At 37.9% G+C, this 72089-nt stretch overlaps 1 protein-coding gene and 1 pseudogene across 1 annotated transcript; both read right to left on the bottom strand.

Annotated features, from left to right (window-relative positions):
* Nucleotides 1–32552: 32552 nt before the first annotated feature.
* On the bottom strand, nucleotides 32553–33687 carry LOC143397963 (testis-expressed protein 38-like; annotated as a pseudogene).
* A 23459-nt stretch (nucleotides 33688–57146) lies between these two features.
* On the bottom strand, nucleotides 57147–58278 carry LOC143397956 (testis-expressed protein 38-like). Its single transcript, XM_076854776.1, has 2 exons — nucleotides 58242–58278; nucleotides 57147–57721 (listed from the first exon to the last, which is right to left on the bottom strand). The coding sequence occupies exons 1-2, from the start codon at nucleotides 58276–58278 to the stop codon at nucleotides 57147–57149; spliced, it is 612 nt and encodes a 203-aa protein (XP_076710891.1).
* Nucleotides 58279–72089: the final 13811 nt, after the last annotated feature.

The following is a 72089-nucleotide window of genomic DNA, read 5'->3' as shown; positions in this document are numbered from 1 at the left end:
AAAAGTGACAATAATTGAGACAGGGTGATGTTAGTTTTGCCTATCCATGAACAGGGTATATTTTTCCATCTTCTAAGATCTTCTTCTACTTCTCTCTTTAGGGTTCTGTAGTTTTCATTGTATAAATCTTTCACTTCTTTTGTTAGGTTGATTCCCAAGTATTTTATTTTTTTTTGAGGATATTGTGAATGGAGTGGTTTTCCTCATTTCCATTTCAGAAGTTTTGTTGCTGATATACAAGAATGCCTTTGATTTATGCGTGTTGATTTTATATCCTGCTACTTTGCTGAATTCATTTATTAGTTCTAGTAGTTTTTTTGTAGACCCTTTTGGGTCTTCTAGGTATAAAATTATGTCATCCACAAATAATGATAATTTAAGTTCTTCTTTTCCAATTTTTATGCCTTTAATTTCTTTCATCTGTCTAATTGCTCTGGCCAGTGTTTTGAGAACTATATTGAATAGAAGTGGTGATAGAGGGCATCCCTGTCTTGTTCCAGATTTTAGAGGGAATGCCTTCAATTTTTCTCCATTCAGAATGATGCTAGCCTGAGGCTTAGCATAGATAGCTTTTACAATGTCAAGGTAATTTCCTGTTATCCCTAGTTTTTCTAATGTTTTGAACATAAAGGGATGCTGTACTTTGTCGAATGCTTTTTCTGCGTCTATCGAGATGATCATATGGTTCTTATCTTTAAGTCTATTGATGTGGTGAATAACATTTATTGATTTCCGTATATTGAACCATCCTTGCATCCCAGGGATGAATCCTACTTGATCATGGTGCACAATTTTTTTGATGTGCCTTTGTATCCGATTCGCCAGAATTTTATTGAGGATTTTTGCTTCTAGGTTCATCAGGGATATTGGTCTGTAGTTTTCTTTCTTTGAGGTGTCTTTGTCTGGTTTCGGAATCAACGTGATGTTGGCCTCATAGAATGAATTTGGAAGAGCTCCTTCTTTTTCTATTTCCTGATATAATTTGAAAAGTATTGGTATTAATTCTTCTTTAAAAGTTTTGTAAAACTCCGCTGTATACCCATCCAGTCCCGGGCTTTTCTTGGTGGGTAGTCTCTTGATTGCTTCTTCAATTTCATCCATTGATATTGGTCTGTTCAAATTGTGTGTATCCTCCTGACTCAGTCTGGGCAAATCATATGTCTTAAGAAATTTATCGATGTCTTCACTATCTTCTATTTTATTGGAATGTAGGTTTTCAAAATAATTTCTAATTGTCTTCTGTATTTCTGTAGCATCTGTTGTGATATTGCCTTTTTCATCCCGTATGTTAGTGATTTGAGTTCTCTCTCTTCTTCTCTTCGTTAGCATGACTAAGGGTCTGTCAATCTTGTTTATTTTTTCGAAGAACCAACTTTTAGTTTCGTTGATTTTTTCAATAGTTTCTTTTGTTTCAATTTCGTTGATTTCCGCTCTGATTTTAATTATTTCTTGCCTTCTGCTGCATTTGCTGTTGTTTTGTTCTTCCTTTTCTAGGGCTTTGAGATGAAGTGTGAGCTCATTTATTTGTTGGTTTTTCTTTTTTTTGAGGAATGACCTCCAGGCGATGAATTTCCCTCTTAAAACTGCTTTCATTGTGTCCCATAGATTCCGATAAGTTGTGTCTGTATTTTCATTTATCTCTAAGAATTTTTTGATTTCCTCCTTTATGTCTTCTGTGACCCCTTGATCATTCAGTAACATATTGTTCATTTTCCATGTGATATAGGATTTTCCCATCCTTCTTTTATCCTTGATTTCCAGTTTCATTCCATTATGATCAGATAAAATGCATGGTATTATCTCCACCCCTTTATATTTACTGAGGGTTGCCCTATGGCATAATATATGGTCTATTTTTGAGAAGGATCCATGTGCTGCTGAGAAAAAAGTATATCCACTTGATGATGGTTGACATATTCTATATACGTCAGTTAAGTCTAGGTTATTGATTGTGTTATTTAGATCTATAGTTTCTTTATTCAACTTTTGTTTGGAGGATCTGTCCAATGGTGAGAGAGGTGTGTTGAAGTCACCCATAATTATTGTGTTGTGGTCTATTTGATTCTTGAACTTGAGGAGAATTTGTTTTATGAACATCGCAGCACCATTATTTGGTGCATAAATATTGATTATTGTTATGTCTTGTTGGTGAATGGTTCCTTTTAACAGTATATAATGCCCTTCCTTATCCCTTTGGATTAACTTAGTCTTGAAGTCGATTTTGTTCGATATGAGGATGGCCACACCTGCTTGTTTGCGAGGACCGTGTGCGTGGTATATTTTTTCCCAACCTTTCACCTTCAGCCTGTGTATGTCTTTTCCAGTCAGATGTGTCTCCTGGAGGCAGCATATTGTTGGATTTGTTTTTTTAATCCATGTTACCAGTCTATGTCGCTTTATTGGAGAGTTTAAACCATTAATGTTTAGAGTTACTATTGCTATATGGTTTGTACTTCCATCCATGTTTGATTATTTGTCTCTCTCTCTTTTTTTTTAAATTTAGTTTATTTCTCCATGATTAGCTTTCCCCCCTCCGTCAGTCTTTACTGTGGCACTTCCCACTGTTGGGTTTGGTTATTGTTTCACATTTCTTCCTCGTGTAGTGTTTTACTCAAGATGCTTTTCAATGCTGGTTTTCTGGCTGCAAATTCTTTTAGCTTTTGTTTATCATGAAAGATTTTTATTTCGTTGTCGTACCTGAAGCTTAATTTTGCTGGATACAGAATTCTTGGTTGGCATCCATTGTCTTTCAGTGTTTGAAATAAGTTGTTCCAGGATCTTCTCGCTTTCAGTGTCTGTGATGAAAAATCCGCTGTTAACCTTATTGGTTTACCCCTGAATGTAATCTGCTTCCTTTCTCTTGTAGCTTTTAATATTTTCTCTTTGTTCTGTATATTGGATATCTTCATAACAATGTGTCCTCGCGTTGGTCTACTTTGATTTTGTATGCTCGGTGTTCTGTATGCATCTACAATTTGTATATCTTTTTCCTTTTTTATTTCTGGAAAGTTTTCTGTAATTATTTCATGTAGTAGATTACACATTCCCTTGGTTTGAATCTCTGTGCCTTCCTCTATCCTGATCACTCTTAAATTTGGTGTTTCAATGTTATCACATATCTCTTGGATGCTTCTCTCGTAATTTTTAACCAGCCTATCAGAGTTGGCTAGACTCATTTCAAGATGATATATTTTGTCTTCATTATCTGACGTTCTGGCTTCTACTTGCTCCACTCTATTAGTGATGCTCTCGTTTGAGTTTCTAATTTGGCTTATAAGTTCCTTCATTTCTAAGATTATTGTCTGATTCTTTTTTATAATCTCTATCTCCTGATAGAGATGCTTAACTTCTTCTTTTATCTGTTTTTGTAATTCGTTCTCAATGTGTTCTTTCGCTGCTTGAATTTGCTGTCTCGTATCCTCTTTAAGGTTCCATTCCATTGTCTAAGGTGTTCCTTGAGTTCTTTATATGACCATTTTTCTGATGAATCTATATCCTCTTGGATATTTAGGCTGTCCTGCATTGTTTGTACTCCTTTCCTTCCTTACTTTTTCATATTGCTTCTTGTTCTGTTTGACTACTGAGTTGCTGATTACTCCTATAAATTTATTTGCTGCTTGGGAGGAAAGGTATTATAGGGGGAGGGAATAAGTCACCAAAGAGAATGAAAGTAAGCAGGCAGAATTCAAGGAAGGGGGAATATGAGAATTGAAAAGAAATGCAAAGACAGAAGAAAAGAAGAGAGAGAGAGAAAGGAAACAGAAAATTAAAAAGAATTAAAAAGAAATCATAATCGCAATAATAAAAATGAAAATTAGTATTAAAAAATAAAATAAAACGAATTAAAAAAATTGGGGGAAAACAACAACAACAAAAACAAAACAAAACCAATAAAACAAAAAAAAGAAAAAATTTTTAATACATGCAGTCTTAGAGTTCGATTCACTATTCTTCCAGTAGGTGGAGCTGTGCCCACCGGGCCAAGCTTCTCCTCTCAGTAGGCGGGAGCCAGTCACTGTGCAGCAGCTCTTCCTCCTGGACTGGGCGGGTCTCTAATCCTGAGTGCACCGGTGATGCTCACCACAATATTGGCTACACACCAAGTCTGCTGCTCCTGTGAGCCCTGTTTTCAAGAACGCCTGGGCACATTCTCCCTGTTTGCCATTCCCTTGGACCCTAAGTTTGTAGAGCTTGGGGCTGAGAACCCCCAGCGAAGAATTCGTTGGGTTAATTGTTTTTACAAAGTAAGTCTAAGTTTTAAAAAATTATTACACAATCATCAATTTGATTACTGCTTCTGTCCAAACAAAAGATGTTCCAATATTTGTTGAAACACTGAAGGTTGAAGTTTAGGACTAGAAATAGCATCATAAGAACTATTTGCTGCTCATCTCTTCTGGTTACACAGCCTGGTAGAGGGTCTCTAGGCTCTACTGTCCCTCAGTCCCTGATGCCCATTCATTGGTTCTGCTTGCCCAGAGCAGCATCTTTTTTCTGAATTTCTTTTCTCTTTTTATTTTTTCGGTGAATGACAGGCTATTTTAAAAATCAGCGCTTAAGTACAATGCATTGGCTACTTTTTTTATCTTAATTTTTCTCCTACACAAGAAGTATTACCTTGATAAGACAGTGGATTTGAATAACCAATTTACTTTACCAAAGCAATCTTCAAAGGACAAAGTTGGAGAACTCACTTTTCCCAACTGTGAATTTATTAAAAAGTGACAATAATTGAGACAGGGTGATACTGGCACAATGATTGACCTGCAGGCCACCGTAAAAGAGCTTAGTCCAGATGTTGGCCCTCATCTTTGTAGTTACTTAGTTTGACAGGAATATCAAGATAATTAAACAAGGGAGAAAAAGTCTTCTCAATTATATGCTGGGGTGACTGGATATCCACATGACTCCTCACACAATGCACAGAGTTTACCCAAATTTAATTCCAGAACTAACTCAAAATAGACCTATATGTATGTAAGAGCTAAAGGGGAAATTTTCTTTAAAGGTATAGGAGTAAATTTTGACTTTATTAGGCAAATTCTTCTTGGATAGGACACCAAGAGCACAGTGATAAAGAACAATATGGGTAGATTGAACTTGAAGTTAACAACTTTTGTTCAAAGTATCTTGTCAAAAATGTGGAAAGACAACTGACAGACAAGGACAAAATATGTGCAAGTAACATGTGTTAAAAGAAAATGTATCCAGAATAAATAAAGAACAGAACCCAACACATAGATAGCCAATGTTTCAATAATGGACACATCATCTGAGTAGACCTTTCTCTAGAGACCTTCCTCCAAAGCAGATATTCTGGCCAGTGAGCACATAAAAAAATGTTCAACATCATCAGCCAGTGAGACTCAAAATAAGGTACTACTCCACATCCATGAGGATAGCTAAAATGAAACCAGATATTAACAACTTGGTAAGGATTTGGGAAATGTAGAACCAACCTTCCTACATTGCAGTAGAAATGTAAAATAATGTAGTTTCTTTGACAACTATCATTCAAGTGCCTGTGTAGGGGGCAATGTGGCATCATTAGACAGCTCTAGCAGGGCCACTCTGTCAGCATTAGAAGTAGCTAGAATAGTTTTCAACATGTAGATGTACTATTGGATAAAAATAAAATATGGTCAGTCTTCAGATAGAAAAATGTACATGTCTAGAAGTCTTAGCTCTGTAGTACTTGGAGCAAAAAGAGTAAAAATGATTAATTACTTTTGATTTGATTTTAGTTATGTGCTAAGCCTTACAATTCATGTGTTCCCCAATCTCAAATTTGAGTGTGCACAAAGAAATAAGTAAACTTAGCTCAGTAAACCAGGAAGCGCCAGTTGACATGGTTGACTTTCTAGTTTTGACAAATGAAAGAATGATCATTTAAAGAAAGCCAGACACTTGGAGCAACTAGAAACTAGTTGCAGATGAATGATACGGAAAAGAGTTCTATTCGTTTATAAGAACCCAAAATATAGCCATGTGGAGCCATTGGAAATACCCTGCACTCTAATGGGCATCTAAGGGAGTTGCCCAGTGACAACATTACCCTGGCATGTGGGCCACCTTCAGTGTTTCTGTATTTTTTCCAAAAGGAGTTAGTGCCTCAGTTGTATCTTGGCTGTGCATGTTAGGACAGTTGAGTCTCCTGATTGAGGAACTTGGGTTCTCACAGCAGGCAGATAAGATGGATCTATTCTGATAATATTTCATGTATGGGGACTCTCTCATGGCTCTTTAGATTGTGTGGTCATGGAAAACTTCTGAGAAGCTGAAATATACATGTCAGGAGTGAGCTGTGTGCAAATCAGGGAGAGGAGAATGAAGGGGATGATGGAGGCACAAAGACACACTTTTTAAGATGGGCCTGTTGTGACCCTATCTCAAAAGGCTGATGTGTTCTCTAGAGAAGTAAGGTGAATACAGGGCAGGAGGTGTAGGAGCAGGCAAGTGCTGCACCCTTATTGGAGGGTTGGGTAGGTAACCCCTTGTATAGAACTTTGTTCTGTGGGACAAATTGGACTTTACCGAGATCATGTAGTGTTATGTAGATTAATCAAGTGATTCAGTTTAATTTTTTTTGGGGGGTGTTATTGTTTTGTTTTGCTTAATTTTATTGTGGCCCTGGGATTGAATCTGGGTCCTTGAGCATGCTAAGCAAGCACTCTACCACTGAGCCACATCCCCAGCACAAGAGATCTGTTTTTAAATTCTATTTTACAATATGTACAAAGTGTGGGCAGTGTCTACATAAAAATGGAGGTAAGGTACCCAATGAGGTGGTTGTTAATGGGACTCATGTAAATGGTGGTGTCCTGGCTTGGAGAGCAATGGGCAGGACTTGTTGATGATGTGGATCTTTTGGGTGCCAGAAAAAGGAGAGGATATGGGTGGATGATGGAAGCATCCTCTGGGATTGGGGAGCCTGGAAGAAGCTGGCTTGAGTGGGCTGGAGATATGAAAGGCTCTGATGGAGTTACAAACTGCAGAATCATTGAACTCCATACCATGAGAAAGTTCTAGGACAGGGACACATGTGAATCCCAGGGGTTTTTCTAAATAATTGCTGCAGTCTGGCTGTGCAAAATAACTAGGGGGTGACAAGAAACTTGTGAAGGTTAATACAGCAGAAGCCGTTTTATTGTAGGATGGCAGAGGTATTTATATCTAACTGAATACACAGCCTGTTTCAATTTAGCATCATCCAGTTACAGCAATCCTCATCATCTTAAGCATACACAGCTTAACTCAATTAATATCATCTTAATAGTTTGCTGGCATTACTTCTCAAACCACTCCCTCTGGCAAAGTGCCAGGCACCATCTTGACTTGGTTGTGGCTCTCAGCAAATAATTACAAACCTCTTTAAGGAAAAGACATCTATACCTGCATCAGTATCTTAAGAATTGAAACTAGGAGGCTAGCTTAAGAAGAATAGTCACAAATGCCAGATTTGAAGTTGTCTTCTTTGAGGTGTGAGAACTCTTGAACTTCCCAGGTGCTTAAGAAACACCTGGTGCCAGAATCCTTGTGACAGATTATCATTTGCAAGGTCCTTTTTGATGAGTAATGTGGAGGGCTCTAGCAGAATCACTATTTTTTTGTTGGGAGGAAAGGCACTTTGCCATTTGAGAATTGCAGCATAAGTGTAGAAAGGTGTTTGTGACATCTTGTTTTAAAAATGTCTTTTCCTCCTGGAAAGAGGAAATATGAGCTTAGAGGGAAAGACTTAGAAGAAACGTTGGGTGTAGATCTGTAATTGAAATTTTAAAAAGGGGTCAGGGTTTGCCCTTCCCCATTAGTGCAAGTGTTCTTAAAAGTTCTCAGAGTGCTTTAGGAATTTTCAAACAAGGTCATTGAGCCTTGTATACTCTTAAGTGTCTCTCAGCCATCACTGCATACAAGGGTAGAAAAGAGAATAGTCATTTTAGTGTAATGCTTTGTTGGTTGTATGACATGTGGGCCATGTATGCCAAAGGAACCACAATGATGGTCTCTTGGTCAGGAAAGGCAGATGGAAAAAGTGTCATAGGCTTATTCCGTGTTCACATGTACATCTTTCTGAGTTGTGCTACCTGACAGGTAATGGTGACTGATGTAGTCTCTGTAGAAGACAACCCTGTCTTTAAAAGTTAGATTTAGCTGTTGTCATGGTGTGCACCTATAATCACAGCTGCACAGGTCAAGGCAAATTTGATGACAAATTTGAGGCCAGTTGAGGCACATTAGTGAATCTCTGCCTGAAAAAAGGGGAGGGGCAAGTACGTAGCTCAGTGATAGAGCCACTTCCCAGTTCAGTCTCTGAATATTAATATCAAAAAGAATAAGTCACTATTTAATCATGATTTAGAAATAGTGTATTTGCAGAAGTCTATGACCCAGAATTGTAACACCTAAGTTGGTTGGGTGGGGCTCCCCCACCCCACTTCCATAGTTTTCTCTAATATAAATTTATTCTTGCTTGTGTCGCCATATTTTTAACTTTTTTACAAAATGGTGTAATAGATGAAATGTGTAAAGACTGTAGAATGATGAGGTCCTGTCTAAAGATATGAGACTGAGTCCCATGAGAAGGATGACAGTACTGAAGGAGTTTGTCAAGTCAAGACTGTAGTAAGTACTAATTTTCTGACTGTGCTTGTGTCTGCATGGTGTGTGCACAGAGGTTGAGCTCTGTGTGTATCCCTTAGCATCTTAGATTCTTCTATTAAAAAATGCCTATGGCTAATGTCTAGAAAATTGTTTTTTTTTGTTGTTGTTGTTTTGTACCAGGGTTGAACTCCTGGGCAGTCAACCACTGAGCCACATTCCCAGCTCTACTTTGTATTTTAGTTAGAGACAAGAGTATCATGAGTTGCTAAGCTCTTTGCCATTGCTGAGGCTCGCTTTGAACATGTGATCCTCCTGCCTAAGCCTCTATAGCTGCTGGGATTACAGGCATGTGCCACTGCACCTGGCTGAGAAAATGGTATTCTTTAGGGGAGGAGAGTGAGAAATTTCAGGTTTTCTGGTTCTGCAATGTTAGGAGATGCAGGAATAATGAAAGAGAGATGCTCTGAATTGCCTGTACAAATGTGAATCCAGGGACAAGATTATTTCAGAGTTCTATATTGTTACCAGGGTTAAGATCCAGCTGCTTGCCCCACACCTGGCCAGTCAAGTTGACAACTAAGTAGTTGAGGCAAAGAAAGTGACTGCATTTAAAAAGTGGCTCAGTGAGAAGAAAGAGGGATTCTGTATCCAAATCCCTACCTCTTAGGAAGCTGATCTCAGGGGGCTTATGTTAGTGATTCATGGGTGTTTCCAGATGGGCAGGTGTTCTGCAGAGGGAAGGCTGGATAATGGTATCCAAGTCATGATATTTTCCAATTTCTAAGATCTCAACAGTAAAGATCATGATTTTTTTCCTATTATGGACTAGGTGCATATTATACAATGATAGGGAAAGGTAATTCTTCCTAGACCCTCTTGCTGAGCTGGTAGCTTAAATCATTGTAATGAGGGAGAATATCCTTCCTCAGTTAGTGATATAGTGTAAACTCCCAGCAGTGAACACAGAGCATCCTTCCTCAGCTAGCTACTCCTATCATGAACAGAAACACATCCACTAGTGAATTTCAGTATTTCAACACTGAGGACAGGCAGTAATTTTTTAAGGAAAATAGTCCTGATTTGCAAATATCTAATTGTCATTGATTATTTTCCTTGGATTGTTCACAATAGGAATGTTTTAATTTTCAGATCCCAGAATGCACAAAGAGAACTTAAAATACTGATGTTTTAGGCTTGACCTAGATTTTCTTAGGAAGAACTTTGAAAGAAGTAAGACTCTTCCAAACATTACAAGTCAGTAAGATGGATTTTGAAGATATTCATGTCATTGTGGGGTCAAATAAAGACTAATGCACAAAGGAACCCATGCAGTCATGTTTATAGCTATGACAGTTGCTCTTTTGAGTAACCCTGTTTTTCTCTGTGAGACAACAGGCAAACACTGAATCAAAATGCATGAAGAGCACTTTGCTATAGGAGCTATGTCATCTTTTATCTAACATTATAGACATTTGTTCATGGCAGTTGGAAGACTGATCTCCCAATTGTATTCCTAAGGCTCAAATACATAGAATCAAAATGATGCAGGGGAACCTATGTTAAAAGCAAAGACTAAAGTTTTAACAGTATTAGAGCAAAGAAGGATTAATGAATCAGGCAGCACTGAGAACCAGAAGAGGTTCAGAGTTTCATGGCAGCAGTGTGGGCAGTGCGCTTCCATAGGCTGATGTAGAAGTACAATGGAAAAAATAGATTTGACCAGAGTCAAAAGACCCTACATAGATGTTGTTTAGCAGTTTCTGTAAATTGGTAAAATTTTTTAGTTTCATTTTTCTAAAAACTTAAACTGGTTCCTAGTTTTCTGTAACATTTTTACATTAATTCTCCATGTACCTGTGGAGGAAGCTGAAGGAAGCCCTGGAATCATCTCAGTCTAATGAACTCTCAACTAAAACTTCATATCACTCAGGATAGAATCCAAGTTCCAAGCCACTCTTTGTTAAGACTAGAATTATGAGATTTCAGTAGAAAATAGCACCAATATACAATGGAAATGCCCTTGGATAATGTTGATTTTGAAAAAGCAGTAATTTATGTCTTGTGATTCTATTTCAGTTTGAGGCTGATCCACTAGCAGATTGTTTAAGAGGATCAACAATTACATCTTTACTTAGAGTGATGTCACTAAATGACTGGATGTTTCCTTATTCTAGGAGCTGTGTTGAAATAGTGAGTTATGTCTATGGGAAAAGCAAATATGTAAGTACAATGGCAATTTTAATTTTCAACAATTTAAAACCCATAAATAATCAATTATTTCCAATTTAAAATCAGTTGTTAACAATCTGAAAGTAGAGTCCCTGGCATATAAACATGTAGGAATCATTTTATCAAAACTCTGAAACCCTAGAAGTAGAGGGTAATGTCTGCTAGTCAGCAAACACCAGAACAGGTTTTTATGACATGGTTTGTGGCTGTTAGGATAGATGTTGAAGAAGGCATGGGAATTAGAAATTTGGTGTGAATGGGTGGGGAATACTTTTTAAATTTGTTTAGTCCTATAAGACAGGATAATGACCTTTAGCATATATTATATTCATTCAGTTTATATTATATACATTATATACATTTAGCATACATTATATATACATACATAGAGCATCACTTATTCTATTTAGGATCCCACTCTTGTAATTGTACAAGATCTGGAGTTACCCTGATTGTGTATACATATATAAGGCTAGCAAAGTTATGACTGATTAATTCTACTGTCTTTCCTATTCCCCTCCTCCCTCCCTTCGTTTCCCTTTGTAGAATACAATGGATTTCTATTATTGCCCTCCCCAACATCTCTTGTTTTGGGCTAGCATCCACAAATCAGAGAGAACATTTGGCCTTTGGTTGTTGGGATTGGCTCATTTCACTTAGAATGACAGTCTTCAGTTCGGGTTGGGGAATATTAAGAACTAGCCCACTGGGCACAGTAGCACAAGCATGTAATCCTATGTTTCTCAGAAAGCTGAGGCAGGAGCATCACAAGTTCAAAGCCAGTGTCAGAAACTTAGCAAGGCTTCGAACAACATAGAAAGATACTGTCTCTAAATAAAATATAAAAAGGGCTGGGGATGTGGATCAAGGGTTGAATGCCACTTGGTTCAATCCCTAGTACCAAAACAAAACAAAACAAACAGCAGCAAGAACAACAACACAAAACAAGGCTCCAATCATGTTTCCAAAAATTGAACTTATTTTTAAAGAAATTTAATCTTTTTATAGGAATTTTGGGTTCACAGGAAAATGAAGAAGATACTCAGACTTTCTGTGTTACTCCCCCATTATCAATATCTCCCACCAAAGTAGTGCATTTATTCTAATGGATGAATGTACATTAATAGATTGCAATCACCAGGCATGGTGGTGGAGCACGCTTGTAATCACAGTGGCTCGGGAGGCTCACTCAGGAGGATTCTTAATTCAAAGCCATCCTTAGCAATGGTGAGGCACTAAGCAACTCAGTGAGATTCTGTCTCTAAATAGAATGCAAAATAGAGCTGGGGGTGTGGCTGAGTGTTTGAATGTCTGTGTTTTTAAAACCTGGAACCCCAATCCCCCAATATCCATTGCAGTCACTCAAAATCTGCAGTTTACATTGGGGTTCATTCTTGTTGTACATTCATACACAATGTGCATGTGACATATGTCCACTATTATATTATCAAGAAGAGTAGTTTCAACTAATTATTTGTTCTTTTTTTTTTTACTATCTCAATATTTTTTTTCCCTTTTCTAGAATGTCATATACTTGAAGCATGTAGTAGGTAGACTTTTCAGATTGGCTTTTTTTATGTAGTAATAAACATTTAAAGTTCTATTATTTCTCTGGATTGGTAGGTCACATCATTTTAGTGCTAAATCACAACATTATGTTGTCTAGATGTAGTTTATTTTCCCATTTCCTTACTGAAGGACACCTGGATTACTCCCAATTTTTGACAGTTATGCATAAAGCTGCTCTCAATATTCTTGTGCCAGTTTTTGTGTGTATGGACACAAGTGTTTAACACTTTTGGGTAGATGGCAAGGAACATGATTGTTGGATCATTTTATAAAAATATGTTAGTTTTTAACAAACCACCAAACTGTATTCCAAAGTGGCTGTAGCACTTGTATTCCACTTGGGAATGATTAGAGTTCTTGCTGCTCTAAATTCTCACTGGTATTTGGTGTTGCAGGTGCTCAGGGTTCAGGGCATTCTAATAGATATAGAGGGACAGCTTGTTTTAATTTGCATTTTCTCATATGATATGGAGCATCTTTTTACATGCTAACTTGTTATATCTTTTCATATGTATATATATATATATATATATCTATCTACCTTCCTTGGCAAGGTTCTTGTATATTTGGCCCATTTTAAAGTCAACTTATTTTCTTATTGTTGAGTTGTAAGAGTTTTTGTTATATTTGGGATAACAGCCATTTATTAGATGTCTTTTGCAAATATTATGATTTACACTGTATCTTGTGTTTTTGCTTATCTCCTTCACAGAGCACACATTAATTTTAATGAAGCCCTACTAACCAATTTATTTTTTCATGGATTTTTGTCTTTGATGTTGTATGAAGTCCTTGTCATAATAATTCAAGATTATTGAAATATTCTCCTAGAAAATTGTAGGAGTTCTTAATTTTTGTGGTGTACATTTAGGTCTATGATTTATTTCACATTAGTTGGGTGAAGGGTATAATTTTTGTGTGTACATTTATCTTTCTTCTGGCATGTGGATGTCTAGTTATTCTAGGATCATCTGTTGAAAAGATTATCTTTATTGCATTGACTTTTTCCTCTGTCCAATTATTGGCCTTAGTGTAATTCTGGCTATAATGTCTTCTCCATTTACCAATTTATGCATGTTTTTCCACAAACCATTGTAGTTTTCTGGTAAGTCTTGATATTGGATACTTTTTCCTCCATATTTGTTCTTTTTCAATATTGTATTATTAGATGTAATGTACCAATATAAAAATGTGGAAAGAGAAAAAATATATTGTATTGGTTATAGTGGAAGTTTTGTTTCCCCTTGTACCTTGGAAAAATTATTTTGCCACTATTCACAAAATACTTTACTGATTTTGATTAGCATTGCATTGACCGTATAAATTAAGTGGGAAAGAACCCACTGACGTCTTGACCATAATGAATTTTTCTATCCAGGAACATGGAATGTGCTCCATTCTTTATTTTTTTATTCATTGGAATTTTCGTTTCCCTTTGATAGGTCTTGTATACCTTTTATCAGATTTACACCTTAGTATTTCATTTTTAGTATTTCAGTTTTTAATTTCAAATTCCACTTTTGTTAATTGATAGAATTAAAAGAAAGGAATTTGACTCTTATGTATTAACTTTCTATATTGAAATCTTACTCTAAAATCTTATCCATTCTAGGAGGTTATTGATTCTAATTATTTTCACAGATGTCATCTGCAAACAAAGACAAGTTTATGGGTTTGAATTTCTTGTGTAATTACATGAGTAAATTTTACTTTGAGTAAAATGTTAAAGGAGTTCATGAGTGAGGACACCACTGATTTTTAAAGATTCAGTTTTCTTTACTCAACCTTTTTGTTTATGAGTGCAGTTGAGCTAAATTTCTGAGAGTTCTGACACCCTCCAATGTTTTGTCTGGTGTTTAGTCTGTCTCTTCTGAATGTGTTTATTGCCTTTTGGTATGCCTTGTAATTTTTCCTTGATGGCTGGATATGATGTGCTGGGTGAAAGTGGGTGATGTAAATGGTTATGAGGTAGCAAGGTGAAGGGAAACTAGACTCCCATAATTAGGTCTCAATCTCGGGGGAGGTTGTGCCTGTGGACTGTGAATTTCACAGGTGCTTAAGTTCTTTTCTCTTCCCTTTGGTTAGGTAGGAATGAATGGCTAGTGTGTGCTAGAGTTGCTATTTCCCTTATCTTATGCAGGTTAACTGCTAATTCCCCACAGATCAGGCTCTGATAACTGGTTTCTCCTGCAGGCCAGTCTTGCTGGGAAGAAGAATGCTATAGAATATTTCAGAAGGATTCTTCTTTCTCCCTCTTTCTGGAGCCATAAAGGAGTTTTTCTCTGGTATTTTTATGAAAATCTGGTTCATCTAGAACTCAATCTTTCAAAATTATGAGGTCCTCCCTGAGCTTGCATATACATTTTGTTTTTAATTTCTCACAGATGTCCACTCTGAGCCTTCAGCAATTTCAATAAATTGTCAATTACATTTGGTGTCTGTTTTCTTTTCCTGGGCTGCCTGCTCGGGGGTGCTCAGGTAAGGCCTGACTTCTGTGCTACCTGTTTTAGCCATTTTCCCTGGGTCTTTACCTCTCTTAGAGACCCCAGAATGATCATTCATTTTTTTTTCAGTTGGTCTATTTAGCTTTTTACTTCTAAAATATGAATGGTGACACCTAAGCTCATTAGAAGGAAAACTTGATCTACAGATTACTTTTAAAAATAATTAAAATGCACATGTTGGTGTTTATATCATAGCCCGTTTTGCATTTTATTCACGCATGAAGTGTTATGTTGTATTTCACTGTTCTTTGCCTCTTTAGAATAGATGATACACTTATTTTCTAGGTACAAAGTAAATGAAAACCCAATCTTACATATAATCGTGTTATAGAAGCATATCACATGACATACACAGATGGTATCTACTTTGTTTGTCTTCTGTTTTTAGTTCTAAATCTGCATTTACAAGTACTTTAAAATTCAATATGCTGCCCATGTTTCCCTAAACTAGCCAACAAATGCCAATGTACCTTTATAGTTAGTTAAATACACACTGTCAGGATTTAGCTATAACCTTAATATCACCATCTTATGCTAAAGTTCTCAGACTTGAGAACTGGATATTATTTTTAAAAGAGAAAGGATATAGAAATGTAATGTAATATGGCTTATAGTAATCATAATTTTCATCCCCAATCATAATCTAAGTACGTGTTCTATTTCTTCTAACTTGATTCCTTCCCCTTGTTCAATGGAATTCCTCATTTTTCCTTCCATCCATTGTGTTAGACCAAGTTGTCATTACTTGGTGTCTGAATGTCTATAGAAAGATCCCATCTTTCTCCCTTCCTTGAATTTTTGTCCTTAATTCATCTTGCATCCTCCTCTTGCTTCTAAGATAATCTTTGTCTAGGGAGGCTTTCTTAATCATGAAGCAAGTGTGTTTTGTTTGTTTGTTTGTTTTTTTACATGGAGCCTAGACTTTCTTGTTTTAAGTGCTACAGGAAATCCTGGGATGCTACACTAAGAAACAGCTTTTCTGAGCCATATTCATTTTCAAATAAAATAACTTAGCTCTTTAGATAAAATGGTAAATTAATATATAGAAATATATACTTATTGGATACAACATGTCTGAAAATATACATCCATAGCATTCATTACCTAAATAGTTGTGTTTGTGGTGAACACTTAATATCCACATTTCTTAAAGAATGTAATATGCACCATTATCTGTACTTGCAGTGTTATACATTAGATTCTGGAACTTATTGCTTCTGCCTGATTGTAATTATGTGACATTTAACTAACACCCCAAGAGGCTCCTCATTGTTTCTAACCAGGCCACCTGTGGTAAACACTTTCTGACTTTCCACTCTTGAGATTAATGTTTTTAGGTTACACACATGAGTGAGGATTATATGGTGCTTTTCTTTGTGTGCCTGACTTATTTCATTTGATGCACTATCCTCCATGTTCACCCATGGTATCATAAATGACCAGATTTCCTTCTTTTTATACTGAATATCATTAATTGTGTGTATACCACTTTTTGTGCATTCATCTCTTGGACTTGTAGGTTGATGCCATATCTTGTCTATTGTGAAAGGTGCTGTATTAAACACAGGAGGAGAGCTACTTCTTTGATGAACTGATTTTGTTTCCTTTACATATATATCCAGAGTGGGGTCATTGGATCATAGGGCAGACCTGCTCTTAGTTCTCAGAAACTTCCCCTCTGTCTCCTATGGTAGGCTGGAGAAGTTGACATTCCCACTAGCAGTGTGCGAGGGTGACCTACTTCACAAATTTGATCATGGCCCTTCTTACTGGAGTTAGATGATACCTCATGTGGCTTTGACCTGCATTCCCTGATGATTAGTAATGTTGAGCATTTTTTCTACATGTGTGTTGGCCATTTGTATGTCTTGTTTTGAAATGTGTCTATTCTGGTCTTTTGTCCATTCTTTCACCAGGTTTTTTTTTTTTTTAATTTATACCATACAATTTATTTTTATTTTTTTAGTCATACATGACAGCAGAATGTATTTTGACATAATAACATACATGGAATATACATACATCAATCATATTGTGTATTCCATTCTTCTGCCGTTCCTATCCCCCTACTTTTCCCCTCCTCTCCCATTCTTCCTCTTTGTCCAATCTAATGTGAGACACTTTTTTTCTTTTTCTCATCACAACATCATATATGTATTCTGTATAACAATGAGGTTCTCCTTCCATCTTCCATGCAACTCCCCTTCTCCCTCTTTTCCCCTCCCACCTGTCTTCCCTATTTTGTGGTAGTATTCTTCTCATGCTCTTCCTCCCTATCCCATTTTGAGTCATCCCCCTTATATCAGAGAAGACATTTGGCATTTCTTTTTTAGGGATTGGCTAACTTCACTTAGCATAATCTGCTCTAATGCCATCCATTTGCCTGCAAATGTTATGATCTTGTTATTTTTTAGTGTTAAGTAATATTCCAATGCAGAAAGCAAATTTCACCCAGAAATAGAATAGGAAGCAGAGTATGGCCCAGAGGAAGTGTTCAGCCAGGAGTTTTTTTAAGCCCAATTGCTAGAAAGATAGGCAGCTCATCTGTTTCCTGTGTCTGGTCATTGAGGCTCACCAGGGCCACCAGTTCTCCACTCTAGGTGAAGCCTTCAAAGAACTGGGGCATTGAGAGCACAGGCCTAGGGGTCAGGACAGCTGGGTTTCAATTCAGATGACCTAGCAGTGACTACCTGGACTTGTCCCTCAAAAGCTGAACTATTCAACTGTTGGGAGCTGTTCTTATTCACAGCTGTTCTTTTTAGTTGACCAACTTTGAGAATCCCATGAAGGTATGGACTTTAACCTGAGAAAAACTATAGTACATGCAAAATCTAGTATATAATTTCTAAAATATCGCAAGCCTCTGGTCTCTAAATCCCAGGCAAAGCAATCCTTGAAAGTTTTTAACCCCACTTTGGGCAGTGTAAAAATTGTCACCATTGATAAAACTAGTGCCTTGACTGAGAGTTCTTGATAAGGGGATCTCTGCCTACTTAAAAACAGGAGATCATGATTTTATCAAATGTATCCAAGGGATGATTCCTCCCTAGGGTAATGGTTTTTGATAATGACTTGATGTGAGCCTTGGAATGCTGCTTTTAGGTTCTAGGTGTGTAAAACTTGGTAGGAGAGTAAGAAGGCCAAGGCCAAATGGGGGTGAAAATGAAAGTTCTCAGGTTCTCTGTCTGGCCTTTTACTTTGGACCTTGCTGGTACCCTGAGAACAGTGTTTGACAAGCCTTAGAAGGTGGTAAATATTTGTTGAAGGAATGAACTTGCAAATGTATTTGTAGTATGGATTCTTACAACAAGCAGGAGAAACTGCTGTTGTTAATCAAGTTGAGAAGTTTTGTGTGATTAGCATTTAGTGATCAGCACATTAGTAAATGTCCTTTCATGATGGCTTTTACTCCCTAAGCCACCTTAGAGTTGCTGGCATTGGGATCAGAAAAATTCTTCTAGTACTGGGAATTGCACCCAGGGGAGATTTACCACAGACCCACACCCCGAATTTTTTCATTTTTATTTTAAGACAGAACCTTGCAAATTTGCTAACTTGTCATCCTCCTGCCTCAGCCTCCCTGGCTTCTAGGATTGTGGGCATATGCCATTGCACCTAGCTGGATAACAAATATTTTCATAATGAAGAGCCCTTGTATTCCTATTATTATTTTAAAGTACATATTTAAAAATGTATAAAAACGTGCACAGGAGCAACTATAAAGCAAACAGTGTTATAATCTTCACCCAGGTAAGAATTAGAATATTACTAGCAATGTTGACACCACCCATGTCCTTTCCCAGTTACATCCATCTGTCTCCACATAGGTAACCATTCTCTTGACTTTGGGGTTTATTTATACTTCTACCCCATATGTATGCCTTCCTAAATTTACTTGAACTTGTCACATGCTGGTCTTATGTTTTTATTATGCATTTTTTGAGTTTTGCTTCATTTTTTAAATGTTTGTGAGATTCCTCAATTGAGTGTGGTTTATCTTCTTTGCTGTATTGAAGTCCATTTTATGAATATGCCACAAGTTATTCAGTCACAGATGACCGTTTTTGGAGCTTTGGACTGTTACAGTGTAGATATAAACATTTTGTGTATGTGTCCCGGTATAGAGCTACTTGTATTTTTAGAATTGATGCTGAATCTAGTAGTGAAATTGCTGAGTCACAGACTATTCCTATCTTCAGTAGTACTAGATGCTACCAACTGTTTTGCAAAGTGGTTGTACCAATTTGCACCATCATGAAGAGTATGAGTTCCTGTTGCTCTACATCTTCACCACCCACTTGCTGTTGTAGAGTTTTTATTTTTTGTCAATCTTAAGGGTATTTAATGAGTGGTATCTTATTGTGGTTTTCATTTGCATTTCTCTGGTTACTCATGACTTAAAATCTTTTGTATTTCCTCTTTTTTGAAGTATGCAGTCAGGTCTTTTGCACATTTTCTATTAGATCATGTACCTTTTCATATCCTCATTAATTTACAGGTGTTGTTCACACATTTGTTTTTTTTACTACTTTGTTGTTTTATGTGAGTTTCAAATATCTTCTAATTTGTGTTTTTTTCCTTTTTTTTTTAAGAAAAAGATAGTTCTTGAATGAAGATTTTAACATGGTAAAATTTATCAATACTTCTTGTTTATGGTTTGTGTTTTTTTTTGATCTTATTCCACTTAGTGTCAATTTTTGTTTAGTGGAAGTAGAGGTCTGTTTCATTTTTCCTCCACACAGATAACCAGTTGTCTAGCAACATTCACTGAAAAGAACACCTTTGGCCAGGTGTGGTGGTGCTCATCTGTAATCCCAGTGACTTTCAAGGCTGAGGTGGATATTTTTAAGTTCAAGGTGAGCCAGGGCAATTTAGTTGGATCTTGTCTGAAAAAAAAAAAAGCCTGGGAATTTAACTCAGTGTTAGTGCATCCATGAGTTCAATCCCCAGTATTGCCCCCCCAACCTAAAAAAATTGCTTTATATACTGATCTGCTGTGCCATCTGTGATATATCAAGTATTTGTGAATATGTTTCTTGGCTCTTTTTTTCTGTACTGTTGTAGCATATTTCATCATGGGATCACCCTAGGAATCTTTGAGCAAGATACTTAAAAGAATCAGTGTTCAATTTCCTCATATGTAAAATAGAACGGTAATATTACTAAAGCTAATAGGTTTGTTATGAGGGCTGAATTAATAATTCAAAGAGCTTAAAGCTTTAGTATTTCTTTATGTGTGTGTGTGTGTGTATATATATATATATATATATATATATATATATATATATATATATATATATATACATATATATTAAATCAATTCATTTTTTTCTGTGAATAGAAAAAATAGCCATGGGTTTTAGAATTTATATTTATCCTTACTTTAGTAGTTCTAAGCTTATTTCTGTACATGTAAATCTTCTTCATCCTTCAATGACAAGAGCAAAATATTGCTTGAGTAGGTGGCAGAGAAATTAATATTTGTAATTAATTTGAATTCATTATTTACCAACTATGGGTCCTTGTACCAGATACCTACTGAGTTCAGACATGTTATTAAAATGTATACGGAATTACCTAATTGTATGGTTTTAGAAAGAAAATGAAACCCAACTTACTTTTATGCCTTTATAAATTAAAAATACATTTACTGAGAACCCAATACATATTAACACTCTCCTAGACATTGGAGCCAGAGGATTAGATACTATATACTATAACTTACCTTTGATAGAAATGATCTTCTAGTGGGGAAAGATCAACAATTAAAAAATAGGAGATAAAATAGCCACCAAGGAAATTAAATGGTGCACTTGGATGCAGGTAAGGTGTTTCATATAGCACAGTAAGTGGGAGTGTGACCAAGGTGGGGGGCCACTTAAGTAGAGACCAGAATATCTGAAATGGGAAGATCAATGATAGTCTTGGAAGAACACATGGGTGAGAATAAGAATATATAATAAGAATTATATATAATTAGCTTTGCTTTCAGTTCCGGTCACAGTGCTGCTAAAACCTTTCTAATTTTCTGAGTAATGAGCTGATTGTAGCATCTTTTGTTTGCTCTTAATTCTTGGTTTCTAACACAAGAGCTTCTAGTTCCCTTGGATTCTCCAGAGTTATAGAATCTGTTTATAACAAATAGATAGGTATCTTGTGATAGAAGGGCCTTAGGTGGATTAGCATGGGAGCTGGTTGACAGAACAACTATGAAATTAGAGGGCTGGATCTTTCAGCCATACCCCCTGATTTCTGGGGAAGAGATGGACCAGAAACTAAGTACAATCATCAATGGCTAGGAAGTTTATTTAATTGTGTCTTTACATTGGAAACTCTATTAAATCCTAAGTGATAGAATTTGGAAGAGCTTCTGGGTTTGTGAGCACATGGAAGTGCTGGGAAGGTAGAGTGCTCAGAAAGGATGTGAAAGCTATGTCCACCTGATGACACACTGTGTTCTATGCTTCCCTTTCATTTGAAATTTGAATTCATTATTTACCAACTATGTGTCCTTGTACCACATACCTACTGAGTTCAGACATGTTATTAAAATATATATGGAATTACCTACTTTGTATGGTTTTAGAAAGAAAATGAAACCCAACTTACTTTTAGGCCTTTATAAATTAAAAATACATTTACTGTTTTTGGGTTGTTTTCTTTATAATACACTTGCAACAGTAAGTCAAGTGTTCCCCCACGGTGAGATGTGACAGCACATTATGGAACACAGTGAGGTGGTCATGGGAAACTCCAAGGGGTAGGTAAATTGAACAAAAGTGTGGCTAACTTGGAGACAGCTACTTGTGAGTCTCATCAGAAGTGATGGACAGGATGGTATGACTGAGCCACTGATCTGTGGGGTCTGTATTAACTCTTGGTAGTGTCAGAATTGAGTTTAAATGTAGGATATACAGTTTGTATCTGGAGAATTAGAGATTTATTTGGTGTGAGTTCAAGAGAAAACAACTTATTTTCCTTTTATCAGGAAAAGAACAGCAAGTTTAATGATCCTTGACTCCTGAAGACCCCGTATATGGTTGCAGGTGGTTGACGGAACGTGGTAGAGACTACATGACCCATGTCAAAAAAGGGAGGTTTAAAAGTGAATGGTTTACATTTCCAAAGAGAGAGCTAATGTGTAGAATAAAAAGTTATAGGGCAAGGATAGAAGCAGGAGACTTAATGAGGGCAAATTGCAATTGTACAGGTTTGAGGTAAAAGATAGTGAGGTGGAGTTAGTTAAAATTTGTAAATTAGGTTATATTTTGAAACATATGTCCATGAATTGAATGTTGTGGTGCAGAGACCCAGTAGTGCTCAGTATGACTCTAAAGTGATGTCCTAAACCATAAGGAAATAGTGATGACATGAATAGTAGTGATACTATTATAAATATTACTAGAGTCACAGAAGTTTTAAACTGATTTTTGCATAATAGCTTGCTTAATCTTCACAAAAAATGCTATGTTAGGCACAATTATTTTCCCATTTTGCAAATATACTAACATAAAGAAATAAGTATGCTGTCTATTTTCCCAAGTCTTCAAAATGACATATAAGTTTTAACCACAGAATCTGGCTTTAAAAATCTCTGATTTTAACTATACAGTGCCTCTGATTCAGGAAGAATAAACTTGGCAGGTTTACTAAACAGTGTTAAGTAGACTGTTAGGTACATGACTAATCATCAAAAGATTCATCAGGGCTCAAAATGAAAATTTAGGAGAATTCAAATTAGACATGGTGAATAAAGCAAGAAACGTGGTGTGACACAAGGGTTTCAGCCGAGCTTCAAATGTTCCCAATCCTTGAATTTCCTTATTTTTTTAAATTTTTTATACTGCTAGGGATTGAACTCAGGGCCTCACACATGCTAGACAAGTTCTGTACCCCTAAGCTGTACCCCATCCCTTGAAATTATTTTAAAGGTGATTTATTTATTTGACCAGCATTTTGTGGTTTTCAGTCTACAAATCCTGTACCTGTTCGTTAAATTTACACCTAGTTGTTTCATAGTTTTTAGCTATTATCATTGACTTTTGATTTCACTTAGCATGTCTTAGTGGATTTGTGCTATTCATTCTGTTTATCACAAACTGTGGGTAGGCCATCCTAGTGTAGAGGAGGAAGCATCAGGAGATCTGAGCTGAGGTAGGAAAATGTGGCTCAGTCTCTACCTCTGCCTCTTCCTGGCTCTTGATCTTGGACAAGACGCTGGATTCTCAGGTAATTAGTAGCTACATCACTAGAGTGAGAACAACTCAAAATATACTTCAATACTACTTATTATTGGTGCTTTGCCCTTAGTAGATTTCTACTATAAAATAGATATTCATATGTTTTTCAAAATGCTTTGATGAACCATTTTGAAAATGAAAGGCAAAGACCATGGAAACTGGTTTAAATGGAGAAAGTCAAACAAAGTCTTCTACCTATATTCTGACTGCATAAGCAATAAGTATAAATTTTGAGATAGGCAGTTATGAAATGATAGGAGAGGTCAGCACAACATTGTTGCCCATGGGAAATCTAGTTCTGTATGGAATAGAGACACACTTCTCTCTCTCTCTCTCTCTCTCTCTCTCTCTCTCTCTCTCTCTCTCTCTCCTTCTGCAGTCTCTCTTTTCTTCTGTATTTCTGACTTTATTTTTGTGCTGTTCCATTCTGCCTTATTGTCTATCACTATAAACTTCCATTAGAATCTGTAATGCTCAAATGCTCTAGATAGATGGACAGGGGAGCCAGAATAATTGAAGGGATAAATAATATCACAAAATAGGACCAGACTCCATGTCTGCTGGGTGCAAGAAGCGAAAATAAATCTTTTGTGAGTTGAGAATAAGATAAAGTTCTAGTTTAAGAATGGAAATCAAAACTAAGTAGTATAATCAATCAGGAAGTGATAAAATCTTAGAGAAGGCAGACTTAATGTAAATCTCCCAGGGCAGACAAGGTGATGTAAATCAGCACCTATTTTGTAAGACACAGAAGACATATGTGGATAGAAATGCTCACCTGTGGCATGCTGTGTTCTCATGTTGACAGTCAAGGCAGCCTGAGAGCGCATGCCAGTCCTGAGCTGGGTGATGGTGGCCAGCACAGAACCACAGTGTGGTTTAGTCTCTTCAATTGTGATATGGGACAACACACATGAACTTTACAAGAGTGTGTTGAGAAAATAAAATAGTGCAATGTCTCATATCTAATGTATGTTCAAACACTCTTGAGTATGAGTGGTATTAAAATTAGATTTAATTCCTAGGGACATTGATTATTTTATTGGACATCTTGTAGCTCACAGAGAAGTGCCTGGCACAGAGCAAACATAGATAGCAGATAGTAGGAGTGTGAAGATAAAAGGTTAAGTGAATTAATGTGGGTAATTTCTGACACATCAAATCCTTGATATCTTTGTTAAATGACTGATTAAGTAGATAATTATGCTACATATTATAAACATCTGTTTTAAATCCCCAAATCCACTTACACGAACTGGGCAAACCCCTGTGAAAATATAGATCTGAGGCATAAGAAAGAATGCTCAAGATTACTTCAAGCAATATGCACGGGCAGCAGGGGAGAAAGACACATGCACTTGCTAGTTTGGCCTCTCACAGTTATTTCCTCTGAGTCTTTGAGTAACACCTAATTGCCAAAAATCAAACAATTAAGAATAATAAGGAAGTTAAGGCTTTGTTTCTATGCCCATTGGGCACTTGGGTCTGTTAACAGCCCTGCCATGCATCTATCTGCTGGCTAGTGTTATGGATGAGAAATCTAAGGCTCAGAGAGTTCCCACTGATTTATTCTGTATCTGCGTATAGTGGAGGAAAACTGGGGCTTGAACTTGAATCTTTGGACTGCAAATCCTGTGCTCTAGTTTCCCAGCCAAGTCTGGTGGCTACTGTTTATGTTAATTATTTTTCCTTCCAAGCTGATAAGGAAATAGCTCAAAGAACAGAACATTGTTGATTGCAGTGAGGTTTCCTTCCAAGCCTTCTCTCACTTTGCAGAATGTTTTCCTAATTTGGCTTTAAGTGAGTGCAGCTCCTGGTGGCCCTGGCCACGGACTCCTTCTTGTGAACAGTCTGGTCCATTTCCTTTAGTTGGTCTACGTCCCCCAAGCAGTTGTAGTGTCTGAGGCTTTAAAACCAGGTGGCCCATTTCCCAGATATGTGGTTGGCAACTCTCCTTCCCCAGCATTGTCTCTACCCCCAATCAGAAGTTCTGACCCCATATTTTTTTGTGTTACTTGTCATTGGCATTTCTCACAGTTTTCTAGTTGCTAATTGCCACAGAGAACTATTGTGGTTAAACAGTATTTGATAACACTTCCAACTGGTTGTGGCCAGGACTTAGGGAGGCAGGAGCATTGCTTTCTCACCTCCCATGATTGCTGACCATGGATCTGGGTTTTGAGGAAGGCGTGCATGGGTGTATGTGTGTGGGTGCCGCTGCCCATTGAAAAGGGATGTGTTGCTTTCCTGTGCTGATCAGTAGAGGTGCTGGCAGGGGTGATCCTTTCCAGAGGAGTTTGTTTTTGCACCCTGTCACCTGCACGATTCAATTCATATGTCAGGGCCCCTCAGACATTGAAATAAGAAGAATTTCTGGGGATTCTAGTCTTTCACACCTCTCCTACAACTTGTCGAAGTATCACAGTCAATGACTTCAAACATATCTTCACTTGGTTAAAATTGATATTATCATACTTGGCATGTCCTGGTAATAACACAGGATTTTAATCTGATGATCTGCTATCTAAGTAGCTTTAGGCGATTCTAACAAAGTAATGCAGGCTGGGTGTGGGAAGTTCAAGACCAGTAAGCTAGGGTGTCTGAGTTCTGCTGAGGGCTCTTTTATGATTACAGAAGGATGCCTTCTTGGCGTCCCCTCAGGTGGCAGAAAAAAGCAAAGAGAGCTCTTTGAGTTCTTTAACAAAGTCCTCTTATCCCTTTCATAAGGACTCTACCATTCTGAGTTAATCATCTCTCCAAGGACCCATCTCCTAAGTTTTGGGATTCCAGCATATGAATTTAAATGTGTACAAATATTCAGTGCATAGCCTCTGAGATTTCTTGTGTCATCAGCTTCATGGGCTATGTGACCTGTTTATGAGCACATGCACTCTGCATACCTCCCAGTAGTCCTTCACTAAATGCTAGTTGAAGGATGAGAATAGTCTGCTACTGGGGTGCTGTTCAAATCATGTGTAAGGACACCTGCTGCAGACATGGTACAAATGCTCCCTTGGTGAAGAAGAAAGAGCAGAGTGGGGTGCTTTGGGGGATGCCTGCTCCTCAGACCCTTCATTTTTGCCTTCCTGTTCATATGGATATTGATGCAGATAGCATGACCAACATTCTTCTGGCTCACTTGGGAGGGCTGCTTTTGGATGGCTCTCTCACAGCAAGTCCTAGCACAAAGTTGTCACATGCATTCCTTCTTACCCCATGGTTCTGGTGGTTTTAGACAGGTGGAAGGAGGGCTGCATCAGACATCCTCCTTAGACATTTACAGCTCCATCACACTGGGGATTTGAGCCAACCTCTACAGAATTAAGAAACTACCACGGTTTCTCATCAAACTCAACAACACCTAGTGCAACCTTTGGTGATGTTTTACAAAGCACAGTGTTTTTGTTTCTATCCTAGGAAGTTTCTATAATTCTCAAATATTGTAGGAGCTATATGGTTTGCTTCTTGTTCTTTTGTTATTTGTGTCCTGGATACAGTTTGCTTGTGGAGTATAAACTCAACTGTATACTTCAGTTAATTGCTGCAAGAAAGAAGACTAATATGAGTGCTATCAGGGCTTTATTCCCACATAGAAACTCTTACACTGCGGTAGTGGTGAGGTGTCCAAGGGTTCTTTTTTCCCAGCATTTGTAGGAGGTTTGAACTGATTTTAACCATGTCTGAAAAGAAAAATTTGTAATTGAGTCTCACTGTTTTACAGATGACCTAGCAAAAACAAATTTATATATATTATGTATGATATATATATAATGTTTCTGATTGGGCAGGCTTTTTCTCTATTTTTTTCCAGAAATTCTATGTTAAAAACAAGAGTCAAAGTAGAATTGCATCTAGGTGAACACCTTGATATTTTAAAAATACTTCATTAACACACTGATTTGCTGTTTATTGATCCTCTTGTGATCTACTCTGATAAAATTCTCTACGGAAAGGGGAATGAGCTAGGAAATGCCCTCAGATTTCCCTAGTAGAATACATCAGCTAGCAATAATAACAGAATCACTTCATCTGTTAGTTTGTTAATATTTGCAAGCAACAAAAGAGTTAATTAATTGACTAAATTGATTAAGGTCTGTGTTTCTTCACTTGGCAGTGCAGAGGGGAGTGAGTCCAGGGGAAATTTGAGCTCTGCTCTTGGTGCTCTGACTTGTCTTGATTATGACCTTCTGGAACAATGGCTAACAGCAGAACCACTGGAGTAGATGTGATCAGCCCTCATGAGCTGTGCAGTTTGGACATGCTACTTTGCTACTGGACCTCAAGACTGCCCAATCACCAAAATGTGCCAGGTGTGCCTAGAGTTCCACTGGCTGTGCTCACCTGGAGAAAAGGAAGGAAAAATGGTTGTTTCCCTGAAGGGGTTTAAATCTCATTAGGGTGAGACTCCACTCTCTCCCTGATGAATTCTGAGTCCCTTGAGATGGGAAACATGACTTCCAGCTTCTAATCCTGCAAGATGGCTGGACAGGGCAGTTGTTTAGTGAAGGCTGAATGAGTAATTGAAGTAGCATGAAACAGATTTTTCAAGACCAAAAGAGCATGAACAAATATCCAGTCAACAGAATAGCAACCATTTACTCTGAATGAGCCTGAGTAGAGAATTATCAGGGCCAATTGGAGTTTGCTAAGCTGGTGAATAATAATGTATTGAAACAAGCTCTGTGACAAGTCAAAGTCCCTGGGTGAACTCTGGCAAACCAAGTTCCCTTGCTGAGCTTTACTTTCCTTTTCTTTATGGGTTTATGTTTTACATTTTAATCCATGATCATTTTGAATTAATATTTGTATCTGGTGTGAGTTTTAGTGTGAGGTTCTTTTCCCCTCCCCTTTCCTTCCTTTCTGTCTGGCTGGGACATTCTCTTGTTCTACAACTATTTCTTGAGAAGTCTGTCCTTCCTTTGCTAAGTTCACTTTCCTCTTCTTTCAAATGAAGGGGTCAGATTTATACTAGAGGAAATCACTGTTCCCTTCTAGGTTTACGAATCTTTTGAACCCACTTTTTCTGATGTGCACTTCCTTTTGAGCAAAGCTATCCTTCATATCATATATATGTAAAAAAGGTCATCTAGATGAAATTCAGAATTCATCTGTTGGATATTGTTCAGTTGATAGATTTTCCTGTGAAAACTATGGTTTTAGAAGTTTGATGAAAATGTATAGAAATTCTTAGACTAATGATTTCTTTTTTTAATACTGTCAAGCATGACTTTTTTGGACAAACTTAATAGATTGTGGGTTTTGCTTCACTTGGAATGGAGGGGGAAAGATGGTTTACTTCTCAATTAAAAAAGCAACAGCTGGTTAATCTTTGTACTGGATTCACAAACTGAAGGGGTAAAATAATAATTGTTCCATGATTATAAAATAGAGTGAGGTAAGGCTGGAGTCAATTTTTTTCCCTCAAAGAATCACAGAAATATTTATTGTCAAGAAGATCATTAATCCTCATCATAGAGAAAACATATCAAACAAGAGTGAATAATACATGTTTGTGGATCCAGTATTGAAACAACGATATAAGCAAAGACATTTTAGAGTTCTGTTCCTAAAGTCTATAGTTGTGAAATATCTTTTTAGTTTTTAGATAAGGAATCAGAATAAGGTGATACAATACATGTCAGAGCTATTCTTCGAGAATGAGTGAGCTCTAGAGTCATACTTCCTGGGGCTGCCAGCTTGTGAGCTTTCAAAATTAAGCAGAGCTTGTACTTTAATAGGAGATCACCACAAAACACCTGCTCAAAGGGAGAAACCATAGTAGTAACCAAATGCTAGAGGTTGAAAGGGCCTGGTTATATTGAGAAAGGATTTGGGTCTTTTTCTTGAAACAAATTCATCCTAAAACACCAGAAAAAGTCTCAACCATGTTTAGACACAAGCAAGTAAGGAAGCCCTACACCTAAGGAGGTACTGATCACTGCATCATATTAGAGAAGTGAAAGAAAAAGGGAAGTTTTATTTTGAGGAGTTAGTCTACAAAAACTCCTACATTGTAAATCAAACCTTTGGTGTTCTAATTCTCACTTCTGTCCCTCTATGTCTGACTATCCGGAATCAGTCCAGGATTTTGGGGGATCTAGATTTCCTCATATACAAAATTAGATATTTGGACTAGATGACATTTCTCCTACCTCTAAAATTGTGTGACCTTTTCCTAGACCATAGATTCTTTCTTTCTATACTGCTTCTCCACTGGTTCAGCAAATATTTATGGAGCCACTATTTTGTTCCTGTACTGTGACAAAAGTGTCACATCTTATATAATTTATAAGAATTGTTCAAAATAGGCAAATCCATAGAGATGAAAGGTAGGTTAGTAGTTACTGGGGGCTGATAGAAGAAGACAGTGAGAGTGATGATAATGGGACTGCAGGGTCTTTTAGGAGTGATTCTGGGTTTGGGATATTTCCTATGAACAAAATCATAATATGTGGCCTTGGGTATGCTTCTTGTAGTGTAATGCTGTCCTGGTCTGTTTATGTTGTAGCATGTAGCAGTACTTCATTTCTTTTTTGGCTGAGTAATATTCCATTGTATGGACATAGCCCATTTTATTTATCCATTCATGAGTTATTTGATTGTTCTACATTGGGACTATTAAGAATGATACTGCTGTGAATATTATTGTGCAGGGTTTTGTAGATATGTTTTCTTCCCCCAATATATGCCTAGGAATGGAATCGCTGGGTCATTGCCACATGCACCCATTCTGCACTCAGGCCTGTGAACCCTTGTCACTCTGCCAGAGAAACTATCATGTCTCCAGACACAGGTCGTTATCTCAACTTCCTTTGTTCTAGTTAAGAAGACCAGCTTACAAGCTTCAGAAACAAATTACTTACTGTGAATTTATATCTGTGGGATATATATCTGTATGGGGTCCTCACTTACCCAGCCTAGTCCTTGTGTTGAGCTATAGTCAAGCATCAACTGCCACACCCTCAGCTCTCTGAGAAAGATTGGGTAGTGATCTGAGTTTGGCTTTCATTTGCAATCCTTTAGCTATTCTGCGTGGCAGCTCCTACTGCTTCTTTCTTTAGTTTCCCAAAGCATTGCTTTCTCATTATATATATATAAAATCTGGCATCATAATGTTCACTTAAAGAGCCTCTCCATTATTCAGAGAGGCAACAGGTCCTGTAGAATTTCCAGAGGAATAAAGTGCCTGGCTTCAAGATGCTGTAATGTACCTGGCACCCAGGAATGGGTGTGAGGCAACAAAGCTGAGGAGTGGACACCCTTCCTCTGATGCTGGCTGTGTTGCATTCTACTGCAGTTTCCTTTCTTTGCATTGCTGCACATAACCCTCCACCCCCCTGTGCTGGCCCTGCTGGTCACAGTGGAGAATTTTGAATCCCATGGGATGAGTGGCCTGTCAAGTAGTTTTTATTGACAGCTTTTTGTTTGCTGTGCATCTCATTGGCTTGTTTACCAACACCAACTAGATTTTGTTTCTTTCATATCCAAACCGGAACACATTTGGATATCCTGAGATTTTACAGAGTGTGTTTTTTTATTATATGAACCTAACCTAACTAGTATTCCCATATGAAGTAATGCAAATCTACTTTTGTTCTAGTGGAGCTATTTTGGTCACATATAAGCAATTTTGGTTCAGTTTAGGGTGTGAATTCAAGGTTTTTATAACTCAGTTTGAGCTTCATTTCATATCAGTGATAGCCATTTTAATTTATCTGAATAAAACATTTTGTTTTTTTTGTCACTATGTGTTACAAAGCCTCCCCCCACTCGCTTGATTTTTAAGAAAAAGAAAATCTTCTTTGATTTATGTTTATGGCTTCTCTCCTCCTTTGAAAGCAGGGGCTAACTGATCATTGGCACAAATTAATGTTCTAGAATCTACCTTCAGAATTAGAGTCTTGAGTGTGAAGCAGTGAAAACTGTATGTCAGGGGCTTTAGGTCTCTGCAGAGTTGAAGGGGGGCAAGGTGACGAGGGGGCAAGGTGAGGGAGAAGTGAACCTCTGCCCCTGTTCTTCCAGAGAAGATCTGCTTAGTCCTGTTTTTATTTTGAGATACAATATAAGATCATGTTTACACAAGGAAGAAATGGTTCCACTTAACCTTAAAAAATAAAAATGGCTTAAAATATATTGCTAGAGGTCATATAGATAGGAATCAGGCTTTCTTTGCAGTTGCTGGATCTAAGCCCTTCAGCCAACACACGGGGGGGGGGGTGGAGAAGAAAAAAAAATTGGCTACATGTTTACTAACTTCTGAGAATCACAACCACACACACCACACACCACAAAATAGGCAAAACAGGCACTTCTCTGAGGGCCATGTACATTTAAAGTTTAGATGAAATATGGTAAGTGGTTTTGCTCATTTTTAGAGTAAATGGGAAAAATTTTTGGGACAGAATCAGGTTTTCTTATCTTTAAACTGGGGCAAATATCTCATAATTATCTTTGTGTCTCCTTTTTAACTTATCCAGAAAGTATAAAAATTATTAATATTCCCATGTAGAAGAATGACAGGGGACTCAACGTTCGTGTAGCCATGGATATCTTAGGATACACTTTTTGGATGTGTTACTCCATATAATATTAGGTGGTTACCACCAGCCCTTCCAGTAAGCAAATCTGCAGGCCAAGCTGATGACCCTGTACACACAGTGAAGCATTCATTCACCAAGGATGTTTTAAGAAGACGTGATTAGGGAAGGGATACCATGGGGTGGAAGAGCAGGAACTGTAATGCCAGGCAGATGTACATGGGAGAAGAGGCTCAGAGAAAATAACAAAAAAGAAACCTTGGAACCTGTCTCCTCATCAGTAAAAGAAAAATCATAATAACCATTTTGCAGTGTTGTTCTGTTAGAAATCATGTAGAGAAAAACCAGCTAAGAATCGATACATCATAGGTATCACCCAGTCAGCACATAGTGTGGTGTGGTTCAGTGACCTCATGATGACTTGCTTGGCCAGTGGCGTAGCCACTGTGGACTGCTGTAGCCGTGTGCCATTGGCAACTGTTACTCTTGTGGCAATTTTACTTCCCATCCTGCAGAAGAGCAGTGCCTTTGGGGACCTAGCCCGGGGTCTTGAACACATTGAATACTTGGAGGGAATTGAGCTCATCCATAACTATTGGCTCAATGTGTCTCTTCAGAGCCAGCCTCCAGTTCTCATTGTATTGGTGAGACTTGTGCCACCATCACACTGGGGAAGGATGTTGCCTTCTTACTGGCAAATGAGACGCAATGACTCTGATTTTTCAAAAAAACTTTACTATGTAACATCTATAAGGTTATATGACCTGTGTATCAGGATCACAGTCTTTGACTCCTTTTTTTAATACCTGGCCCCTGAAACTCTCTCTTTCAGTGAGAGGAGGCTTCAACGCTGTAGTAAAAGTCTACACATTGGGTCAGTTCAGCCCTTGTGGCAGTGCAAAAAGGGAATAGAAGTGGACCTGCCTTTCAGGAGCCTTGAAAAAGGGGTAGGAGGCCGAGTGGGATAGCATGCGAGGAAAGTTCAGGGTGTGGAGGGGAGGGGCAGAGGGGATCTCTGGAAAGATAATCGGGAAGGGCGATGGGGTCTGGCGCTCTGGCATCCCCTTAGGTGAAGGCTGCTGTGGGACCACCAGAGCAGGTTGGAGGGTAACAGGGCCTTCTGCCTCAGGGCTGCTGCCTCTGAAGGCATGACGCCTGTCTTCAGGGGGGTGCGGCTCCGATGGAAGATCCGGAATTTCGAGTTCAATATCAGCATAGGCAAGAGCCCGGGGAGGATCTATTCTGATGGTGGCCGTCATGCCATATCTGCGTCGTTTGTTGACCAGTACAGCAGTGGGCTGTAACTAAATGTGGCAGCTTTCATCACCTCCACCCACTGCTGGGCACGCTGTCTCCTCCGCAGGTTCTTCCTCCAGTGGAGTACCAGCATGCAGCCGCCAGTTATCACGGTGCAGAGCCCCAACAATCCGAAGTACCATGGGACCCACGCTGAGGCAGTAAAAAAACAGCAACAAAAAAAAACAAAAAAGGCAAGCTGACTGACAGCTCTAGCTTGGGACCTGAACTGTGTCTCATTCCTCTCCTGGATTTGTCTCATTCATCCTCTCATTCCTTCCCACCCTTCTCAAAGACATGCCTAATAATTTCCTGATTCAGTCAAAGCTATATTTGCAGGGCACATAAGAGACCCCATTAGCCTTTTTTAGATAAGGAACACTAGGTGTAGAGGGGCCAGACCTGCCCAGACTCAAGTCAGGCCTTCTGGCTCCCAGTCCAAAACCCATGCAGTCATTCACACCAAGAAGCCTCACTAAGGACAAGGACATCAATTGTATCTCTTCTCCTTGGGCAGAGCATGGTCTCTGCCTTTGAGGAGTCCTTAGTTTCCTAGAGGAGTCTGTCTCTTAACTAAATAGCACTCCATTCAAGCAGCACCCCCCTCCCCCCCATCCATGCAAAGGGTCTTCCCTGAAAGTTTGTCACTCACTCTCAAAAGGACTGGGTGTACTTACGACCAGGGAGGCCCATGTCCTCCTTTTGCGAATCCATAAGGTTCACTCTGGTTACCAGGCCTATGGCTCTGCAAAGAGTGAACTGACCCACTACTCTGCCCACCAATGGGAGTCCCCAGAAGGCCCAGTCCCATTGTTCTCTAAATTTGAGATCACTGGGTTCTGAGCATCAGGAATTCTTGGGCTGGTGCTTGTAGAGTGGTTGGCAGTTGATGGAATAAGGGACTCCATCTTATGACATCTCATGAGCATGTTGTCTTCCATGAAAGACTGGTCCACCATAGAATTGTCTGTTCCCAACTTTGTGTGGTGAACTCACAGGCAGCTCCCAGCAAAGGGTCCTTACACCCTCAGGAGCTTCTACTTGTGTTTTCAGTTGTTAGGGAGCCATTTTCCAGTGGGGAGTGAAGCAGGGAGGACAGTGAACATTGGACATCCCTACCCTCAAGAAGTGTCTTACCCAGTTGTCAGGGAACAAAATGGCTTAGAAGAACCATGTGGTCCAAACCTCCTCCTTTGGCTCCTACCATCTCTGTTTTGTTTCTTCAACAAGTGTTTTTTGGGCATCATCAGGTCTTGTATGTGATCTGCTTCTCTTTCCAGCTGTGTCTCCCTCCCCACCTGTCATATACCTTTCAGCCCTGGGCATGCCAGATTCCCACAGACCCTGCTTATTCTCCTCTAAACTTTGGCTCAGACTGCTGCTTCACTCAGGAGTGTCACTCACCACATTTCCACCACGGAACACCTTTTTATCCTCCCAAGTGGTCAGCTCCCCAACTCTGATACAAATAGTTCTTTCAGTTGATTTCCCGGTTTCTAGAACTCTGGAGCAGATAAATTTGAAGCAAATTGTTCCCAGGGACAGGAATCAAATTGATTTCAACAACTATAAATGTGTATAAAGTGGAAAATATAGTGTTCTACAGATTTAATATATTATTTTTAGAAATTGCTCTATTTGAACTGGTATAAAAGTGATGCCCTTTTAAATAATACGTCACCTACCATGAACAACTAAAGTTCAGTTAAGTATGAATTAAACGGAAAAAATTAACTGATGCTCTGCCACTGAGGCTTATTTTAAAATCAACATATTTTCCATCCCCTTCTCCCCATCCCTAACCTGGAACAGGATTACTTTTTGTCCCCATTCAGTTATCTGTCCTTGAGCACACACCCACCACAGGAGTGAAGAAATTCAGAGTTGGAGATGGCAGCAGAAGACTTAGAAAATGATTATATCCCAGATTAAGAGGTGAAATAGGACCGGGCACACCTGAAATCACATCTTTAAAGACACTTTGTTCCCCCTGATGTGCAGAATCACAGCCTCTGGGACAAGAGTCCCTTGCATTTTTCCTTTGCTTGCAAAGTAATTAAACTTCTGTCCATCAACTGATATATATATATAAATATACAAATGGGTATATCCATCCAACAGAAAATATGTGTGGATTTGTGTGTATATATATACATTATATTTATATAAGATTTTGATATTAGGGATGGACCCCAGTATTCAGTTATTGAATAAACAATGTAGGAAGCCTATATCAACTAAAAATTGAAAATTATTTTCTCTCTGAAAAAATTTTAATAGCAATTTTACTTATTTTATACATCTATATTATTTGTTGAGATGTGAATATATTTGTTTGTGTATAATATATGTATAATATAAAATATATAATACATATACATATGTATGTCTACATATATTTATATGTATATATATGTATCTATACGTGTACATATGTGTATATATATATATATCTACATTTATATATATATAAAAAATTATTGCTAATTAGTTAAACAAGGGAGAAAAAGTCTTCTCAATTATATGCTGGGGTGACTGGATATTCACCTGACTCCTCACACAATGCACAGAGTTTACCCAAATTTAATTCCAGAACTAACTCAAAATAGACCTATATGTATGTAAGAGCTAAAGGGGAAATTTTCTTTAAACGTATAGGAGTAAATTTTGACTTTATTAGGCAAATTCTTCTTGGATAGGACACCAAGAGCACAGTGATAAAGAACAATATGGGTAGATTGAACTTCAAGTTAACAACTTTTGTTCAAAGTATCTTGTCAAAAATGTGGAAAGACAACTGACAGACAAGGACAAAATATGTGCAAGTAACATGTCTTAAAAGAAAATGTATCCAGAATAAATAAAGAACAGAACCCAACACATAGATAGCCAATGTTTAAATAATGGACACATCATCTGAGTAGACCTTTCTCTAGAGACCTTCCTCCAAAGCAGATATTCTGGCCAGTGAGCACATAAAAAAAATGTTCAACATCATCAGCCAGTGAGACTCAAAATAAGGTACTACTCCACATCCATGAGGATAGCTAAAATGAAACCAGATATTAACAACTTGGTAAGGATTTGGGAAATGTAGAACCAACCTTCCTACATTGCAGTAGAAATGTAAAATAATGTAGTTTCTTTGACAACTATCATTCAAGTGCCTGTGTAGGGGGCAATGTGGCATCATTAGACAGCTCTAGCAGGGTCACTCTGTCAGCATTAGAAGTGGCTAGAATAGTTTTCAACATGTAGATGTACTATTGGATAAAAATAAAAAATGGTCAGTCTTCAGATAGAAAAATGTACATGTCTAGAAGTCTTAGCTCTGTAGTACTTGGTGCAAAAAGAGTAAAAATGATTAATTACTTTTGATTTGATTTCAGTTATGTGCTAAGCCTTACAATTCATGTGTTCCCCAATCTCAAATTTGAGTGTGCACAAAGAAATAAGTAAACTTAACTCAGTAAACCAGGAAGCGCCAGTTGACATGGTTGACTTTCTAGTTTTGACAAATGAAAGAATGATCATTTAAAGAAAGCCAGACACTTGGAGCAACTAGAAACAAGTTGCAATGAATGATACGGAAAAGAGTTCTATTCGTTTATAAGAACCCAAAATATAGCCATGTGGAGCCATTGGAAATACCCTGCACTCTAATGGGCATCTAAGGGAATTGCCCAGTGACAACATTACCCTGGCATGTGGGCCACCTTCAGTGTTTCTGTATTTTCTCCAAAAGGAGTTAGTGTCTCAGTTGTATCTTGGCTGTGCATGCTAGGACAGTTGAGTCTCCTGATTGAGGAACTTGGGTTCTCACAGCAGGCAGATAAGATGGATCTATTCTGATAATATTTCATGTTATGGGAACTCTCTCATGGCTCTGTAGATTGTGTGGTCATGGAAACCTTCTGAGAAGCTGAAATATACATGTCAGGAGTGAGCTGTGTGCAAATCAGGGAGAGGAGAATGAAGGGGATGATGGAGGCAAAGACACACTTTCTAAGATGGGCCTGTTGTGACCCTATCTCAAAAGGCTGATGTGTTCTCTAGAGAAGTAAGATGAACACAGGGCAGGAGGTGTAGGAGCAGGCAAGTGCTGGACCCTTATTGGAGTGTCGGGTAGGGAACCCCTTGTATAGAACTTTGTTCTGTGGGACAAATTGGACTTTACCGAGATCATGTAATGTTATGTAGATTAATCAAGTGATTCACTTTATTTTTTTTGGGGGGGGGGTGTTATTGTTTTGTTTTGCTTAATTTTATTTTGGCCCTGGGTTTGAACCTGGGTCCTTGAGCATGCTAAGCAAGCACTCTACCACTGAGCCACATCCCCAGCACAGGAGATCTGTTTTTAAATACTATTTTATCAATATGTACAAAGAGTGGGCAGTGTCTACATAAAAATGGAGGTAAGGTACCCAATGAGGTGGTTGTTAATTGGACTCATGTAAATGGTGGTGTCCTGGCTTGGAGAGAAAATTTGCAGGACTTGTTGATGATGTGGATCTTTTGGGTGCCAGAAAAAGGAGAGGATATGGGTGGATGATGGCAGCATCCTCTGGGATTGGGGAGCCTGGAAGAAGCTGGCTTGAGTGGGCCGGAGATTTGAAAGGCTCTGATGGAGTTACAAACTGCAGAATCATTGAACTCCATACCATGAGAAAGTTCTAGGACAGGGACACAGGTGAACCCCAGGGCTTTTTCTAAATAATTGCTGCAGTCTGGCTGGGCAAAATAATCAGGGGTTGACAAGAAACTTGTGAAGGTTGATACAGCGGGAGCCATTTTATTGTAGGATGGCAGAGGTATTTATACCTAACTGAATACACAGTCTGTTTCAATTTAGCATCATCCAGTTACAGCAATCCTCATCATCTTAAGTATACACAGCTTAACTCAATTAATATCATCTTAATAGTTTGCTGGCATTACTTCTCAAACCACTCCCTCTGGCAAAGTGCCAGGCACCATCTTGACTTGGTTGTGGCTCTCAGCAAATAATTACAAACCTCTTTAAGGAAAAGACATCTATACCTGCATCAGTATCTTAAGAATTGAAACTAGGAGGCTAGCTTAGAAGAATAGTCACAAATGCCAGATTTGAAGTTGTCTTCTTTGAGGTGTGAGAACTCTTGAACTTCCCAGGTGCTTAAGAAACACCTGGTGCCAGAATCCTTGTGACAGATTATCATTTGCAAGGTCCTTTTTGATGAGTAATGTGGAAGGCTCTAGCAGAATCACTATTTGTTTTGTTGGGAGGAAAGGCACTTTGCCATTTGAGAATTGCAGCATAAGTGTAGAAAGGTGTTTGTGACATCTTGTTTTAAAAATGTCTTTTCCTCCTGGAAAGAGGAACTATGAGCTTAGGGGGAAAGACTGAGAAGAAATGCTGGGTGTAGATCTGTAATTGAAATTTTAAAAAGGGGTCAGGGTTTGCCCTTCCCCATTAGTGCAAGTGTTCTTAAAAGTTCTCAGAGTGCTTTAGAAATTTTCAAACAAGCTCATTGAGCCTTGTATACTCTTAAGTGTCTCTCAGCCATCACTGCATACAAGGGTAGAAAAGAGAATAGTCAGTTTAGTGTAATGCTTTGTTGGTTGTATGACATGTGGGCCATGTATGCCAAAAGGAACCACAATGATGGTCTCTTGGTCAGCAAAGGCAGATGGAAAAAGTGTCATAGGCTTATTCCGTGTTCACATGTACATATTGCTGAGTTGTGCTACCTGACAGGTAATGGTGACTGATGTAGTCTCTGTAGAAGACAACCCTGTCTTTAAAAGTTAGATTTAGCTGTTGTCATGGTGTGCACCTATAATCACAGCTACACAGATCAAGGCAAATTTGATGACAAATTTGAGGCCAGTTGAGGCACATTAGTGAATCAATGCCTGAAAAAAGGGGAGGGGCAAGTACGTAGCTCAGTGATAGAGCCCCTTCCTAGTTCAGTCTCTGAATATTAATATCAAAAAGAATAAGTCACTATTTAATCATGATTTAGAAATAGTGTATTTGCAGAAGTCTATGACCCAGAATTGTATCACCTAAGTTGGTTGGGTGGGGCTTCCCCACCGCACTTCCATGGTTTTCTCTAATATAAATTTATTCTTGCTAGTGTAGCCATATTTTTAACTTTTTTATAAAATGGTGTAATGGATGAAATGTGTAAAGACTGTAGAATGATGAGGTCCTGTCTAAAGATATGAGACTGAGTCCCATGAGAAGGATGACAGTACTGAAGGAGTTTGTAAAGTCAAGACTCTAGTAAGTACTAATTTTCTCACTGTGCTTGTGTCTGCATGGTGTGTGCACAGAGGTTGAGATCTGTGTGTATCCCTTAGCATCTTAGATTCTTGTATTAAAAAATGCCTATGGCTAATGTTTAGAAAATTGTTTTTTGTTGTTGTTGTTGTTTTTTGTACCAGGGTTGAACTCTGGGGCAGTCAACCACTGAGCCACATTCCCAGCTCTACTTTGTATTTTAGTTAGAGACAAGAGTATCATGAGTTGCTAAGCCCTTTGCCATTGCTGAGGCTCGCTTTGAACATGTGATCCTCCTGCCTAAGCCTCTATAGCTGCTGGGATTACAGGCATGTGCCACTGCACCTGGCTGAGAAAATGGTATTCTTTAGGGGAGGAGAGTGAGAAATTTCAGGTTTTCTGGTTCTGCAATGTTAGGAGATGCAGGAATAATGAAAGAGAGATGCTCTGAATTGCCTGTACAAATGTGAATCCAGGGACAAGATTATTTCAGAGTTCTATATTGTTACCAGGGTTAAGATCCAGCTGCTTGCCCCACACCTGGCCAGTCAAGTTGACAACTAAGTAGTTGAGGCAAAGAAAGTGACTGCATTTAAAAAGTGGCTCAGTGAGAAGAAAGAGGGATTCTGTATCCAAATCCCTACCTCTTAGGAAGCTGATCTCAGGGGGCTTATGTTAGTGATTCATGGGTGTTTCCAGATGGGCAGGTGTTCTGCAGAGGGAAGGCTGGATAATGGTATCCAAGTCATGATATTTTCCAATTTCTAAGATCTCAACAGTAAAGATCATGATTTTTTTCCTATTATGGACTAGGTGCATATTATACAATGATAGGGAAAGTTAATTCTTCCTAGACCCTCTTGCTGAGCTGGTAGCTTAAATCATTGTAATGAGGGAGAATATCCTTCCTCAGTTAGTGATATAGTGTAAACTCCCAGCAGTGAACACAGAGCATCCTTCCTCAGCTAGCTACTCCTATCATGAACAGAAACACATCCACTAGTGAATTTCAGTATTTCAACACTGAGGACAGGCAGTAATTTTTTCAGGAAAATAGTCCTGATTTGCAAACATCTAATTGTCATTGATTATTTTCCTTGGATTGATCACAATAGGAATGTTTTAATTTTCAGATCCCAGAATGCACAAAGAGAACTTAAAATACTGATGTTTTAGGCTTGACCTAGATTTTCTTAGGAAGAACTTTGAAAGAAGTAAGACTCTTCCAACATTACAAGTCAGTAAGATGGATTTTGAAGATATTCATGTCATTGTGGGGTCAAATAAAGACTAATGCACAAAGGAACCCATGCAGTCATGTTTATAGCTATGACAGTTGCTCTTTTGAGTAACTCTGTTTTTCTCTGTGAGACAACAGGCAAACACTGAATCAAAATGCATGAAGAGCACTTTGCTATAGGAGCTATGTCATCTCTTTATCTAACATTATAGACATTTGTTCATGGCAGTTGGAAGACTGATCTCCCAATTGTATTTCTAAGGCTCAAATACATAGAATCAAAATGATGCAGAGGAACCTATGTTAAAAGCAAAGACTAAAGTTTTAACAGTATTAGAGCAAAGAAGGATTAATGAATCAGGCAGCACTGAGAACCAGAAGAGGTTCAGAGTTTCATGGCAGCAGTGTGGGCAGTGCGCTTCCATAGGCTGATGTAGAAGTACAATGGAAAAAATAGATTTGACCAGAGTCAAAAGACCCTACATAGATGTTGTTTAGCAGTTTCTGTAAATTGGTAAAATTTTTTAGTTTCATTTTTCTAAAAACTTAAACTGGTTCCTAGTTTTCTGTAACATTTTTACATTAATTCTCCATGTACCTGTGGAGGAAGCTGAAGGAAGCCCTGGAATCATCTCAGTCTAATGAACTCTCAACTAAAACTTCATATCACTCAGGATAGAATCCAAGTTCCAAGCCACTCATTGTTAAGACTAGAATTATGAGATTTCAGTAGAAAATAGCACCAATATACAATGGAAATGCCCTTGGATAATGTTGATTTTGAAAAAGCAGTAATTTATGTCTTGTGATTCTATTTCAGTTTGAGGCTGATCCACTAGCAGATTGTTTAAGAGGATCAACAATTCCATCTTTACTTAGAGTGATGTCACTAAATGACTGGATGTTTCCTTATTCTAGGAGCTGTGTTGAAATAGTGAGTTATGTCTATGGGAAAAGCAAATATGTAAGTACAATGGCAATTTTAATTTTCAACAATTTAAAAACCCATAAATAATCAATTATTTCCAATTTAAAATCAGTTGTTAACAATCTGAAAGTAGAGTCCCTGGCATATAAACATGTAGGAATCATTTTATCAAAACTCTGAAACCCTAGAAGTAGAGGGTAATGTCTGCTAGTCAGCAAACACCAGAACAGGTTTTTATGACATGGTTTGTGGCTGTTAGGATAGATGTTGAAGAAGGCATGGGAATTAGAAATTTGGTGTGAATGGGTGGGGAATACTTTTTAAATTTGTTTAGTCCTATAAGACAGGATAATGACCTTTAGCATATATTATATTCATTCAGTTTATATTATATACATTATATACATTTAGCATACATTATATATACATACATCGAGTATCACTTATTCTATTTAGGATCCTACTCTTGTAATTGTACAAGATCTGGAGTTACCCTGATTGTGTATACATATATAAGGCTAGCAAAGTTATGACTGATTAATTCTACTGTCTTTCCTATTCCCCTCCTCCCTCCCTTCGTTTCCCTTTGTAGAATACAATGGATTTCTATTATTGCCCTCCCCAACATCTCTTGTTTTGGGCTAGCATCCACAAATCAGAGAGAACATTTGGCCTTTGGTGTGTTGGGATTGGCTTATTTCACTTAGAATGACAGTCTTCAGTTCGGGTTGGGGAATATTAAGAACTAGCCCACTGGGCACAGTAGCACAAGCATGTAATCCTATGTTTCTCAGAAAGCTGAGGCAGGAGCATCACAAGTTCAAAGCCAGTGTCAGAAACTTAGCAAGGCTTCGAGCAACATAGAAAGACACTGTCTCTAAATAAAATATAAAAAGGGCTGGGGATGTGGATCAAGGGTTGAATGCCACTTGGTTCAATCCCTAGTACCAAAACAAAACAAAACAAACAGCAGCAAGAACAACAACACAAAACAAGGCTCCAATCATGTTTCCAAAAATTGAACTTATTTTTAAAGGAAATTTAATCTTTTTATAGGAATTTTGGGTTCACAGGAAAATGAAGAAGATACTGAGACTTTCTGTGTTACTCCCCCATTATCAATATCTCCCACCAAAGTAGTGCATTTATTCTAATGGATGAATGTACATTAATAGATTGCAATCACCAGGCATGGTGGTGGAGCACGCTTGTAATCACAGTGGCTCGGGAGGCTCACTCGGGAGGATTCTTAGTTCAAAGCCATCCTTAGCAATGGTGAGGCACTAAGCAACTCAGTGAGATTCTGTCTCTAAATAAAATGCAAAATAGAGCTGGGGGTGTGGCTGAGTGTTTGAATGTCTGTGTTTTTAAAACCTGGAACCCCAATCCCCCAATATCCATTGCAGTCACTCAAAATCTGCAGTTTACATTTGGGTTCATTCTTGTTGTACATTCATACACAATGTGCATGTGACATATGTCCACTATTATATTATCAAGAAGAGTAGTTTCAACTAATTATTTGTTCTTTTTTTTTTTTTTACTATCTCAATATTTTTTTTCCCTTTTCTAGAATGTCATATACTTGAAGCATGTAGTAGGTAGACTTTTCAGATTGGCTTTTTTTATGTTGTAATAAACATTTAAAGTTCTATTATTTCTCTGTATTAGTAGGTCACATCTTTTTAGTGCTAAATCACAACAGTATGTTGTCTAGATGTAGTTTATTTTCCCATTCCCTTACTGAAGGACACCTTGATTACTCCCAATTTTTGACAGTTATGCATAAAGCTGCTCTAAATATTCTTGTGCCAGTTTTTGTGTGTATGGACACAAGTGTTTAACACTTTTGGGTAGATGGCAAGGAACATGATTGTTGGATCATTTTATAAAAATATGTTAGTTTTTAACAAACCACCAAACTGTATTCCAAAGTGGCTGTAGCACTTGTATTCCACTTGGGAATGATCAGAGTTCTTGCTGCTCTAAATTCTCACTGGTATTTGGTGTTGCAGGTGCTCAGGTTTCAGGGCATTCTAATAGATATAGAGGGACAGCTTGTTTTAATTTGCATTTTCTCATATGATATGGAGCATCTTTTTACATGCTAACTTGTTATATCTTTTCATATGTATATATATATATATATATCTACCTTCCTTGGCAAGGTTCTTATATATTTGGCCCATTTTAAAGTCAACTTATTTTCTTATTGTTGAGTTGTAAGAGTTTTTGTTATATTTGGGATAACAGCCATTTATTAGATGTCTTTTGCAAATATTATGATTTACACTGTATCTTGTGTTTTTGCTTATCTCTTGGCAGTGTCCTTCACAGAGCACACATTAATTTTAATGAAGCCCTACTAACCAATTTATTTTTTCATGGATTTTTGTCTTTGATGTTGTATGAAGTCCTTGTCATAATAATTCAAGATTATTGAAATATTCTCCTAGAAAATTGTAGGAGTTCTTAATTTTTGTGGTGTACATTTAGGTCTATGATTTATTTCACATTAGTTGGGTGAAGGGTATAATTTTTGTGTGTACATTTATCTTTCTTCTGGCATGTGGATGTCTAGTTATTCTAGGATCATCTGTTGAAAAGATTATCTTTATTGCATTGACTTTTTCCTCTGTCCAATTATTGGCCTTAGTGTAATTCTGGCTATAATGTCTTCTCCATTTACCAATTTATGCATGTTTTTCCACAAACCATTGTAGTTTTCTGGTAAGTCTTGATATTGGATACTTTTTCCTCCATATTTGTTCTTTTTCAATATTGTATTATTAGATGTAATGTACCAATATAAAAATGTGGAAAGAGAAAAAATATATTGTATTGGTTATAGTGGAAGTTTTGCTTCTCCTTGTACCTTGGAAAAATTATTTTGCCACTATTCACAAAATACTTTACTGATTTTGATTAGCATTGCATTGACCGTATAAATTAAGTGGGAAAGAACCCACTGACGTCTTGACCATAATGAATTTTTCTATCCAGGAACATGGAATGTGCTCCATTCTTTATTTTTTTATTCATTGGAATTTTCGTTTCCCTTTGATAGGTCTTGTATACCTTTTATCAGATTTACACCTTAGTATTTCATTTTTAGTATTTCAGTTTTTAATTTCAAATTCCACTTTGTTAATTGATAGAATTAAAAGAAAGGGATTTGACTCTTATGTATTAACTTTCTATATTGAAATCTTACTCTAAAATCTTATCCTTTCTATGAGGATATTGATTCTAATTATTTTCACAGATGTCATCTGCAAACAAAGACAAGTTTATGGGTTTGAATTTCTTGTGTAATTACATGAGTAAATTTTACTTTGAGTAAAATGTTAAAGGAGTTCATGAGTGAGGACACCACTGATTTTTAAAGATTCAGTTTTCTTTACTCAACCTTTATGTTTATGAGTGCAGTTGAGCTAAATTTCTGAGAGTTCTGACACCCTCCAATGTTTTGTCTGGTGTTTAGTCTGTCTCTTCTGAATGTGTTTATTGCCTTTTGGTATGCCTTGTAATTTTTCCTTGATGGCTGGATATGATGTGCTGGGTCAAAGTGGGTGATGTAAATGGTTATGAGGTAGCAAGGTGAAGGGAAACTAGACTCCCATAATTAGGTCTCAATCTCGGGGGAGGTTGTGCCTGTGGACTGTGAATTTCACAGGTGCTTAAGTTCTTTTCTCTTCCCTTTGGTTAGGTAGGAATGAATGGCTAGAGTGTGCTAGAGTTGCTATTTCCCTTATCTTATGCAGGTTAACTGCTAATTCCCCACAGATCAGGCTCTGATAAATGGTTTCTCCTGCAGGCCAGTCTTGCTGGGAAGAAGAATGCTATAGAATATTTCAGAAGGATTCTTCTTTCTCCCTCTTTCTGGAGCCATAAAGGAGTTTTTCTCTGGTATTTTTATGAAAATCTGGTTCATCTAGAACTCAATCTTTCAAAATTATGAGGTCCTCCCTGAGCTTGCATATACATTTTGTTTTTAATTTCTCACAGATGTCCACACTGAGCCTTCAGCAATTTCAATAAATTGTCAATTACATTTGGTGTCTGTTTTCTTTTCCTGGGCTGCCTGCTCAGGGGTGCTCAGGTAAGGCCTGACTCCTGTGCTACCTGTTTTAGCCATTTTCCCTGGGTCTTTACCTATCTTAGAGACCCCAGAATGATCATTCATTTTTTTTTTTCAGTTGGTCTATTTAGCTTTTTACTTCTAAAATATGAATGGTGACACCTAAGCTCATTAGAAGGAAAACTTGATCTACAGATTACTTTTAAAAATAATTAAAATGCACATGTTGGTGTTTATATCATAGCCCATTTTGCATTTTATTCACGCATGATGTGTTATGTTGTATTTCACTGTTCTTTGCCTCTTTAGAATAGATGATACACTTATTTTCTAGGTACAAAGTAAATGAAAACCCAATCTTACATATAATCGTGTTATAGAAGCATATCACATGACATACACAGATGGTATCTACTTTGTTTGTCTTCTGTTTTTAGTTCTAAATCTGCATTTACAAGTACTTTAAAATTCAATATGCTGCCCATGTTTCCCTAAACTAGCCAACAAATGCCAATGTACCTTTATAGTTAGTTAAATACACACTGTCAGGATTTAGCTATAACCTTAATATCACCATCTTATGCTAATGTTCTCAGACTTGAGAACTGGATATTATTTTTAAAAGAGAAAGGATATAGAAATGTAATGTAATATGGCTTATATTAATCATAATTTTCAACCCCAATCATAATCTAAGTACGTGTTCTATTTCTTCTAACTTGATTCCTTCCCCTTGTTCAATGGAATTCCTCATTTTTCCTTCCATCCATTGTGTTAGACCAAGTTGTCATTACTTGGTGTCTGAATGTCTATAGAAAGATCCCATCTTACTCCCTTCCTTGAATTTTTGTCCTTAATTCATCTTGCATCCTCCTCTTGCTTCTAAGATAATCTTTGTCTAGGGAGGCTTTCTTAATCATGAAGCAAGTGTGTTTTGTTTGTTTGTTTGTTTTTTTACATGGAGTCTAGACTTTCTTGTTTTAAGTGCTACAGGAAATCCTGGGATGCTACACTAAGAAACAGCTTTTCTGAGCCATATTCATTTTCAAATAAAATAACTTAGCTCTTTAGATAAAATGGTAAATTAATATATAGAAATATATACTTATTGGATACAACATGTCTAAAAATATACATCCATAGCATTCATTACCTAAATAGTTGTGTTTGTGGTGAACACTTAATATCCACATTTTTTAAAGAATGTAATATGCACCATTATCTGTACTTGCAGTGTTATACATTAGATTCTGGAACTTATTGCTTCTGCCTGATTGTAATTATGTGACATTTAACTAACACCCCAAGAGGCTCCTCATTGTTTCTAACCAGGCCACCTGTGGTAAACACTTTCTGACTTTCCACTCTTGAGATTAATGTTTTTAGGTTACACACATGAGTGAGGATTATATGGTGCTTTTCTTTGTGTGCCTGACTTATTTCATTTGATGCACTATCCTCCATGTTCACCCATGATATCAGAAATGACCAGATTTCCTTCTTTTTATACTGAATATCATTAATTGTGTGTATACCACTTTTTGTGCATTCATCTCTTGGACTTGTAGGTTGATGCCATATCTTGTCTATTGTGAAAGGTGCTGTATTAAACACAGGAGGAGAGCTACTTCTTTGATGAACTGATTTTGTTTCCTTTATGTATATACCCAGAGTGGGGTCATTGGATCATAGGGCAGACCTGCTTTTAGTTCTCAGAAACTTCCCCTCTGTCTCCTATGGTAGGCTGGAGAAGTTGACATTCCCACTAGCAGTGTGCGAGGGTGCCCTACTTCACAAATTTGATCATGGCCCTTCTTACTGGAGTTAGATGATACCTCATGTGGCTTTGACCTGCATTCCCTGATGATTAGTAATGTTGAGCATTTTTTCCACATGTGTGTTGGCCATTTGTATGTCTTGTTTTGAAATGTGTCTATTCTGGTCTTTTGTCCATTCTTTCACCAGGTTTTTTTTTAAATTTATACCATACACTTTATTTTTATTTTTTTAGTCAGACATGACAGCAGAATGTATTTTGACATAATAACATACATGGAATATACATACATCAATCATATTGTCTATTCCATTCTTCTGCCCTTCCTATGCCCCCTACTTTTCCCCTCCTCTCCCATTCTTCCTCTTTGTCCAATCTAATGTGAGACACTTTTTTTCTTTTTCTCATCACAACATCATTTATGTATTCTGTATAACAATGAGGTTCTCCTTCCATCTTCCATGCAACTCCCCTTCTCCCTCTTTTCCCCTCCCACCTGTCTTCCCTATTTTGTGGTAGTATTCTTCTCATGCTCTTCCTCCCTATCCCATTTTGAGTCATCCCACTTATATCAGAGAAGACATTTGGCATTTCTTTTTTAGGGATTGGCTAACTTCACTTAGCATAATCTGCTCTAATGCCATCCATTTGCCTGCAAATGCTATGATCTTGTTATTTTTTAGTGTTAAGTAATATTCCAATGCAGAAAGCAAATTTCACCCAGAAATAGAATAGGAAGCAGAGTATGGCCCAGAGGAAGTGTTCAGCCAGGAGTTTATTTAAGCCCAATTGCTAGAAAGATAGGCAGCTCATCTGTTTCCTGTGTCTGGTCATTGAGGCTCACCAGGGCCACCAGTTCTCCACTCTAGGTGAAGCCTTCAAAGAACTGGGGCATTGAGAGCACAGGCCTAGGGGTCAGGACAGCTGGGTTTCAATTCAGATGACCTAGCAGTGACTACCTGGACTTGTCCCTCAAAAGCTGAACTATTCAACTGTTGGGAGGTGTTCTTATTCACAGCTGTTCTTTTTAGTTGACCAACTTTGAGAATCCCATGAAGGTATGGACTTTAACCTGAGAAAAACTATAGTACATGCAAAATCTAGTATATAATTTCTAAAATATCGCAAGCCTCTGGTCTCTAAATCCCAGGCAAAGCAATCCTTGAAAGTTTTTAACCCCACTTTGGGCAGTGTAAAAATCGTCACCATTGTTAAAACTAGTGCCTTGACTGAGAGTTCTTGATAAGGGGATCTCTGCCTACTTAAAAACAGGAGATCATGATTTTATCAAATGTATCCAAGGGATGATTCCTCCCTAGGGTAATGGTTTTTTATAATGACTTGATGTGAGCCTTGGAATGCTGCTTTTAGGTTCTAGGTGTGTAAAACTTGGTAGGAGAGTAAGAAGGCCAAGGCCAAATGGGGGTGAAAATGAAAGTTCTCAGGTTCTCTGTCTGGCCTTTTACTTTGGACCTTGCTGGTACCCTGAGAACAGTGTTTGACAAGCCTTAGAAGGTGGTAAATATTTGTTGAAGGAATGAACTTGCAAATGTATTTGTAGTATGGATTCTTACAACAAGCAAGAGAAACTGCTGTTGTTAATCAAGTTGAGAAGTTTTGTGTGATTAGCATTTAGTGATCAGCACATTAGTAAATGTCCTTTCATGATGGCTTTTGCTCCCTAAGCCACCTTAGAGTTGCTGGCATTGGGATCAGAAAAATTCTTCTAGTACTGGGAATTGCACCCAGGGGAGATTTACCACAGACCCACACCCCGAATTTTTTGATTTTTATTTTAAGACAGAACCTTGCAAGTTTGCTAACTTGTCATCCTCCTGCCTCAGCCTCCCTGGCTTCTAGGATTGTGGGCATATGCCATTGCACCTAGCTGGATAACAAATATTTTCATAATGAAGAGCCCTTGTATTCCTATTATTATTTTAAAGTACATATTTAAAAATGTATAAAAACCTGCACAGGAGCAACTATAAAGCAAACAGTGTTATAATCTTCACCCAGGTAAGAATTAGAATATTACTAGCAATGTTGACACCACCCATGTCCTTTCCCAGTTACATCCATCTGTCTCCACAAAGGTAACCATTCTCTTGACTTTGGGGTTTATCTATACTTCTACCCCATATGTATGCCTTCCTAAATTTACTTGACTTGTCACATGCTGGTCTTATGTTTTTATTATGCATTTTTTGAGTTTTGCTTCATTTTTTAAATGTCTGTGAGATTACTCAATTGAGTGTGGTTTATCTTCTTTGCTGTATTGAAGTCCATTTTATGAATATGCCACAAGTTATTCAGTCACAGATGACCGTTTTTGGAGCTTTGGACTGTTACAGTGTAGATATAAACATTTTTGTGTATGTGTCCTGGTATACAGCTACTTGTATTTTTAGAATTGATGATGAATGTAGTAGTGAAATTGCTGAGTCACAGACTATTCCTATCTTCAGTAGTACTAGATGCTACCAACTGTTTTCCAAAGTGGTTGTACCAATTTGCACCATCATGAAGAGTATGAGTTCCTGTTGCTCTACATCTTCACCACCCACTTGCTGTTGTAGAGTTTTTATTTTTTGTCAATCTTAAGGGTATTTAATGAGTGGTATCTTATTGTGGTTTTCATTTGCATTTCTCTGGTTACTCATGACTTAAAATCTTTTGTATTTCCTCTTTTTTGAAGTATGCAGTCAGGTCTTTTGCACATTTTCTATTAGATCATGTACCTTTTCATATCCTCATTAATTTACAGGTGTTGTTCACACATTTGTTTTTTTTACTACTTTGTTGTTTTATGTGAGTTTCAAATATCTTCTAATTTGTGTTTTTTTCCTTTTTTTTTTAAAAAAAGATAGTTCCTTGAATGAAGATTTTAACATGCTAAAATTTATCAATACTTCTTGTTTATGGTTTGTGTATTTTTTGATCTTATTCCACTTAGTGTCAATTTTTGTTTAGTGGAAGTAGAGGTCTGTTTCATTTTTCCTCTACACAGATAACCAGTTGTCTAGCAACATTCACTGAAAAGAACACCTTTGGCAGGTGTGGGGGTGCTCACCTGTAATCCCAGTGACTTTCAAGGCTGAGGAGGATATTTTTAAGTTCAAGGTGAGCCAGGGCAATTTAGTTGGATCTTGTCTGAAAAAAAAAGGCCTGGGAATTTAACTCAGTGTTAGAGCATCCATGAGTTCAATCCCCAGTATTGCCCCCCCAACCTAAAAAAATTGCTTTATATACTGATCTGCTGTGCCATCTGTGATATATCAAGTATTTGTGAATATGTTTCTTGGCTCTTTTTTTCTGTACTGTTGTAGCATATTTCATCATGGGATCACCCTAGGAATCTTTGAGCAAGATACTTAAAAGAATCAGTGTTCAATTTCCTCATATGTAAAATAGAACGGTAATATTACTAAAGCTAATATGTTTGTTATGAGGGCTGAATTAATAATTCAAAGAGCTTAAAGCTTTAGTATTTCTTTATGTGTATATATATATATATATATATATATATATATATACACATATATATATATATATATATATATATATATATAGATATAGATAGATAGATTAAATAAATTCATTTTTTTCTGTGAATAGAAAAAATCGCCATGGATTTTAGAATTTATATTTATCGTTACTTTAGTAGTTCTAAGCTTATTTCTGTACATGTAAATCTTTTTCATCCTTCAATGACAAGAGCAAAATATTGCTTGAGTAGCTGGCAGAGAAATTAATATTTGTAATGAATTTGAATTCATTATTTACCAACTATGAGTCCTTATACCAGATACCTAGTGAGTTCAGACATGTTATTAAAATGTATATGGAATTACCTACTTTGTATGGTTTTAGAAAGAAAATGAAACCCAACTTACTTTTATGCCTTTATAAATTAAAAATACATTTACTGAGAACCCAATACATATTAACACTCTTCTAGACATTGGAGCCAGAGGATTAGATACTATATACTATAACTTACCTTTGATAGAAATTATCTTCTAGTGGGGAAAGATCAACAATTAAAAAATAGAAGATAAAGTAGCCACCAAGGAAATAAAATGGTGCACTTGGATGCAGGTAAGGTGTTTCATATAGCACAGTAAGTGGGAGTGTGACCAAGGTGGGGGGCCACTTAAGTAGAGACCAGAATATCTGAAATGGGAAGATCAGTGATAGTCTTGGAAAACACATGGGTGAGAATAAGAATATATAATAAGAATTATATGTAATTAGCTTTGCCTTCAGTTCCGGACACAGTGCTGCTAAAACCTTTCTAATTTTCTGAGTAATGAGCTGATTGTAGCATCTTTTGTTTGCTCTTAATTCTTGGTTTCTAACACAAGAGCTTCTAGGTCCCTTGGATTCTCCAGAGTTATAGTATCTGTTTATAACAAATAGATAGGTATCTTGTGATAGAAGGGCCTTAGGTGGATTAGCATGGGAGCTGGTTGACAGAACAACTATGAAATTAGAGGGCAGGATCTTTCAGCCATATCCCCTGTTTTCTAGGGAAGAGATGGACCAGAAGCTAAGTACAATCATCAATGGCCAGGAAGTTTATTTAATTGTGTCTTTACAATGGAAACTCTATTAAATCCTAAGTGATAGAATTTGGAAGAGCTTCTGGGTTTGTGAGCACATGGAAGTGCTGGGAAGGTAGAGTGCTCAGAAAGGATGTGAAAGCTATGTCCATCTGATGACACACTGTGTTCTATGCTTCCCTTTCATTTGAAATTTGAATTCATTATTAATCACCAAAATGTGCCAGGTGTGCCTAGAGTTCCACTGGCTGTGCTCACCTGGAGAAAAGGAAGGAAAAATGGTTGTTGCCCTGAAGGGGTTTAAATCTCATTAGGGTGAGACTCCACTCTCTCCCCCATGAATTCTGAGTCCCTTGAGATGGGAAACATGACTTCCAGCTTCTAATCCTGCAAGATGGCTGGACAGGGCAGTTGCCTAGTGAAGGCTGAATGAGTAATTGAAGTAGCATGAAACAGATTTTTCAAGACCAAAAGAGCATGAACAAATATCCAGTCAACAGAATAGCAACCATTTAGTCTGAATGAGCCTGAGTAGAGAATTATCAGGGCCAATTGGAGTTTGCTAAGCTGGTGAATAATAATGTATTGAAACAAGCTCTGTGACAAGTCAAAGTCCCTGGGTGAACTCTTGCAAACCAAGTTCCCTTGCTGACTTTTTCTTTCCTTTTCTTCATGGGTTTATGTTTTACATTTTAATCCATGATCATTTTGAATTAATATTTGTATCTGGTGTGAGTTTTAGTGTGAGGTTCTTTTCCCCTCCCGTTTCCTTCCTTTCTGTCTGGCTGAGACATTCTCTTGTTCTGCAACTATTTCTTGAGAAGTCTGTCCTTCCTTTGCTAAGTTCACTTTCCTCTTCTTTCAAATGAAGGGGTCAGATTTATCCTAGAGGAAATCACTGTTCCCTTCTAGGTTTACGAATCTTTTGAACCCACTTTGTCTGATGTGCACTTCCTTTGAGCAAAGCTATCCTTCATATCATATATATGTAAAAAAGGTCATCTAGATGAAATTCAGAATTCATCTGTTGGATATTGTTCAGTTGATAGATTTTCCTGTGAAAACTATGGTTTTAGAAGTTTGATGAAAATGTATAGAAATTCTTAGACTAATGATTTCTTTTTTTTAATACTATCAAGCATGACTTTTTTGGACAAACTTAATAGATTGTGGGTTTTGCTTCACTTGGAATGGAGGGGGAAAGATGGTTTACTTCTCAATTAAAAAAGCAACAGCTGGTTAATCTTTGTACTGGATTCACAAACTGAAGGGGTAAAATAGTAATTGTTCCATGATTATAAAATAGAGTGAGGTAAGGCTGGAGTCAATTTTTTTTTCCTCAAAGAATCACAGAAATATTTATTGTCAAGAAGATCATTAATCCTCTTCATAGAGAAAACATATCAAACAAGAGTGAATAATACACGTTTGTGGATCCAGTATTCAAACAACTATATAAGCAAAGACATTTTAGAGTTCTGTTCCTAAAGTCTATAGTTGTGAAATATCTTTTTAGTTTTTAGATAAGGAATCAGAATAAGGTGATACAATACATGTCAGAGCTATTCTTCGAGAATGAGTGAGCTCTAGAGTCATTGTTCCTGGGGCTGCCAGCTTGTGAGCTTTCAAAATTAAGCAGAGCTTGTACTTTAGTAGGAGATCACCACAAAACACCTGCTCAAAGGGAGAAACCATAGTAGTAACCAAATGCTAGAGGTTGAAAGGGCCTGGTTATATTGAGAAAGGATTTGGGTCTTTTTCTTGAAACAAATTCATCCTAAAACACCAGAAAAAGTCTCAACCATGTTTAGACACAAGCAAGTAAGGATGCCCTACACCTAAGGAGGTACTGATCACTGCATCATATTAGAGAAGTGAAAGAAAAAGGGAAGTTTTATTTTGAGGAGTTAGTCTACAAAAACTCCTACATTGTAAATCAAACCTTTTGTGTTCTAATTCTCACTTCTGTCACTCTATGTCTGACTATCCGGAATCAGTCCAGGATTTTGGGGGATCTAGATTTCCTCACCTACAAAATTAGATATTTGGACTAGATGACATTTCTCCTACCTCTAAAATTGTGTGACCTTTTCCTAGACCATATATTCTTTTTTTCTATACTGCTTCTCCACTGGTTCAGCAAATATTTATGGAGCCACTATTTTGTTCCTGTACTGTGACAAAAGTGTCACATCTTATATAATTTATAAGAATTGTTCAAAATAGGCAAATCCATAGAGATGAAAGGTAGGTTAGTAGTTACTGGGGGCTGATACAAGAAGACAGTGAGAGTGATGATTAATGGGACTGGAGGGTCTTTTAGGAGTGATTCTGGGTTTGGGATATTTCCTATGAACAAAATCATAATATGTGTCCTTGGGTATGCTTCTTGTAGTGTAATGCTGTCCTGGTCTGTTTATGTTGTAGCATGTAGCAGTACTTCATTTCTTTTTTGGCTGAGTAATATTCCATTGTATGGACATAGCCCATTTTATTTATCCATTCATGAGTTATTTGATTGTTCTACATTGGGACTATTAAGAATGATACTGCTGTGAATATTATTGTGCAGGGTTTTGTAGATATGTTTTCTTCCCCCAATATATGCCTAGGAATGGAATCGCTGGGTCATTGCCACATGCACCCATTCTGCACTCAGGCCTGTGATCCCTTGTCACTCTGCCAGAGAAACTATCATGTCTCCAGACACAGGTCGTTATCTCAACTTCCTTTGTTCTAGTTAAGAAGACCAGCTTACAAGCTTCAGAAACCAATTACTTACTGTGAATTTATATCTGTGGGATTTATATCTGTATGGGGTCCTCACGTACCCAGCCTAGTCCTTGTGTTGAGCTATAGTCAAGCATCAACTGCCACATCCTCAGCTCTCTGAGAAAGATTGGGTAGTGATCTGAGTTTGGCTTTCATTTGCAATCCTTTAGCTATTCTGCGTGGCAGCTTCCACTGCTTCTTTCTTTAGTTTCCCAAAGCATTGCTTTCTCATTATATATATATAAAATCTGGCATCATAATGTTTACTTAAAGAGCCTCTCCATTATTCAGAGAGGCAACAGGTCCTGTAGAATTCCCAGAGGAATAAAGTGCCTGGCTTCATGATGCTGTAATGTACCTGGCACCCAGGAATGGGTGTGAGGCAACAAAGCTGAGGAGTGGACCCCCTTCCTCTGATGCTGGCTGTGTTGCATTCTACTGCAGTTTCCTTTCTTTGCATTGCTGCACATAACCCTCCACCCCCCTGTGCTGGCCCTGCTGGTCACAGTGGAGAATTTTGAATCCCATGGGATGAGTGGCCTGTCAAGTAGTTTTTATTGACAGCTTTTTGTTTGCTGTGCATCTCATTGGCTTGTTTACCAACACCAACTAGATTTTGTTTCTTTCATATCCAAACCGGAACACATTTGAATATCCTGAGATTTTACAGAGCATGTTTTTTTATTATATGAACCTAACCTAACTAGTATTCCCATATGAAGTAATGCAAATCTACTTTTGTTTTAGTGGAGCTATTTTGGTCACATATAAGCAATTTTGGTTCAGTTTAGGGTGTGAATTCAAGGTTTTTATAACTCAGTTTGAGCTTCATTTCATATCAGTGATAGCCATTTTAATTTATCTGAATAAAACATTTTTTTTGTCACTATGTGTTACAAAGCCTCCCCCCACTCCCTTGATTTATAAGAGAAAGAAAATCTTCTTTAATTTATGTTTATGGCTTCTCTCCTCCTTTGAAAGCAGGGGCTAACTGATCATTGGCACAAATTAATGTTCTAGAATCTAGCTTCAGAATTAGAGTCTTGAGTGTGAAGCAGTGAAGACTGTATGTCAGGGGCTTTAGGTCTCTGCAGAGTTGAAGGGGGCAAGGTAACGAGAGGGCAAGGTGAGGGAGAAGTGAACCTCTGCCCCTGTTCTTCCAGAGAAGATCTGCTTAGTCCTGTTTTTATTTTGAGATACAATATAAGATCATGTTTACACAAGGAAGAAATGGTTCCACTTAACTTTAAAAAATAAAAATGGCTTAAAATATATTGCTAGAGGTCATATAGATAGGAATCAGGCTTTCTTTGCAGTTGCTGGATGTAAGCCCTTCAGCCCACACAGGGTGGGGGAGAAGAAAAAATATTGGCTACATGTTTACTAACTTCTGAGAATCACAACCACACACACCACACACCACAAAATAGGCAAAACAGGCACTTCTCTGAGGGCCATGTACATTTAAAGTTTAGATGAAATATGGTAAGTGGTTTTGCTCATTTTTAGAGTAAATGGAAAAAATTTTTGGGACAGAATCAGGTTTTCTTTTCTTTAAACTGGGGCAGATATCTCATAATTATCTTTGTGTCTCCTTTTTAACTTATCCAGAAAGTATAAAAATTATTAATATTCCCATGTAGAAGAATGACAGGGGACTCAACTTTCGTGTAGCCATGGATATCTTAGGATACATTTTTGGATGTGTTACTCCATATAATATTAGGTGGTTACCACCAGCCCTTCCAGTAAGCAAATCTGCAGGTTAAGCTGATGACCCTGTACACACAGTGAAGCATTCATTCACCAAGGATGTTTTAAGAAGACGTGATTAGGGAAGGGATACCATGGGGTGGAAGAGCAGGAACTGTAATGCCAGGCAGATGTACATGGGAGAAGAGGCTCAGAGAAAATAACAAAAAAGAAACCTTGGAACCCGTCTCCTCATCAGTAAAAGAAAAATCATAATAACCATTTTGCAGTGTTGTTCTGTTAGAAATCATGTAGAGAAAAACCAGCTAAGAATCGATATATCATAGGTATCACCCAGTCAGCACATAGTGTGGTGTGGTTCACTGACCTCATGATGACTTGCTTGGCCAGTGGCGTAGCCACTGTGGACTGCTGTAGCCGTGTGCCATTGGCAACTGTTACTTTTGTGGCAATTTTACTTCCCATCCTGCAGAAGAGCAGTGCCTTTGGGGACCTAGCCCGGGGTCTTGAACACATTGAATACTTGGAGGGAATTGAGCTCATCCACAACTATTGGCTCAATGTGTCTCTTCAGAGCCAGCCTCCAGTTCTCATTGTATTGGTGAGACTTGTGCCACCATCACACTGGGGAAGGATGTTGCCTTCTTACTGGCAAATGAGATGCAATGACTCTGATTTTTCAAAAAAACTTTACTATGTAACATCTATAAGGTTATATGACCTGTGTATCAGGATCACAGTCTTTGACTCCTTTTTCTAATACCTGGCCCCTGAAACTCTCCCTTTCAGTGAGAGGAGGCTTCAACCCTGTAGTAAAAGTCTACACATTGGGTCAGTTCAGCCCTTGTGGCAGTGCAGAAAGGGAATAGAAGTGGACCTGCCTTTCAGGAGCCTTGAAAAAGGGGTAGGAGGCCGAGTGGGATAGCATGCGAGGAAAGTTCAGGGTGTGGAGGGGAGGGGCAGAGGGGATCTCTGGAAAGATAATCGGGAAGGGCGATGGGGTCTGGCGCTCTGGCATCCCCTTAGGTGAGGGCTGCTGTGGGACCACCAGAGCAGGTTGGAGGGTAACAGGGCCTTCTGCCTCAGGGCTGCTGCCTCTGAAGGCATGATGCCTGTCTTCACGGGGGTGCGGCTCCGATGGAAGATCCGGAATTTCGAGTTCAATATCAGTATAGGCAAGAGCCCGGGGAGGATCTATTCTGATGGTGGCCGTCATGCCATATCTGCGTCGTTGGTTGACCCAGTACAGCAGTGGGCTGTAACTAAATGTGGCAGCTTTCATCACCTCCAGCCACTGCTGGGCACGCTGTCTCCTCCGCAGGTTCTTCCTCCAATGGAATACCAGCATGCAGCCACCAGTTATCACGGTGCAGAGCCCCAACAATCCGAAGTACCATGGGACCCACGCTAGGGCAGTAAAAAAAAAAAAAAAAAAAAAAAAAAAGGCAAGCTGACTGACAGCTCTAGCTTGGGACCTGAACTGTGTCTCATTCCTCTCCTGGATTTGGCTCATTCATCCTCTCATTCCTTCCCACCCTTCTCAAAGACATGCCTAATAATTTCCTGATTCAGTCAAAGCTATATTTGCAGGGCACATAAGAGACCTCTTTAGCCTTTTTTAGATAAGGAACACTAGGTGTAGAGGGGCCAGACCTGCCCAGACTCAAGTCAGGCCTTCTGGCTCCCAGTCCAGGACCCATGCAGTCATTCAGACCAAGAAGCCTCAATAAGGACAAGGACATCAATTGTATCTCTTCTGATTGGGCAGAGCATGGTCTCTGCCTTTGAGGAGTCCTTAGTTTCCTAGAGGAGTCTGTCTCTTAACTAAATAGCACTCCATTCAGGCAGTACCCCCTCCCCCCCATCCATGCAAAGGGTCTTCCCTGAAAGTTTGTCACTCACTCTCAAAAGGACTGGGTGTACTTACGACCAGGGAGGCCCATGTCCTCCTTTTGCGAATCCATAAGGTTCACTCTGGTTACCAGGCTTATGGCTCTGCAAAGAGTGAACTGACCCACTACTCTGCCCACCAATGGGAGTCCCCAGAAGGCCCAGTCCCATTGTTCTCTAAATTTGAGATCACTGGGTTCTGAGCATCAGGAATTCTTGGGCTGGTGCTTGTAGAGTGGTTGGCAGTTGATGGAATAAGGGACTCCATCTTATGACATCTCATGAGCAAGTTGTCTTCCATGAAAGACTGGTCCACCATAGAATTGTCTGTTCCCAACTTTGTGTGGTGAACTCACAGGCAGCTCCCAGCAAAGGGTCCTTACACCCTCAGGAGCTTCTACTTGTGTTTTCAGTTGTTAGGGAGCCATTTTCCAGTGGGGAGTGAAGCAGGGAGGACAGTGAACATTGGACATCCCTACCCTCAAGAAGTGTCTTACCCAGTTGTCAGGGAACAAAATGGCTTAGAAGAACCATGTGGTCCAAACCTCCTCCTTTGGCTCCTACCATCTCTGTTTTGTTTCTTCAACAAGTGTTTTTTGGGCATCATCAGGTCTTGTATGTGATCTGCTTCTCTTTCCAGCTGTGTCTCCCTCCCCACCTGTCATATACCTTTCAGCCCTGGGCATGCCAGATTCCCACAGACCCTGCTTATTCTCCTCTAAACTTTGGCTCAGACTGCTGCTTCACTCAGGAGTGTCACTCACCACATTTCCACCACGGAACACCTCCTTATCCTCCCAGGTGGTCAGCTCCCCAACTCAAATACAAATAGTTCTTTCAGTTGATTTTCCGGTTTCTAGAACTCTGGAGCAGATATATTTGAAGCAAATTGTCCCAGGGACAGGAATCAAATTGATTTCAATAATTATAAATTTGTATAAAGTGGAAAATATAGTGTTCTACAGATTTAATATATTATTTTTAGAAATTGCTCTATTTGAACTGGTATAAAAGTGATGCCCTTTTAAATAATACGTCACCTACCATGAACAACTAAAGTTCAGTTAAGTATGAATTAAACGGAAAAAATTAACCTCATGCTCTGCCACTGAGGCTTATTTTAAAATCAACATATTTTCCATCCCCTTCTCCCCATCCCTAACCTGGAACAGGATTACTTTTTGTCCCCATTCAGTTATCTGTCCTTGAGCACACACCCACCACAGGAGTGAAGAAATTCAGAGTTGGAGATGGCAGCAGAAGACTTAGAAAATGATTATATCCCAGATTAAGAGGTGAAATAGGACCGGGCACACCTGAAATCACATCTTTAAAGACACTTTGTTCCCCCTGATGTGCAGAATCACAGCCTCTGGGACAAGAGTCCCTTGCATTTTTCCTTTGCTTGCAAAGTAATTAAACTTCTGTCCTTCAACTGATATATATATAAATATACAAATGGGTATATCCATCCAACACAAAATATGTGTGGATTTGTATGTATATATATATATACATTATATTTATATAAGATTTTGATATTAGGGATGGACCCCAGTATTCAGTTATTGAATAAACAATGTAGGAAGCCTAAATCAACTAAAAATTGAAAATTATTTTCTCTCTGAAAAAATTTTAATAGCAATTTTCCTTATTTTATACATCTATATTATTTGTTGAGATGTGAATATATATGTTTGTGTATAATATATGTATAATATAAAATATATAATACATGTACATATGTATGTCTACATATATTTGTATGTATATATATGTATCTATATGTGTACATATGTGTATATATATATCTACATTTATACATTTATATATATATATATAAAATTATTGCTAAAATTAAGAATCAAAACCAGTCGACTTGTATGTATTTTCGACCCAGAGCTCAGTCCCTGAAACATTTTGCTTATTGTGTAGAGCTTGCCCTTCATCCTGTCCTGCAGTTTCTTCTGCTTGCTGGTTGGAAATCTTGTCTGGTTATATTCCTTCCATTCTTCCATATGAAAACAGCCTTACTCTCTGTGCCAACCTGAGCCATGAAGTACTCTGAATGGAATCTACTTATGATTTTGTATTGAAGATATTTGAAAAAATGTAAGAAATACCAAAGAGAAAGTAGTCAAAGAATTCGTTGGGTTAATTGTTTTTACAAAGTAAGTCTAAGTTTTAAAAAAATATTACACAATCATCAATTTGATTACTGCTTCTGCCCAAACCAAAGATGTTCCTATATTTGTTGAATCACTGAAGGTTGAAGTTTAGGACTAGAAATAGCATCATAAGAACTATTTGCTGCTCATCTCTTCTGGTTACACAGCCTGGTAGAGGGTCTCTAGGCTCTACTGTCTCTCAGTCCCTGATGCCCATTTATTGGGTCTGCTTGCCCAGAGCAGCATCTTTTTTCTGCATTTCTTTTCTCTTTTTATTTTTTGGGCGAATGACAGGCTATTTTAAAAATCAGCACTTAAGTGTAATGCATTGGCTACTTTTTATTGGAACATTTTATCTTAATTTTTCTCCTACACAAGAAGTATTACCTTGATAAGACAGTGGATTTGAATAATTAATTTACTTTACCAAAGCAATCTTCAAAGGACTAAGTTGGAGAACTCACTTTTCCCAACTGTGAATTTATTAAAAAGTGACAATAATTGAGACAGGGTGATGTTAGTTCTGCCTATCCATGAACAGGGTATATTTTTCCATCTTCTAAGATCTTCTTCTACTTCTCTCTTTAGGGTTCTGTAGTTTTCATTGTATAAATCTTTCACTTCTTTTGTTAGGTTGATTCCCAAGTATTTTATTTTTTTTGAAGATATTGTGATTGGAGTGGTTTTCCTCATTTCCATTTCAGAAGTTTTGTTGCTGATATACAAGAATGCCTTTGATTTATGCGTGTTGATTTTATATCCTGCTACTTTGCTGAATTCATTTATTAGTTCTAGTAGTTTTTTTGTAGACCCTTTTGGGTCTTCTAGGTATAAAATTATGTCATCCGCAAATAATGATAATTTAAGTTCTTCTTTTCCAATTTTTATGCCTTTAATTTCTTTCATCTGTCTAATTGCTCTGGCCAGTGTTTTGAGAACTATATTGAATAGAAGTGGTGATAGAGGGCATCCCTTTCTTGTTCCAGATTTTAGAGGGAATGCCTTCAATTTTTCTCCATTCAGAATGATGCTAGCCTGAGGCTTAGCATAGATAGCTTTTACAATGTCAAGGTAATTTCCTGTTATCCCTAGTTTTTCTAATGTTTTGAACATAAAGGGATGCTGTACTTTGTCGAATGCTTTTTCTGCGTCTATCGAGATGATCATATGGTTCTTATCTTTAAGTGTATTGATGTGGTGAATAACATTTATTGATTTCCGTATATTGAACCATCCTTGCATCCCAGGGATGAATCCTACTTGATCATGGTGCACAATTTTTTTGATGTGCCTTTGTATCCGATTCGCCAGAATTTTATTGAGGATTGTTGCATCTAGGTTCATCAGGGATATTGGTCTGTAGTTTTCTTTCTTTGAGGTGTCTTTGTCTGGTTTCGGAATCAACGTGATGTTGGCCTCATAGAATGAATTTGGAAGAGCTCCTTCTTTTTCTATTTCCTGAAATAACTTGAAAAGTATTGGTATTAATTCTTCTTTAAAAGTTTTGTAAAACTCCGCTGTATACCCATCCGGTCCCGGGCTTTTCTTGGTGGGCAGTCTCTTGATTGCTTCTTCAATTTCATCCATTGATATTGGTCTGTTCAAATTGTGTGTATCCTCCTGACTCAGTCTGGGCAAATCATATGTCTTAAGAAATTTATCGATGTCTTCACTATCTTCTATTTTATTGGAATATAGGTTTTCAAAATAATTTCTAATTGTCTTCTGTATTTCTGTAGCATCTGTTGTGATATTGCCTTTTTCATCCCGTATGTTAGTGATTTGAGTTCTCTCTCTTCTTCTCTTCGTTAGCATGGCTAAGGGTCTGTCAATCTTGTTTATTTTTTCGAAGAACCAACTTTTAGTTTTGTTGATTTTTTCAATAGTTTCTTTTGTTTCAATTTCGTTGATTTCCGCTCTGATTTTAATTATTTCTTGCCTTCTGCTGCATTTGCTGTTGTTTTGTTCTTCCTTTTCTAGGGCTTTGAGATGAAGTGTGAGCTCATTTATTTGTTGGTTTTTCTTTTTTTTGAGGAATGACCTCCAGGCGATGAATTTCCCTCTTAAAACTGCTTTCATTGTGTCCCATAGATTCCGATAAGTTGTGTCTGTATTTTCATTTATCTCTAAGAATTTTTTGATTTCCTCCTTTATGTCTTCTGTGACCCCTTGATCATTCAGTAACATATTGTTCATTTTCCATGTGATATAGGATTTTCCCATCCTTCTTTTATCCTTGATTTCCAGTTTCATTCCATTATGATCAGATAAAATGCATGGTATTATCTCCACCCCTTTATATTTACTGAGGGTTGCCCTATGGCATAATATATGGTCTATTTTTGAGAAGGATCCATGTGCTGCTGAGAAAAAAGTATATCCACTTGATGATGGTTGATATATTCTATATACGTCAGTTAAGTCTAGGTTATTGATTGTGTTATTTAGATCTATAGTTTCTTTATTCAACTTTTGTTTGGAGGATCTGTCCAATGGTGAGAGAGGTGTGTTGAAGTCACCCATAATTATTGTGTTGTGGTCTATTTGATTCTTGAACTTGAGGAGAATTTGTTTTATGAACGTCGCAGCACCATTATTTGGGCATAAATATTGATTATTGTTATGTCTTGTTGGTGAATGGTTCCTTTTAACAGTATATAATGCCCTTCCTTATCCCTTTGGATTAACTTAGTCTTGAAGTCGATTTTGTTCGATATGAGGATGGCCACACCTGCTTGTTTGCGAGGACCGTGTGCGTGGTATATTTTTTCCCAACCTTTCACCTTCAGCCTGTGTATCTCTTTTCCAGTCAGATGTGTCTCCTGGAGGCAGCATATTGTTGGATTTGTTTTTTTAATCCATGTTACCAGTCTATGTCGCTTTATTGGAGAGTTTAAACCATTAATGTTTAGAGTTACTATTGCTATATGGTTTGTACTTCCATCCATGTTTGATTATTTGTCTCTCTCTCTCTTTTTTTTAAATTTAGTTTATTTCTCCATGATTAGCTTTCCCCCCTCCGTCAGTCTTTACTGGGGCACTTCCCACTGTTGGGTTTGGTTATTGTTTCTCATTTCTTCCTCGTGTAGTGTTTTACTCAAGATGCTTTGCAATGCTGGTTTTCTGGCTGCAAATTCTTTTAGCTTTTGTTTATCATGAAAGATTTTTATTTCGTTGTCGTACCTGAAGCTTAATTTTGCTGGATACAGAATTCTTGGTTGGCATTCATTGTCTTTCAGTGTTTGAAATACGTTGTTCCAGGATCTTCTCGCTTTCAGTGTCTGTGATGAAAAATCCGCTGTTAACCTTATTGGTTTACCCCTGAATGTAATCTGCCTCCTTTCTCTTGTAGCTTTTAATATTTTCTCTTTGTCCTGTATATTGGATATCTTCATAACAATGTGTCTTGGCATTGGTCTACTTTGATTTTGTATGCTCGGTGTTCTGTATGCATCTACAATTTGTATATCTGTTTCCTTTTTTATTTCTGGAAAGTTTTCTGTAATTATTTCATGTAGTAGATTACACATTCCCTTGGTTTGAATCTCTGTGACTTCCTCTATCCTGATCACTCTTAAATTTGGTTTTTTAATGTTATCACATGTCTCTTGGATGCTTCTCTCGTGATTTTTAACCAGCCTATCAGAGTTGGCTAGACTCATTTCAAGATGATATATTTTGTCTTCATTATCTGAAGTTTTGGCTTCTACTTGCTCCACTCTATTAGTGATGCTCTCGTTTGAGTTTCTAATTTGGCTTATAAGTTCCTTCATTTCTAAGATTATTGTCTGATTCTTTTTTATAATCTCTATCTCCTGATAGAGATGCTTAACTTCTTCTTTTATCTGTTTTTGTAATTCGTTCTCAATGTGTTCTTTCGCTGCTTGAATTTGCTGTCTCGTATCCTCTTTAAGGTTCCATTCCATTGTCTAAGGTGTTCCTTGAGTTCTTTATATGACCATTTTTCTGATGAATCTATATCCTCTTGGATATTTAGGCTGTCCTGCATTGTTTGTACTCCTTTCCTTCCTTACTTTTTCATATTGCTTCTTGTTCTGTTTGACTACTGAGTTGCTGATTACTCCTATAAATTTATTTGCTGCTTGGGAGGAAAGGTATTATAGGGGGAGGGAATAAGTCACCAAAGAGAATGAAAGTAAGCAGGCAGAATTCAAGGAAGGGGGAATATGAGAATTGAAAAGAAATGCAAAGACAGAAGGAAAGAAGAGAGAGAGAGAAAGGAAACAGAAAATTAAAAAGAATTAAAAAGAAATCATAATCGCAATAATAAAAATGAAAATTAGTATTAAAAAAGAAAATAAAATGAATTAAAAAAAATTGGGGGAAAACAACAACAACAAAAACAAAACAAAACCAATAAAACAAAAAAAAGAAAAAATTTTTAATACATGCAGTCTTAGAGTTCGATTCACTATTCTTCCAGTAGGTGGAGCTGTGCCCACCGGGCCACGCTTCTCCTCTCAGTAGGCGGGAGCCAGTCACTGTGCAGCAGCTCTTCCTCCTGGACTGGGCGGGTCTCTAATCCTGAGTGCACCGGTGATGCTCACCACAATATTGGCTACACACCAAGTCTGCTGCTCCTGTGAGCCCTGATTTCAAGAACGCCTGGGCACATTCTCCCTGCTTGCCATTTCCTTGGACCCTAAGTTTGTAGAGCTTGGGGCTGAGAACCCCCAGCGAAGAATTCGTTGGGTTAATTGTTTTTACAAAGTAAGTCTAAGTTTTAAAAAATTATTACACAATCATCAATTTGATTACTGCTTCTGTCCAAACAAAAGATGTTCCAATATTTGTTGAATCACTGAAGGTTGAAGTTTAGGACTAGAAATAGCATCATAAGAACTATTTGCTGCTCATCTCTTCTGGTTACACAGCCTGGTAGAGGGTCTCTAGGCTCTACTGTCCCTCAGTCCCTGATGCCCATTCATTGGTTCTGCTTGCCCAGAGCAGCATCTTTTTTCTGCATTTCTTTTCTCTTTTTATTTTTTGGGTGAATGTCAGGCTATTTTAAAAATCAGCACTTAAGTACAATGCATTGACTACTTTTTTTATCTTAATTTTTCTCCTACACAAGAAATATTACCTTGATAAGACAGTGGATTTGAATAACCAATTTACTTTACCAAAGCAATCTTCAAAGGACAAAGTTGGAGAACTCACTTTTCCCAACTGTGAATTTATTAAAAAGTGACAATAATTGAGACGGGTGATACTGGCACAAAGATTGACCTGCAGGCCACCGTAAAAGAGCTTAGTCCAGATGTTGGCCCTCATCTTTGTAGTTACTTAGTTTGACAGGAATATCAAGATAATTAAACAAGGGAGAAAAAGTCTTCTCAATTATATGCTGGGGTGACTGGATATCCACCTGACTCCTCACACAATGCACAGAGTTTACCCAAATTTAATTCCAGAACTAACTCAAAATAGACCTATATGTATGTAAGAGCTAAAGGGGAAATTTTCTTTAAAGGTATAGGAGTAAATTTTGACTTTATTAGGCAAATTCTTCTTGGATAGGACACCAAGAGCACAGTGATAAAGAACAATATGGGTAGATTGAACTTCAAGTTAACAACTTTTGTTCAAAGTATCTTGTCAAAAATGTGGAAAGACAACTGACAGACAAGGAAAAAATATGTGCAAGTAACATGTCTTAAAAGAAAATGTATCCAGAATAAATAAAGAACAGAACCCAACACATAGATAGCCAATGTTTAAATAATGGACACATCATCTGAGAAGACCTTTCTCTAGAGACCTTCCTCCAAAGCAGATATTCTGGCCAGTGAGCACATAAAAAAATGTTCAACATCATCAGCCAGTGAGACTCAAAATAAGGTACTACTCCACATCCATGAGGATAGCTAAAATGAAACCAGATATTAACAATTTGGTAAGGATTTGGGAAATGTAGAACCAACCTTCCTACATTGCAGTAGAAATGTAAAATAATGTAGTTTCTTTGACAACTATCATTCAAGTGCCTGTGTAGGGGGCAATGTGGCATCATTAGACAGCTCTAGCAGGGCCACTCTGTCAGCATTAGAAGTAGCTAGAATAGTTTTCAACATGTAGATGTACTATTGGATAAAAATAAAATATGGTCAGTCTTCAGATAGAAAAATGTACATGTCTAGAAGTCTTAGCTCTGTAGTGCTTGGTGCAAAAAGAGTAAAAATGATTAATTACTTTTGATTTGATTTCAGTTATGTGCTAAGCCTTACAATTCATGTGTTTCCCAATCTCAAATTTGAGTGTGCACAAAGAAATTAGTAAACTTAGCTCAGTAAACCAGGAAGCGCCAGTTGACATGGTTGACTTTCTAGTTTTGACAAATGAAAGAATGATCATTTAAAGAAAGCCAGACACTTGGAGCAACTAGAAACAAGTTGCAGATGAATGATACGAAAAAGAGTTCTATTCATTTATAAGAACCCAAAATATAGCCATGTGGAGCCATTGGAAATACCCTGCACTCTAATGGGCATCTAAGGGAGTTGCCCAGTGACAACATTACCCTGGCATGTGGGCCACCCTCAGTGTTTCTGTATTTTTTCCAAAAGGAGTTAGTGCCTCAGTTGTATCTTGGCTGTGCATGCTAGGACAGTTGAGTCTCCTGATTGAGGAACTTGGGTTCTCACAGGAGGCAGATAAGATGGATCTATTCTGATAATATTTCATGTTATGGGGACTCTCTCATGGCTCTTTAGATTGTGTGGTCATGGAAAACTTCTGAGAAGCTGAAATATACATGTCAGGGCTGAGCTGTGTGCAAATCAGGGAGAGGAGAATGAAGGGGATGATGGAGGCACAAAGACACACTTTCTAAGATGGGCCTGTTGTGACCCTATCTCAAAAGGCTGATGTGTTCTCTAGAGAAGTAAGGTGAATACAGGGCAGGAGGTGTAGGAGCTGGAAAGTGCTGTACCCTTATTGGAGGGTCAGGTAGGGAACCCCTTGTATAGAACTTTGTTCTGTGGGACAAATTGGACTTTACCGAGATCATGTAGTGTTATGTAGATTAATCAAGTGATTCAGTTTATTTTTTTGGGGGGGGGTGTTATTGTTTTGTTTTGCTTAATTTTGCTGTGGCTCTGGGATTAAACCTGGGTCCTTGAGCATGCTAAGCAAGCACTCTACCACTGAGCCACATCCCCAGCACAAGAGATCTGTTTTTAAATTCTATTTTATCAATATGTACAAAGTGTGGGCAGTGTCTACATAAAAATGGAGGTAAGGTACCCAATGAGGTGGTTGTTAATGGGACTCATGTAATTGGTGTTGTCCTGGCTTGGAGAGGAATGGGCAGGACTTGTTGATGATGTGGATCTTTTGGGTGCCAGAAAAAGGAGAGGATATGGGTGGATGATGGCAGCATCCTCTGGGATTGGGGAGCCTGGAAGAAGCTGGCTTGAGTGGGCTGGAGATATGAAAGGCTCTGATGGAATTACAAACTGCAGAATCATTGAACTCCATACCATGAGAAAGTTCTAGGACAGGGACACAGGTGAATCCCAGGGATTTTTTTAAATAATTGCTGCAGTCTGGCTGGGCAAAATAACCAGGGGGTGACAAGAAACTTGTGAAGGTTGATACAGCGGGAGCGGTTTTATTGTAGGATGGCAGAGGTATTTATACCTAACTGAATACTCAGCCTGTTTCAATTTAGCATCATCCAGTTACAGCAATCCTCATCATCTTACGTTTACACAGCTTAACTCAATTAATATCATCTTAATAGTTTGCTGGCATTTCTTCTCAAACCACTCCCTCTGGCAAAGTGCCAGGCACCATCTTGACTTGGTTGTGGCTCTCAGCAAATAATTACAAAACTCTTTAAGGAAAAGACATCTATACCTGCATCAGTATCTTAAGAATTGAAACTAGGAGGGTAGCTTAAGAAGAATAGTCACAAATGCCAGATTTGAAGTTGTCTTCTTTGAGGTGTGAGAACTCTTGAACTTCCCAGGTGCTTAAGAAACACCTGGTGCCAGAATCTTTGTGACAGATTATCATTTGCAAGGTCCTTTTTGATGAGTAATGTGGAAGGCTCTAGCAGAATCACTATTTTTTGTTGGGAGGAAAGGCACTTTGCCATTTGAGAATTGCAGCATAAGTGTAGAAAGGTGTTTGTGACATCTTGTTTTAAAAATGTCTTTTCCTCCTGGAAAGAGGAAATCTGAGCTCAGGGGGAAAGACTGAGAAGAAATGTTGGGTGTAGATCTGTAATTGAAATTTTAAAAAGGGGTCAGGGTTTGCCCTTCCCCATTAGTGCAAGTGTTCTTAAAAGTTCTCAGAGTGGTTTAGGAATTTTCAAATAAGGTCATTGAGCCTTGTATACTCTTAAGTGTCTCTCAGCCATCACTGCATACAAGGGTAGAAAAGAGAATAGTCACTTTAGTGTAATGCTTTGTTGGTTTTATGACATGTGGGCCATGTATGCCAAAAGGAACCACAATGATGGTCTCTTGGTCAGCAAAGGCAGATGGAAAAAGTGTCATAGGCGTATTCCGTGTTCACATGTACATCTTGCTGAGTTGTGCTACCTGACAGTTAATGGTGACTGATGTAGTCTCTGTAGAAGACAACCCTGTCTTTAAAAGTTAGATTTAGCTGTTGTCATGGTGTGCACCTATAATCACAGCTACACAGGTCAAGGCAAATTTGATGACAAATTTGAGGCCAGTTGAGGCACATTAGTGAATCTCTGCCTGAAAAAAGGGGAGGGGCAAGTACGTAGCTCAGTGATAGAGCCACTTCCCAGTTCAGTCTCTGAATATTAATATCAAAAAGAATAAGTCATTACTTAATCATGATTTAGAAATAGTGTATTTGCAGAAGTCTATGACCCAGAATTGTAACACCTAAGTTGGTTGGGTGGGGCTCCCCCACCCCACTTCCATGGTTTTCTCTAATATAAATTTATTCTTGCTTGTGTCGCCATATTTTTAACATTTTTACAAAATGGTGTAATAGATGAAATGTGTAAAGACTGTAGAATGATGAGGTCCTGTCTAAAGATATGAGACTGAGTCCCATGAGAAGGATGACAGTACTGAAGGAGTTTGTCAAGTCAAGACTGTAGTAAGTACTAATTTTCTGACTGTGCTTGTGTCTGCATGGTGTGTGCACAGAGGTTGAGGTCTGTGTGTATCCCTTAGCATCTTAGATTCTTCTATTAAAAAATGCCTATGGCTAATGTTTAGAAAATTGTTTTTTGTTGTTGTTGTTGTTGTTTTTTGTACCAGGGTTGAACTCTGGGGCAGTCAACCACGGAGCCACATTCCCAGCTCTACTTTGTATTTTAGTTAGAGACAAGAGTATCATGAGTTGCTAAGCCCTATGCCATTGCTGAGGCTCGCTTTGAACATGTGATCCTCCTGCCTAAGCCTCTATAGATGCTGGGATTACAGGCACGTGCCACTGCACCTGGCTGAGAAAATGGTATTCTTTAGGGGAGGAGAGTGAGAAATTTCAGGTTTTCTGGTTCTGCAATGTTAGGAGATGCAGGAATAATGAAAGAGAGATGCTCTGAATTGCCTGTACAAATGTGAATCCAGGGACAAGATTCTTTCAGAGTTTTATATTGTTACCAGGGTTAAGATCCAGCTGCTTGCCCCACACCTGGCCAGTCAAGTTGACAACTAAGTAGTTGAGGCAAAGAAAGTGACTGCATTTAAAAAGTGGCTCAGTGAGAAGAAAGAGGGATTCTGTATCCAAATCCCTACCTCTTAGGAAGCTGATCTCAGGGGGCTTATGTTAGTGATTCATGGGTGTTTCCAGATGGGCAGGTGTTCTGCAGAGGGAAGGCTGGATAATGGTATCCAAATCATGATATTTTCCAATTTCTAAGATCTCAACAGTAAAGATCATGATTTTTTTCCTATTATGGACTAGGTGCATATTATACAATGATAGGGAAAGGTAATTCTTCCTAGACCCTCTTGCTGAGCTGGTAGCTTAAATCATTGTAATGAGGGAGAATATCCTTCCTCAGTTAGTGATATAGTGTAAACTCCCAGCAGTGAACACAGAGCATCCTTCTTCAGCTAGCTACTCCTATCATGAACAGAAACACATCCACTAGTGAATTTCAGTATTTCAACACTGAGGACAGGCAGTAATTTTTTAAGGAAAATAGTCCTGATTTGCAAATATCTAATTGTCATTGATTATTTTCCTTGGATTGATCACAATAGGAATGTTTTAATTTTCAGATCCCAGAATGCACAAAGAGAACTTAAAATACTGATGTTTTAGGCTTGACCTAGATTTTCTTAGGAAGAACTTTGAAAGAAGTAAGACTCTTCCAACATTACAAGTCAGTAAGATGGATTTTGAAGATATTCATGTCATTGTGGGGTCAAATAAAGACTAATACACAAAGGAACCCATGCAGTCATGTTTATAGCTATGACAGTTGCTCTTTTGAGTAACCCTGTTTTTCTCTGTGAGACAACAGGCAAACACTGAATCAAAATGCATGAAGAGTACTTTGCTATAGGAGCTATGTCATCTCTTTATCTAACATTATAGACATTTGTTCATGGCAGTTGGAAGACTGATCTCCCAATTGTATTCCTAAGGCTCAAATATATAGAATCAAAATGATGCAGAGGAACATATGTTAAAAGCAAAGACTAAAGTTTTAACAGTATTAGAGCAAAGAAGGATTAATGAATCAGGCAGCACTGAGAACCAGAAGAGGTTCAGAGTTTCATGGCAGCAGTGTGGGCAGTGCGCTTCCATAGGCTGATGTAGAAGTACAATGGAAAAAATATATTTGACCAGAGTCAAAAGACCCTACATAGATGTTGTTTAGCAGTTTCTGTAAATTGGTAAATTTTTTAGTTTCATTTTTCTAAAAACTTAAACTGGTTCCTAGTTTTCTGTAACATTTTTACATTAATTCTCCATGTACCTGTGGAGGAAGCTGAAGGAAGCCCTGGAATCATCTCAGTCTAATGAACTCTCAACTAAAACTTCATATCACTCAGGATAGAATCCAAGTTCCAAGCCACTCTTTGTTAAGACTAGAATTATGAGATTTCAGTAGAAAATAGCACCAATATACAATGAAAATGTCCTTGGATAATGTTGATTTTGAAAAAGCAGTAATTTATGTCTTGTGATTCTATTTCAGTTTGAGGCTGATCCACTAGCAGATTGTTTAAGAGGATCAACAATTACATCTTTACTTAGAGTGATGTCACTAAATGACTGGATGTTTCCTTATTCTAGGAGCTGTGTTGAAATAGTGAGTTATGTCTATGGGAAAAGCAAATATGTAAGTAGAATGGCAATTTTAAATTTCAACAATTTAAAAACCCGTAAATAATCAATTTTTTCCAATTTAAAATCTGTTGTTAACAATCTGAAAGTAGAGTCCCTGGCATATAAGCATGTAGGAATCGTTTTATCAAAACTCTGAAACCCTAGAAGTAGAGGGTAATGTCTGCTAGTCAGCAAACACCAGAACAGGTTTTTATGACATGGTTTGTGGCTGTTAGGATAGATGTTGAAGAAGGCATGGGAATTAGAAATTTGGTGTGAATGGGTGAGGAATACTTTTTAAATTTGTTTAGTCCTATAAGACAGGATAATGACCTTTAGCATATATTATATTCATTCAGTTTATATTATATACATTATATACATTTAGCATACATTATATATACATACATAGAGTATCA

Source organism: Callospermophilus lateralis, chromosome 1 (assembly GCF_048772815.1).
Source record: "Callospermophilus lateralis isolate mCalLat2 chromosome 1, mCalLat2.hap1, whole genome shotgun sequence".
Classification (NCBI taxonomy): Eukaryota; Metazoa; Chordata; class Mammalia; order Rodentia; family Sciuridae; genus Callospermophilus; species Callospermophilus lateralis.
Note: the sequence above shows the minus strand (reverse complement) of the source record. Positions and strands in the feature narration are given on the sequence as shown.

Coding starts and splice junctions, on each gene's coding strand:
- LOC143397956 (XM_076854776.1), bottom strand. CDS start 58,278: ATGGATTCGCAAAAGGAGGACATGGGCCTCCCTGGTC. Junction 57,722..58,241: donor GGACATGGGCCTCCCTGGTC/GTAAGTACACCC, acceptor TTACTGCCCTAG/CGTGGGTCCCATGGTACTTC.